This window comes from Zingiber officinale, chromosome 6A, assembly GCF_018446385.1.
Source record: "Zingiber officinale cultivar Zhangliang chromosome 6A, Zo_v1.1, whole genome shotgun sequence".
In the NCBI taxonomy this organism is placed as follows: Eukaryota; Viridiplantae; Streptophyta; class Magnoliopsida; order Zingiberales; family Zingiberaceae; genus Zingiber; species Zingiber officinale.
The window spans coordinates 92,929,660-93,001,748 of NC_055997.1; the positions used below are offsets into that span (position 1 = coordinate 92,929,660).

General features: G+C 40.2%; 3 protein-coding genes and 1 long non-coding RNA gene across 5 annotated transcripts; 2 read left to right on the forward strand and 2 right to left on the reverse strand.

The window, feature by feature from the left end:
- The first annotated feature begins 11,125 nt into the window (after positions 1-11,125).
- Positions 11,126-14,261, forward strand: LOC121996945. Of its 2 annotated transcripts, XR_006116197.1 has the most exons (3): positions 11,126-11,822; positions 11,900-12,016; positions 13,944-14,261. It is a non-coding gene; the product is annotated as an uncharacterized LOC121996945 (long non-coding RNA). The 2 variants fall into 2 exon arrangements; XR_006116196.1 differs by having other exon boundaries at positions 11,900-14,261.
- A 3,306-nt stretch (positions 14,262-17,567) lies between these two features.
- LOC121996946 (heat shock 70 kDa protein 17-like) lies at positions 17,568-26,661 on the forward strand. The gene is made up of 14 exons (XM_042551116.1): positions 17,568-18,531; positions 18,644-18,876; positions 19,785-19,944; positions 20,405-20,647; positions 20,753-20,889; positions 21,031-21,364; positions 21,471-21,632; positions 22,589-22,663; positions 22,750-22,850; positions 22,936-23,005; positions 24,614-24,670; positions 24,762-24,823; positions 25,851-25,923; positions 26,021-26,661. Exons 1-14 carry the CDS (start codon positions 17,770-17,772, stop codon positions 26,225-26,227), a joined length of 2,676 nt encoding a protein of 891 aa, XP_042407050.1. The 5' UTR covers positions 17,568-17,769; the 3' UTR covers positions 26,228-26,661.
- Positions 26,662-27,731: 1,070 nt separating this feature from the next.
- LOC121996947 (uncharacterized protein At1g26090, chloroplastic-like) lies at positions 27,732-31,959 on the reverse strand. The gene is made up of 7 exons (XM_042551118.1): positions 31,666-31,959; positions 30,533-30,676; positions 30,353-30,427; positions 30,089-30,276; positions 29,847-30,012; positions 29,345-29,746; positions 27,732-28,059 (listed from the first exon to the last, which is right to left on the reverse strand). Exons 1-7 carry the CDS (start codon positions 31,891-31,893, stop codon positions 27,928-27,930), a joined length of 1,335 nt encoding a protein of 444 aa, XP_042407052.1. The 5' UTR covers positions 31,894-31,959; the 3' UTR covers positions 27,732-27,927.
- Positions 31,960-32,843: 884 nt separating this feature from the next.
- LOC121994191 lies at positions 32,844-33,371 on the reverse strand. Its single transcript, XM_042548310.1, has one exon. The coding sequence runs from the start codon at positions 33,346-33,348 to the stop codon at positions 32,977-32,979; it is 372 nt and encodes a 123-aa protein (XP_042404244.1). The 5' UTR covers positions 33,349-33,371; the 3' UTR covers positions 32,844-32,976.
- Positions 33,372-72,089: the final 38,718 nt, after the last annotated feature.

The window sequence follows — 72,089 nt, forward strand, 5'->3', positions numbered from 1 at the left end:
TTCAAAAATACTTTGAATCTTTTTTTTAAAAAAAAAATTAACTTTGAAATTTGAAAAAGAACACTTTAACTTTTCAAAATTATTTAACCCTTTTTTATTAAAAAAAAAATAACTTAACTCAACTCCTTTCACTCCCCCTTGATTAATTCCTTAAAAATGTTTGAGGGTCCTAGAGTCTAAGTATGAGATTTCAAAATAAAAATACAAGTTTAAAATAAGAGTAATTATTTATTTTCTTGATTTTTTATCTCACTCATTCTATATTATTAAACATGTTCAACTTATAAGTTTGTGGGATATGAAGTTAAGATACTTTTGAAAATTATTAAGTTTGAATTTGAAGATTTTGAATTTCAAAATATTAAAGTTTGAATTTGTCTAAAGTATTTTAAATTTGAGTTTAGATTTCAAAAATATTAAAAATAATTAAGATCTTGAATATAATTATGATTTGAAAATTAATTATGACTTTGAAAAATATTTGAAAGTAATTAACATTTTGAAAATTAATTAAGATTTTAAAAATTAATTATAGTTTTGAAATTAAGTACGATTTTAAAAATTAATTATAGTTTTGAAATTAATTTAGATAACTTAATTGAATTGTGTTTAATTAATTTGGATTTGTTTAACTACTTTTTATTTTAAACCTAGGTTCATCTCACCCTTTTCTAGATTTTCAATCAAGGAACCTTATAAGTTTTGTGAGATGGTTAACTTAATCTTTAAGTTAAATTTAAATCTAAGAATTGATTTACATTTGAGTTAGACTATGTTTTAATAGTTAGTCAATTAAATATTTATTTCAATAATCGGCTTCCAGGTTATGGCGAGACACTAGACCTTCTTGGGTATTGGATTGTCAACCACTTCTAGACAAAGCCTTTTAAAGAAATTGAATATTTAATTTCCTTTCTGAAAATCCTAGGTCCAACTAGTCAAGTGTAGACCAAGCCTAAGCCCTTATCTATCCTAATCTAAGCATGGATAATACAAAGCGGTAAAGCAAGCATCAAACAAATTTATTTAATAACGGAGATGGTATTTCTATTCGCTCCCCCTGGATCATAGCCTCGATAGGGTCTATCAAGATAGTGAATTTGATCCTTGGGGATCTAATATTGACCAAGTCTAACTTAATTAATCAAGTTTGACTTGGGGACCCATGCTTGGACTATTCTTCTATTGGTACGATTAACAAGAGATAAATACGATTTAAATTTGTGTTTAGCCTTATATCCAAGTTCGGATCAATTGTATACGACTCTTTGTTTTCTAAGAATCATATCAAGATTCTTGGAACTCAAAGTGAACCATTCCAATGTATCCTTTAGTTTCTTGACTTGACTTTTCAGATTAAAATTTTCTTCCTCAAATTTTTGGACTTGAGTTGAAGTTCTAGTCTGAACTGATTCTGTCAAGGAGATAGGGATAGTCACTTAAGGGTTGTTACCTCCTTTTGAAGTGATTTGACTCGGACGTTAGATTTTGCTAGTTTACGCATTAGATAATTTACTAAGTTATGTAATTCTTCTACTTGAGTACTAGCAAACAGAGAACTTACAATGTTGTTAGGCCCTTCAGATATAGTTTTGGCAACATAAGCTTGTACTGGTAGGGCAAGGAAGCTTCTTTGCTCGTCTTCTTCGTCGGAATCTTCCAAGGATTTGGACCACATTGTTTTTAAGACCTTCCTTCCTCTTTGCGTCTGGTTTGGACACTCCGGTTTGTAGTGTCTCTTCTTATTGCAGCTATAGCAGGTAACTCTAGATTTGGATTTTGTGTTCGATTGAGTCACCTTATTCTTCTTAAGTGCTTTCCGAACTAGTTTGACTAGTTTGGTGGTGATTTCATCATCATCTTCTTCTTCTGAGTCCAATTCATTTTCAATCTCGGGTTCTGTCCAACTCTTGACTTTTGATTCATTCCTTCTGTTTATACCTGCGACAAAGGCAATACTTTTCTCGACTGAAGGTGTATTAGTATGTTCATGTAATTCAAATTCTGAGAATAATTCATCTAATATTATAATTGAAAGATCCTTGGATACTTTGTATGTAACACCCCACCCTCCTCACTACTAGTCTGCGAGGGTGGAGCGCTACTGGACTACTAACTTATCTTAACTAATATCACACACATGTAATTATCAATACATAAACTCTCTAAGCATGCAACTGATAGCAGCGGAAAACATAAACAACTTATCTCTACATTCTACTCCAACATATGAACACAACTAAAACTATACATCAATCTAATCATGTTAAAATAAATGTATTAATCTGAACATGCATGCAACCATTATACCACTCAGATAATAGGTCTAATATGCATAACAATTTCAATAGTCTGAATACAAAATATCTTACTAAAATATTTAACTAAATCCCAAGGCTTCTATAGTCCAGGCATCACACATCCATCCGCACCTCCTTGTCGCCTTCCTTTACTATAGCTTTTCCTTTCCTTTATCTGCAGTAAGAGGAAAATGCAACTATAAGCAAAATTGCTTAGTAAGCGTTATCTAACTCACAAAACTCGAATATGCATGTGACTGGAAGAAATCTAGGAACTGAATGCTCAAAAGAAGATACTACTCATGCTCATCTAACAGCAAAAGAAACATAACATACTGAAATATTAAACATGTAAGCAAATCTAAACAACATGTCAGCATACAAGAAAACTAAACTTGCTAAATTTTAAACTTATGTGAATTAAGCTTATTTCTTTTGTTTAAAAACTTATACTTTAATACTTCAAAATAATAAGTTTTAACTGAACTGATACATAAGCTGAGCTAAACTGATGCTAGGCTAATGCTAAATCTAAACTGTATTCACGTAACTGATTTGTGAAGTTTTGAAAACTATTTTCATAATAGATAAAAATAATAAGCATGCTGCTGATGGGCCCGACAACTGTACTTGCTATGCGCGCATCCCTAACTAGACCCGAGGAAGCTAGTCCCGAATCTAGTAGGGTTTACTAGGTTATCTAAACCTAGGGACGACTATGGGAGCCCAACCCAAGGACAACTAAGAGTCCAGCATAGTGCCACTGATAAAAGTAAAATACTGATTCATAAGCTGATTTATCTTATCTCGCTCTTACTAGGTTATCTGAACCTAGAACTAGGTTATCTGAACCTAGGGGCGACTATGGGAGCCCACCCATTGGACCGTAGTCCCATATAAACTGAAGCAAGACTAAGCATGCTATTTATAAGAATTGTAGAATGAAATGCTAACTATAAGGACTGTTCTTTATGTTCAGTAACAAAGCATGATCCATTCTACAGTAAGCTATAAAAAAAAACAAACCTACAGGTTTTAGAAGAAAACTAAACTCTTTCTTGTTCCTTGCCCAGCGGCAGGAAATCTGAAATCCCCAAAGGTCGTTCATGCTTAGTTATTCAACACAAAACAGAATCTATTTGAGGTCACAAGCAATCTATGTAGGGTTCGGATTATAAATCTATGTGAAACCTATGCAAAGCTTATACCTTTAAACAACAATAGAGGTCTTTAAGCATGTTACAACATGATCTGAACTGGAATACTAAACCATAAGCTCAAACCGTAAACTAAATCTTTTCATGTTCAGTACCATAACAAGGAACCCAAAAGGCAACTAGCAAGGATAATTTTTATTGTAAACCCAAACCATAATTGTTCTTCATGTTATGTGCCACGGCAACAAAAGAAAAGCAAGGAATTGCTACTATTTCAGTCCACGGCAAGGAGGTAAAAAGGAACTACAATACCACCCATAGCCATTCAGAACAATTTACTCCTTTCCAAATCTAAATGAACTAAATTTAGTTTCATGGCAGTAGCTCCAATCAAACAATAAGGAATAAACTAAACCACATATTCAAATTAATTAAAACATCTTCGCATCTTCTTTATGAAACTCACAACAGGAAACCTTCAAAATCATCAAGCTTTGCGGCATGCATCGGAAATCAAGAACACATGAATCCGAAACTACTCTACTGCAGGTGAGGAAGCACTTACTTTGCTTCTTAGACTCACAACCGAGAAGAAGAGCTCTAGGGTTTCTGGTTAGCTCGAGCCTTCCGGCCTCCTCTTGTGCCTACGTGATCACCTTGCCGAGAGAGTCACAATCGCGTGAAGAATCCCTCGGATTGAACCTTGGCCAAACACCGGAGACGATGCCTTAACTCCTCCTTGCGCTTTCGCCCGAGCTGAGACCGACGCCGCGCGAGAGGAAGATTGGGAAAAGGTTTAGGTCACGGCAACATCACCCTAACTTATCCCCTTTTTATAACTCCCATATTTTGTTAACTAACTATCCTTTAAATTATTTCCGCTTGATTTTTGCTCAGCACCGCCCGCTTGGGCATTTGGTCATTGCACTTTGCTTAAGGCGTGGACCGGGTGGGAGGTTGCGGGTTCGAATCTCGGCCGCAACTCTTTTTTACTTAATATTTTCTGTTTAACTACTACTACTTAAAATATTTCCGCTATCTTTTCTAAACAGCACCGCCCGCTTGGCACTTGGCTATCGCGCTCCGCTTAAGATTCGGGTCTGGTCGGAGGTCGTGGGTTCGAATCTCAGTCGAAACCTTTTTATTCCTAATTATTTTCTATTTACTACTACTACTTAAAATATTTCCACTCCTTTTTTTGATAAGCATGGACCTGCTGGGTTCCTGGTCAGCCGAGACAACTAAAGGTTTTGCTTAACCGGAGGTCTCCAGTTAGAACCTTGGCTTAATTTCTTTATTTTTTTGTAACTTGTTTCGTTTGGTAAAAATACCAAACGAACTCCAAAAATTGCATAAAAATACTCTAAAAATCTCTAGAATATTTCTAAAGCATTTCTAAATATTTCTAATTACTATTAGGATCCGAAATGAGGAAATTGGGTTGTTACATTGTAAGCATCTACAATGGATGCCCATAAAGTGTTCCTTGGAAATGCATTGAGTGCATACCTGATGACATCACGATTTTCCACCTTTTGTCATATTGGATGAAGACTGTTGAGGAGGTCTTGGATGCAAGCGTGAAGTTAGCTTGCCGATTCACCTTCCTACATTTTTTATGTTATATAGTTTATTTAAAATTAAATCCCTTTTGCTTACCTTAGTATCGGAGGTCCCTTCGTGCAGCTCGATTAACTTTTCCCACAAATCTTTGGCACTTGAGAATTGACCGACTCGGTTCAATTCTTATTTGGTTAAGCTGTATTGAAGAGTGCATGTTGCTTTGGCTTCGGCTTCAATTTTCTTCATCAGGCTTGTGTCCCAGTTCTCGCATGATACTGGTTTTCTTGTGCTATCATGTGGGAGTATGAGGCCGGTTTAAATAATCATTCACATCTCGACTTGCGTCTTGAGGTGGTACTTCATTCGCCCCTTCCAGTAATCGAAATCCTCGCCGGAGAAAAGAGGCGGGCATGCTGTGCTATAACCTTCTTGGTGGGTCATTGCTAAAAAAAAATTTGGCACACAAAAAAAAAACAAAAACTAATGTTCCAAGACTTGGTCTTGGATTAGTAGTGTGGGAGAAAAATAAAAATAGTAATTCACTAATTTCAAGAAAAAAATAATAAAATATTAGTAAAAAATATTATTATTAATTTTGTTCAATGCAATATTTTGTCAACACTGGCCACTAGTGAAAAGATGAAAACGAATATTTCAAAAATAATTTTGGAGGAAAAAAATGGAAGGCGTAAGAATATTTAAAAAACAAAAATGATATATAATTTTCTTTCAAAAAGAATCCCCTCTGCTCGATTGGTGGTTTCACCAATTCAAAGCAGTTTGGCCCTGATACCAATTGTAGGATTGAGATATGCTAGAGAGGGGGGGTGAATAGCGCTAGTGGCTAATTCTTTCGTCTAAACAGTTTTAGTAAAAACACAGCAGAAATAAGAAATAAAGCAGAAGCAAAACAAGCGCTAACACTTTTCCTTTACTTGGTTCAGAGTCTGTGACGACTTCTACTCCAAGACTCACACTCGTTAAGTGTTTACTTTGGGTAATTCACTATCAATCCAGAAATTACAAGTACAATAATTAAAGTACAATAATTGAAAGTATACCAACAACTACGAATAAGGAATTTCGAGCTTCCGGTTGTCGAAGTTGTGTTACAGCTTCGTTGGATCATCTTTTGAGCAGTGCATAGTAGAAATATTACGAAGAAAAAGTGTATTCCAGCACCTGCTCGAGACTGGCTTAAATAGCCTGCTGAAGACGCCTTCAGTCTCCATGGAAGGCACCTCCAGCAAGGATTTTTATCCCTTCCGCGTCGGAGACAATAGCTTCCGAAGCCTGCGCTTTTTATCCATACCAAGGCGCCTTCAAGCTCCATGGAAGACACCTTCCATCCAGCATCCAAGGCGCCTTCAAGCTCCTTCAAGGCGCCTTCTACCCTGCTTCTTGCATAGCTCCAGCTAGGATGCTCGAGGCGCCTCCAACAGCCCTGGAGGTACCTCGGACACTGTTCATCTAAGCTTTTTAAGTTTTTTTTGCTCCCTGCAAGATATGTTAGTCCAAAGTACCAAACATACCCTGCAAAACAAAGTTAGAACAATAAAATATAAGTGATTGACAGTCTCCGGACTATCCAGTTCTGACTTTGAGTTTCGCTGAAACTCTAGGTCGAACCGACGCCTACTGTTCCCTCTTCGGGGAATACGTCCTCACATACTCCTCTCAGGAGAGTTTACTTGTTGCCAGATTGGTCCTCTAGATTGACTGGACTTTTACTCAGTGTCCGAGTCTTCAGGACTTTTCTGCTGGATGTTCGTTCCCCGACCCGTCCAGTCTTCCACCTGGATCGCGACCACCAGGATTTTCACCTAGAGTCCCTAACTCTAGGGTTTCATCCAAAGTGCTCGACCCGCCAAGACTTTTTGCCTAGGGTTACCACCCCCTAGGACCTAGGGTTACCACCCCCTAGGACCTAGGGCTACCTCCCCCTAGGGGTTTTTACCTGCCTAAAATCTACTAGGACTTTTGCCTAAGTACACTTAGGACTTTCTTGCAAGCTCATTCAGACTTGTTAGATAATAAGACATCTTAACTTTAGACCCTTTTCCATAATCAAAACTTAGGTTCGATTGTCTGGTGCTCCCTGCACTAATAGATTCTAATAATCCTTTAAGATTATTAATTTCATTCTTTAAATTTGTGTTTTCCACCTCAAGTTTTATATCTTGATTTGGATTTCTGTTTTCAACTTGTTCCTTGAGGCGTTGATTTTCCTCAAGAAGTTATTCGTATTGTTTTTCATGTTTAATTAATTTTTTATTTAAACATGCGATAATTCTAAAGAACTTTGAAGTTAGGATAGAAGATACCTCTTTCAAACCTTCAAAAACGAGTGCGGACTCATGGCTTGATTGGTATTCAGACTCGTCATCTTGTTCCGACTCGTTTTCTGATTTCGGTCCTGTTGCAATTAGTGCAAGGTAGTTGTGGTGCTTCTGATCTTCGACATCCGATTCTTCTGAAGATGATTTGTCCCACGTCACCTTGAGTGCCTTTTTATTTTGGTTGCCTTGGATTTGTCGTCTTTCACCTTTGGACACTTGTGCTTGTAGTGTCATTTCTTGTTACACCCGTAGCATGTGATCTTCACCTTCGTGTCATTTGACTTGATTACCTTTTGTAGGTCCTTCTTCGAGAAGTTGTTCTTTCTTCTTGTGAACATTTTTCTGATCATGTTCACAAGTTGTTCTTCTTTGTCTTCTGAGTCAAATTCAGATTATGGCTCTGGTTTGTCTTCTGTTTAGCTTCTTTTGAGGGACCTGCAAAAAGAGCAATACCTTTCTTAACCTATTTTGAGTTAGTCTATTCATGGAGTTCAAGTTCACAAAATAATTCATTGGTTTTAATTTAGATAAGTTTCTCGAAATTTTATAAGCATCCACGATAGATGCCCACAGTGCATTTCGAGGAAACGTGTTTAGAGCAAACCTTATCTAGTCTCGATTCTCCATTTGATGACCGATTATATGAAGCCCGTTGAGGATGCCCTTTATCCTTGCATGTAGTTGACTCATAGATTCTCCTTCTTACATTTTTATGTTAAATAATTTATTTAAATACATGTCCCTTTTTGTTACCTTTGCATCGTTGGTTCCCTCGTGAAGTTCGATAAGTTTGTCCCACAGCTCTTTTGCACTTTTGTGTGGGCTGACGCGGTTTAGATCCTCCTTTATTAATCCACACTAGATTGTGTTAAGAGCCTTGAAGTCGATTTGGGCCTTCTTCTTCATTTCTAGATTCCAATTTTCTGGATCTATTGGAATTCCGGCATTGTCGACAGGAGCCTTGTAGCCTTTGGTGACGCTGAACCATTGGTTGAAGTCAGTCTTCAGGTATACCTCCATCCATTTCTTCTAGTACAAGAAGTCATCACCGTTGAAGAGAGGAGGACGGACGGTGCTGTATCTGTCGTTTTGGGCTATGAATCTTGTACACAAAAAGAAAAAGAAAAGGTTATCCCAAGACTGGGTCTTGGATTAACAGTGTGGGAGAAAAATTAAAATGTTAAGATTTAATTGGTGTTGCACCAATACAGAGTAGTAAAAAAAATTATCCAAAGAGGTAATTGTACCAATTTGGATTATATCAAAAAAAAGAAGAAAAAAGGAAAAAAAAATTATCACCCCCTTTGCTAATTGGTGGTTGCACCAATTCAGAGTGGTACCAGCTCTGATACCACTTGTATGATCAAAAAAATGCTAGAGGGGGAGGGGTGAATAGTGATCACGAAAATCGATAGCGAATTAATCGAAGTACGTAGCAGGAGAAAAAAATGAACCAATGCTAACAAACTGAGTTTTACTTGGTTCAGAGCTTTCGACGACTCCTACTCCAAGGCCCACACTCGTCAAGTGCTTTCATTGAGTAATCCACTAATAGTTCACAAAAGATTATAGGAGTTAAGTACAAGAATTGAAAAAATTACCAACACAACAATAGAATTGAAAAGTCTTGGTTGTCGGTCATCGGTGGAGCATAGCAGCGTTGTGGGAGCCTTTTTAGAGCACCGAGCAAGAAGAAAACTTGTAGTGATTGTTGTTTTTAAGCTCCAGGTCGAAGACCTTTATATAGGTCCATTCCGGATGCTTGGAACCCCTCCGGGCGCCTGGACCACGTGGCTCAGCCAAACAATGCGCTCCACGTCAGCTTGTAGATGAAGTTTTGGGTCTGGGTGCTTGGACTGACTCCGGCCGTCTGGATTGCCTAGGCACCTGCAACCCACCCGGGTGAGCTTGGTCTGGGTGCCCGGAAGAGCGCCCAGACCCCTTTTCTTTAGCAGTTTTCCCCTGCATAAAAGGTTAGTCCTAAGCAACCTAAAAATATATTTTTCCCTGCAAAACGGAGTTAGCACAACATAAAGAATATGAGTAGTAATTAGATCCTATCTCCCCAAGACCAAGATTTAGTCAAGGTCTTAGCTCAGGTTTCCCAAATGGACCTAATCTAAACGACGCTTACAGTTCCCTCAACAGGGAACGCGTCCTCATTGGATCTCTCCTCCAGTTGGTTAACTTTACTTACTACTTGCAGTCACTCGACTTACCTCTGACCCACTAGGTCTTCCTACCAGTTGTCAAGTCCACAGACCTAACTGGACTTCGGTCGGTTGTCAGGTCTCGTGAACCCAACCGGACTTCCCGTCAGATATCATGCCCCGCGGACCTATCTGGACTTCGCACCAGCTATCGGGCCCCGCGGACCTAGCTGGATTTCCCACTAGCTATTGGGCCCCATGGACCTAAGTGGATTTCAGCATGGTGTCAGGTCCTTCAGACTAGTTAACTCCTGCATACTTAGTAGAAGTGTTAGACAAACAACCCATCTAACTTTAATCTATTTGTCATACATCAAAACCGACTGTTAGTACAACCTGTACCAACACGTGGGACCAGTTGTCATCAAAAGATTCCAAACACGAGAAGTACGCTAGACTAATGCTAATGGCCAACCATCGATTTGACAACAAATCCACTTCAGAAGCAAGCAACAATGAAGGAGGAGGATCAAATGACGAATCTGACATGGTAAGTGAGATAACATTTGTAAATACCTAGGGTGAGTTTTGATGTGATCAACCAGGTTAAATTAAGTCTTGTTGTATTTGATCCTTATGTCTAAGTGTATTGGAACTTAGAAATACAAGAAGTCGAGAAAAAGGCACAACTATCGAGAAGGATGACATAAGAAGTGGGTCAACTAGATTGGTACATCTTAGGGATGAGGTACTGCAGAAAAGTACATGGCGGACGAGAAGGATGCACGCTTCGCTTTCGAGGGACGAGAAGCAAGAGCGAAAGACTACTTAAGGAGAAGGCTGGAGTTGGATTCAGGTGAACTCAACTCTGGATGGTTGGAGAATTACCCAATCGATCGAAGCAGCAGCCGGACAAGTCAACATGAAGTTGACTTGTCCAAGTGCATGGATCAAGTCCAGGCGCTCGGACTCTAGGTGCCTAGATTAGTCCGGGTGCCCAGACCTCCCTAGGTTAGCGCAGGGTACCTCTTCGAGCCGTTGCAATGTGGATAGGTCTTGGGTCCACGTCAGCAACACTCCAGGCACTCAGACTAGTCTAGGCGCCCGAGTAGGGATAATGCTTTATCTCTAAGTCATTGCGAAGCTAATACACTTGCACCGCTGGGGGCACCCGAAAGTGTCACGACATCAAAATAGCTATTCAACCAGTGAGCTATAAATAGAGCAATGATCCTAGGAGTTCGAGACAATACTTTCTGTACTTAATTTTCATTCTATTTTTTATATTTTCAAGTCGTGCTTTCAAACGTTGTACAAGGCTTCTCCGCCTCTGACTTTGCTCGAAGAAGGAGACTTTGTGTAAGATACGGTAAATTAAATAATAAGTGTTATTAGAAAAATAACTTTATTAAATTTTTCAAAAAATTTTAGAATTTATTTAAGATTTAAATGGAGTCTGTATGACCCATTTAAGAGGATAAAGTCAGTAGGCTTAGAGAAAGCTTGTTTGAAATATCAATTTTAGTTGGGAGTTGATTAAGGAGTAAACTTAGGGTTAAGTTGATTAAACCCTAAGTATATAAATATATCGCTATAGTGACCTAAGCTTTAATCCTGACACTCTTCCTCTCCTTCCCCGATTTCTCTATTCCTTGCGTCTTTGCCGCGGACAGCCCGATCGCGTCGGCGCCGTACGGCCACCGAGCCTTCCTTCTTCTATGTTGATCGCCTGCACCCCTTTCGGTCATCCTTCTCCCCAGATTGCTACACCTTGCGTGGGAAGATCTTCGACCGAAACGGGGAGAACCGAACCCTCTCTTGATCCCACCTATTCCGTGCCCTAGCTCCTATTCGTTGTCGTCGACCACTCTCTTCCCCACCCGATCGTCGGCTTGTCCTTGTGCTCTAGCATCCATTGTTGATGCCATCTATTGCCTGGCGCCGCTGGCACTGTGGATTCACCCGATCGTTTCTTCTCCTCCCGTTCTTGCATCGCTGTCGACCCCGATGTTGTCATCCACACCACGCCACCCATCGTCGGTGCAGCCCCATAGCCATGGCTAGTGTTGCAAGTCTAGCAAGCCAACACTCTCCAGTGCTCCTCTCCCTCACGCGCCTCTGCCCTAGCCTTTGATCGTCGCCACATCTGTGTGTCACGGCTTCGATCCTCATATTCCTCTGCTTCGGCTAACCCTCTACGTTTAGGGTTGGTGTTGGACCTTTACCCTGCTTCGATGTGAAGCTCCCGGCTAGAATCCCTCAAACCGCAAGCCAAGCAAGACTGTCCCGGTGATGGTGAGAATCATTTGGAGGGTAAGTGGTTTGTTCGAGGGTTGTGGATTTAGAATTTGGTCTAGTGCTTAATTGAGGTTGTGTTGATTATGTTATAGGGTGTTTGAAGTGGGAGATCAGCAACCTCACCTTGCACTGGCTACCAATTCTTGGCAGCCAACATCTTCGGCTTTGGATCAATAGCGGTGCATCTAGATTTGGGTGGAGATTTAGAGGTGATTTTATTTCTACATTGGTTTGGATTAGTAGTGATGGATTCTAGAAATTGATTTAAGTTGTATTGGATTGATTAATGGATTGCAAAATATATTTGGCAAGATTGAAGGATTTATGATGAGATTTGATTAGTAATTGATTGGTGGGAATTAAGGAATTGATCGGTGGATTAAGGACGAACTTATTATCTATTTGGATTTGGATCATCATGTGGAATTAAACATAGTTACCTAATCAAATTAGGATTGGATTTTGGGTTTAGCTAGTTGTTTTATATGTGATTAGCTAAATTATACATCATGTTATTTGCATGACGTTGATTCGAGACAAGCGTCTTAACGTAGGATTAGTTTATCACGATCGACAGATAAAGGTGGGTATTTCTTCCTTGGCCTCTTTAGCTCTTTGAACTTAGTGCATGGTTGTTATTGGTTGATGAATTAGGTTGCTTTACCTTAAATCTGTTCATTTTGTTATCCTGCTTGAGATTTATCTGCTTGACCTTAGAGATGATCTGATTATTTCACATACAGTCTTGGCTTTTGGATTTCTATACTCTGTTGTGTATATACATATAGAGTATGCATGATAGTGGATATTTTGTTGACTGTGTTAACATGCTGATTATGCATATGTTGTTGAGCGTACACTTGTTGGGTATGAATCATAGAAGTCACCTTGTTCATTGTCTATTTGCATGTTGTGTGTGTATACATGCCCGATGTTTACTATTAAAGGAACCATGTTGATTGTATCTATGCTGTATGTGCATACATGTTTGATGAGTATTATTGGAGATTCATGTCGATTATGCATATGTTAGTGATCATATGTGATTGGTGTGATATTAGAGGTATCATGTTGATTATACCTACGTTGTAGGGTGCGTACGTGTATAGTGTGTATGGGTCAGGTGTGACTATTTATTGTATTTATTATTTAGTAGACATCTGTTAGATCTACACATACCTATAGATATAAGTGCTAGATAGATCATTATACTGGAGGTTTTTATGATGATTGGGATATTGCATTGATGATGCTTGTATCGATATCATGATTGTTTATATTATGTTCATCATTGCACTGCATGCTGACGACCATTGTCTCCCTTGTGGTGTGCGAGAGTCGTCAATCATTTTTAGTGTCGCACACTCGACTACTCATGGGTAGTGGTAGATGGAGTAGTTACTACTTATCCTATCGTACCACCCGACCACTCAGCGGGGGAGTGATATCCGGCATTGTGAACAGTCAGGGACCCTGATGTTGTGTAGTTAGATAACTACTTAGCGAACTGTTCACCTCGGTCGCTCTATAGTGACTAGAGGATAGTACAATTGTTATGGACCCGAGCCTCTCGGCCATATTGGGGTTGTGGTGTCTTGAGAGATGGCGAGGGTGACTATGTGGCATGCATGCGCATTTACATACGATGCGCGGTGCATCTGTGGAGATATATCTGCACATATATCTTGTAGTTACTAGCTACATATGATTGTGATATGTTGTACTTGTTTGAGATATGATTGTTACATATGATTACCATGATTCATACATGTTCATTATTATACATGTATATGTTGTCATCTATATTGCTAAGGTGTTACGAGCAGATATGTTGTTGATCCCTAGTGAGTTTGTTGATCACTATACCATATGTGTCGGGTGTAGTTTGGGTATGTGCATTTATTATATCAGTTATGACTATGTGCAGTCGTTATGTTAGCTATGGTTATATGCAGTCGTTATATCAGTTATGGTTATGTGCATTGATTATATTATATATGATCATGTTCTTATTCTCTACTGAGATTGTATACATTAATCTTCATGTTTTCTATAAATCATGCATTATTTTGTCTATTACCCGCTGATTGACCTGCACTTACCACCTCATTTATGTATTGTCTTTTCCTCAAGTAGCAGGTAGATGATTGTGGAGTCGCTTGGAGTATCCTGTCTGATGGTCCCACATCACATCTGAGGATGGTTTCTAGTTTTGTTTCTTGTTTTACTTGCATTACGTTTTGTGGACTTGGATTGTATAACTTGATTTGTTTTTGAGTTTTGCTATGTGATGTCTTGTATTTGCTTTGTTGTGGATGTGTAAAGCCTAGCCGGCTAACAGTTTGTCATTTTTGGTTTATGGACTTTCCTTTCATTTTCCATTGTATTTTTAGTACAGTCGTGTGAGCTATTTATTATGCAACTGCATGGTTGTGATCATTTTATTTTAGTCAAGTGGGTTGCATATATAACTGTGTGATTGTGTATGTTCTAGCCGTGTGAGTTGTTGATTATAGCTTGTGAGTATCCTTGTGGCATTGTATATATATGTTTCATTTGTCATTGTTACAGGGGAGATGTTGTCCATTTGTCAGGCAGGGATTCCTCTGGGACATGCCACTTTGCTAGTGTTAACATTACCTTGGATTAGTAATCTTCCCGATTATAAACTAAGTAAATCTCGGTAGTCTCATATTTTTTATATGCATTTTCTTTTCATTTATTGTGTATTTGTCTAACTCAAATTGAAAGAACGATATATTTGTAATTTCAGGGCAATTCACCCTCTCTTACCAACTGCACTAGGACCTACAAGATTTCTACCCTTCGATCAATTATACGGTGCTATAAAAATGTTAAGTAAATATTTATATAAGACTAGGATGAAATATATAAATTTAAAGAAAGATTATGCATGTTTATTAGAAAATTTTGAAAATTTAAAAGTTGAAGATAAAAAAAAAAAAGATAAAATAGAATTATTAGAGGAAAAAAATTCGGCATGTTTAAATTTGAATATTTCTCATATTAAATATAATGGTGGACTTAACTGATATTTATGAAATCACAGGGACTAAATTATTTTTTAAAAAAAAAAAATTATATACCATGAAAATTTCTAATAAATCCAGTATAGGAACTTAGTTTGGATTCCTAAAATATATTTAACTTGATTAAAATTAATTTTTATATATGCTTGAATTTTAATTGCTTTAATTTTAAATATTGTTTATAAAATCAATTAGTTTGTATACTTATTTTTCATATTATCTATTGATTTTTTTCTGCAATGTAAAAAAAATAAATTAATAATTAGTATAAAAAGTTTTGAAATTTTTTAACGATTATATAATTTTTTTATTAAAAATGTAATTTAAAGTTTAAAATTATTCGAAGATGAATTTTGAAAAAAAAAAATTCAACTAATTACCATTGTATTTTAAATGTCTAAAAAAAAGCAGCCAGATTTTTAGGATTCAAAAACTATTTTTAAATATTTTTTTTAAAAGTAATTTTAACAGTTTAAAATATTTGTTACAGTTAAAATAAATATATTTTGTACATGAAATTTTTACCATGTCTTCAAATGCTTATGAATGTAATAGGCAAAAAATTTTCAAGATTTTTTAAGAATTTAAAATAATTTTTAAGTTATTTTTTCAAAATTATTGAGTCAATTAATTAAAATGATCTCTTTAAAAATTAATTTAGGTAAAAAGATAAATACCTGGAAATTCTATTTTGTACCCCAAGAAAAATTTTTAAACTATTTTTTTTGTATTTTCCCTAACATTCTCTTTGATGTGATCAAAGGAAAAAAAAGTTAGAAAACTTAAATTAAGGGAAGGTATAAGTTAAGGAGGAGATATAATTAAGGGGAAGATATAAATTTTTTTATATTTTCTTGAATTTATTACTTGTTATTTTTCTTGAATTTATTGTGAATTTATTAATACAAATTACTTATTTTATTTTGGTTTAACCTAACGTAATTTGGGTTGATGTACATCAAAAAAGGGAAGATTGTAAGTACCCTTGGTTGATTTTGATGTGATTAACTAGGTTAAGTTAGGATCTCTGTATTTGATGATCTGTGTCTAAGTGTACAGGGACTTATGAACATAGGAGTCTAGTGGAGGATGCAGCTAGTCAGAAGGATGACACAGGAAGCGAGTCGACGGACTCGATGTATCTGAGGTTTGAGGAGCTGCGGAAAAGTACACCGGTGAACGAGAAGGACGTGTGCGACGCTTCCAAAGGATGAGAAGTCGAAGTGGAAGACTACTTGAGGAGAAGACCAGAGTTGACTTTGGATGAGCTCAATTTGGATGGCTGAAGAATCACCCAAACGATCAGAGCAATAGTCGAACAAGTCTCCAAGCGCTTGGACTTAGTCCAGGCATCTGGATTCCAGGCGCCCAGACCACCTTGGGTCAGCAAAGGCGCCTCGATGAGACGTTGTTGCTAGGATAGCATTTGGAATCCACGTCAACAAAATTCCAAGCACTCGGACTAGTCCAGGCACTCGGACAAAGATAAAGTTTGATCATCAAGATGTTGCGAATTAAATAAGATGCACTGCTGGAAGCACCCGGACCTGCTCCAGGCCCAGAGCTACCAGGTCAGCCAACATACAAATTTGACTAGTATGTTATCAATAAAGCCCTAATCCTAAGAGTTTAACAACACACATTATATACTTGATTTTTTCTATTTGTGAAGTCTACGATTTCTCTATATTCGTCAAAAGAAATCTTCTATGGAGCTTTTTCAATTGTCTTAAATTTATAATCTATTTGATTGTAATCAAGTAAATTTATGTACTTCTTATTTTTTTATACATTTATTTTACTTATTATAATTAACGTGCATTCTTTATTAAGCTTAGAAGGAAAAGAAATTTTAATTCTAACTTAGAAGCTATTCACTCCTAATAAGAAAACGTCAAGTACCTCTACTTTATGATGAGGTACAAAAGGTAAATAAAGTAATGAACGCCCCCCTAAATGAAAAAGTTATTTATCATGATAGCAACATAAATCTTTATCTATTAATATAAATCTATCATTTAATATCAATCCAGTTTGCGGCGTCCGGGTGATATAACTGATAATTTTCTTGTTAACTCCCGTTTTTTTCACACATGCAACAAATACAGTGAAAACTGCAATCTGCTTGATCGTGCAAATGGCAAACTTGCGTGGAAATAACTGTCAGAAAGTTGAGAGGACATTGAGTTTTTCCCCTTCCATCTTAAAAATATTTCAATATTTTTATATTTTTATAATTTATTAATAATATGTGAGACATTTGCTTTGGATACATATTGTAATATCTGTCTAAATGTGTAAATATATCACATGTGTAATATTTTTTTTTCCCTGCCCAGTGAAGATGGCATCGCAGCCGTTATCGGCGCCAAGATCGGCCGACGATGCTTCCGTATGGGTCCCGATGGCGTCGCGCATCCATGACCGTGGATTAGCCAGCGCACCAAGCTTGTTATCAACCGCCACGTTTACGTCAGTTGACGTGGCGAGATGCTGCCGTCTGGGCAGCGATGGCGTGCGCGTCCACGACCATCGATTAGCCAGCGCACCAAGCTTATTATCAACCGCCACGTTTACGTCAGTTGACGTGGCGAGGCACCATTTGCTCCGTTTGTCCTTGCCATGTTGTAATTCGTTGCTGTGCCATTTCGCCACGACTGCATATATTAAACATTTTATAAATAGAAAAAAATATTAAAAAGACCGGACAATTCCCGAAGCGAAGAGAAGCGAAGCCGAGTGGAAGAAGGGAGGAGTGGAGAACTCCGTTTCCGCCTGCCTCGGAGTTCGACGCCTTGACGCCTTCACTGAGTCGAGATCTCCAAATTCTAACCCTAATCATCGACCAATGCTCTTCCCTCCTCTCAAAACCCCTGCTTGATTCGTGGCGGCGCTCAAGATCTGCTGCTACGATGAGGAAATTTGCGGCAGGAATTTGGATCCTATTGATGATTCTTTCAATGCTCTCGACTCCCTCTGAATCGGCCGTTTCCAGCATCGATCTCGGCTCCGAATGGATGAAGGTGGCCGTCGTCAACCTCAAGTCCGGACAGAGCCCAATCTCAATCGCCATCAACGAAATGTCCAAGCGAAAGTCACCGGCCCTCGTCGCCTTTAGTGGAGGCAACCGCCTCGTTGGTGAGGAGGCCGCTGGGATCGTCGCCCGGTACCCCGACAAGGTCTACTCCTTCGTGCGCGACATGATCGGGAAACCTTACGAGTATGTAAAGGTTCTCGCCGAGTCGTTCTACCTCCCCTACGACCTCGTCGAAGACTCAAGAGGGGCTGCTAGTATCCGAATCGATGACGGGGTGACCGTGTATAGCGCAGAAGAGTTGCTCGCGATGATTCTTGGCTATGGAATTAGCTTAGCGGAGTCCCACGCGAGGGTCCCTGTGAAGGATGCTGTAATTGCGGTGCCACCGTTCTTTGGCCAGGCGGAAAGGAGAGGATTAATTCAGGCGGCTCAGCTGGCAGGGATCAATGTGCTTTCGCTGATTAACGAGCACGCTGGAGCAGCTTTGCAGTACGGCATTGATAAGGATTTCTCCAACGATTCACGACATGTGATATTCTATGATATGGGTTCCAGTAGTACTTACGCTGCTCTAGTTTACTTCTCGGCATACAGTACCAAGGAGTTCGGGAGGACGGTCTCGGTTAATCAGTTCCAGGTAATTTTTCATTCTACTCTGACATTTATCCCTTTTTCCCTCAAATAATTTGCTTCCGGTAATTTATTTCAGGTACTTATCAGTTTCATGCCTATAAGTTCTATTCTAACAGGTAAAAGATGTTAGATGGGATGCTAAACTTGGAGGACAAGATATGGAATTGAGGCTAGTGGAGTACTTTGCTGATGAGTTCAATAAGCAATTAGGAAGTGACATTGATGTGAGGAAGTCTCCTAAGGCAATGGCTAAATTGAAGAAGCAAGTCAAGCGGACCAAGGAAATTTTGAGTGCTAATACAGCCGCGCCAATTTCTGTTGAATCCCTCTTAGATGATATTGATTTCAGGTATAGCCACATATTCACATGAATGATATATATTGTTTTGAACCAGTAAAGCTGAACAATCTGAATGTTTTCATTTCTAATGACAAATACATCCTGTGTTATTTCTAATAGTGTTTTAGTTGGACCTCTTCCCATAATCTGTTGCTTGCCTTTCACATTTAGTAGTTAAGTGATTAGAGAGATTGGTAGAATGTAGTTGTGAATTAAGAGAATGAGAACTGTGCAATGTTTGGATGAGAGATGGGGGATTCAGAGGATATTTATCGGGAAAACTTATGATTTAAAAAAAAAAAATTAGGCCAATTTGGTCGTTATCAATTTTTTTTTTTTTTAACCAAAATACACTCTAAAGTGGATAAAAGCTATTTTTTAAAAAAGTTTATTGGTATTTTAGTCAAATTGGTGATTTTTGATCATTTGAATAGTGGGCTAACCTGGTTAGGCTGTGCCAGGCAGCAAGGTCATATGTTGTGCTCAACACAGTCTGAATCTAGGATAGGTTCGGGCCATCTTCAACATGGCCCAACCTTTAGCAGACCATGCCAAGCATAACCCATGTCGTGTTGGGCTAGCCTAGCCTGTCCTTGCCTGTTGTTTTCCACTTATCCCATAATGATATGATATGCTATCATTTTGATTAAAATAATAATATTTAATCACCATGTCGGGACTTAATGGTTTATGGATGGAAAAGTTAAAGACATCATATATTCGTTATAACTCTGATAGGTTGCCATGGATATGTCATAATCAGCAGGATGTGAGAGATTTATAAAAAACTTGTATAGCTTGGATATTGTCAGTATTTGTAAAATTTAAGCTACAGAATGACTATTTATTGTGTCTTATATTGCATTTTGTTTTTTACAAAGTGTTGGCTGAAAGTATTATCTGTTTGTGTTTTGCAGAAGCACCATATCACGGGAGAAGTTTGAAGAACTTTGTTCAGACTTATGGGAGAGAGCACTTGTTCCAGTCAAGGAAGTGTTAAAACATTCTGGTCTGACGCTAAATGAAATATATGCCGTGGAGCTGGTTGGTGGGGCCACTCGTGTGCCAAGGTTACAGGTTGTTCACATCAACACTTTATTTAACTTGATCCTCGTGGTTGGTAATCCTTGCTTTGTGACATAAACTAGAACCTGGTTTATAAATCTTTAATATTGACCCAACAGCCAGGTCGAGATTGCTCACTTTTTAATGCAATTTAATAGCCTGATGGTATTCTTCGATCTTAATCATATTACAGCATAACATGTGTCATTGTCATTTGAGACTGGGAATTAATTGATTTGATGTTGACAATATTTATTTCTTACTAGTATCCTCAAATACTAAGATCAAGTTGTATGGTTGTGATGATAAAAAGAAGGTGCAGGCATTTCTTTATGAATATCTTGTTATCCCATCAACCCCTAAATAATTTAGTTGCCAATACAAACATTTCAACATCAGAAGATTCTCAGCCATGAGTGAACGTAATCTGGTTTATTGTGATGTTAATATCTTTTTACATTATATTATGCAGGCTAAGCTCCAAGAATTTCTAGGAAGGAATGATCTGGACAAGCATCTTGATGCTGATGAAGCAATAGTTCTTGGTGCATCGTTGAATGCTGCAAACTTGAGTGATGGAATCAAATTGAATCGTAAGTTGGGAATGATTGATGGATCTTCTTATGGCTTTTTGCTCGAACTAAATGGTCCAGAACTTTTGGAAGATAATACTGATACACTATTTATTCCACGGTTGAAGAAAATGCCAGTCAAGGTATTGCACTTCACTGAGCCTATTCATAAATTCCAGTTGAACTTATCTGATAAGCACCTTTCAGACTTCCAGCTTTGTGGTTCTCATTAACCTTTTGTGGGATAGTTATTTAGGTCTTTCAAACATGACAAGGATTTTGAAGCTTCACTCAGCTATGATAAAGCAGGTGAACTGCCTCCAGGAGTTTCTTCGTATAAATTTGCAGAATATTCAATATTGGGTCTGTCTGAAGCCAGTGAAAAGTAAGGCACTTTTAAACTCATGCATATGGATATACATGTTTTTTTTAAACTATTGACATATTCTTTTGTCATAAATTAGCTTCTTTGGCTAATGCATCTATTCATTTATCGTTGCTTATGCTAACAGCCATTTTACTTTAGGTATTCAACTCGCAACATCTCCTCTCCCATCAAAGCCAATCTGCATTTTTCTTTGAGCAGAAGTGGAATTTTATCCCTTGATCACGCAGATGCAACCATTGAGATATCTGAGTGGGTAGAAGTTCCAAAGAAAAACAGAACAACCAATAATTCCACTGGCAGTTTTAATTCATCTTCTGAAACCAGCACAGAAACTATTTCACAGGATAGTGCAGAAACCTTGAAGGTTGCTGAGGATAACAATATTTCATCTAACTCTACTGAGTCTGAGAAAGAAGCAATTATTGTTACTGAAAAAATATTGAAGAAGAAAACCTTTAGGGTTCCCTTGAAGGTATAACCCAAATGATTCTTCTTCTTCTTTTTCCTATTAATAGTTGTATTTTTCTTTGAAGTTCAGAGAAAGGGAGACCAACTCAACTGAAATTTACATTCTATAGGTAGTGGAAAAAAATTTAGGTCCTGGATCGAATCTTCCTAAAGATTCATTTTTGGAGGCTAAGGTGAGATTGGAAACACTTGACAAAAAAGATGCTGAAAGAAGGAGAACAGCAGAGCTTAAAAATAGCCTCGAAGAGTATATATATTCTACAAGAGAAAAGGTATGTCTTGTGGCACTTTCTATTTTTTAGCATATCATGCCATTCATAGAAAGGTGGGCTTCTTTGAGATAACCAACTACTGAGTCGCCTGCAAATACTTTGAACTCAAATACTGTCACTTTTTTTATATCTACTTCGCTATATACAAATCAATATTATGAGCTTACAACACAATACTTGAATTGGTTGGTCACAAAAAAACCCTGTTCTCATGGGTGTATTCCATTCAAATAAAACAATTGTTTCAGCTAGGATAAATTCCTCAAGTTCTATGACTGTTGTAAATAGTAGTCACGAAACAAATCACCTTGACATTTATATAGAACAGCAAAGTTTGTTCTAGAAACCACTTTGAAGATCAACAAACATCTTTTAGGAAATTTTCTCCCCTATGAAATACATATAAATAATTGTTGATCAATTCATATCATGCCAAACACAAATATAGAAACACTGCTAGATTTACCAAGCAGAATTTGAGAACTATTGTAACAAGGTTGGTAGCATTTTATAGAAAACACCTGTCAAGTAAATCTAAGAAAACTATCCTGGTTCATATGTGATTTAACTTTGAATGATGGTAGGATAGACTATTGCAGAATAGCTAAGTTTTTTAACAATAATTGAGTGCTACTACTGGGTGGGACGAATATGGTTTTATATAACATGATGATGCACCACTGAGGCATTGATGTCTTTCTGCTAGTTCAGTTGTGTAGTAAATGTGAATTTTTGCATAGATTAGTGGATTCTTGCATTTCATTTCAACAACCTGATGACCAACCAATCTCAAACTCAGTGCAATATTTTAAGCTAAAATATCACTCTCAACTGATAGAATGTAGAATTGCATCCAGGTAGTACAGGATACTATGTCTTTTTCATTAAACTAATACAAATTTGCATCCAGGTTTCTTATTCATCTCTTCTCAAATATATCTCTGGTCTTATTGCAGATAGAAGACAATGCTGAAGTTGAGAAAGTTTCATCTGAAGAAGAGCGCCGTTCCTTTGCAGACAAACTTAGTGAAGTGAGAATTTTCAATTCTTTTAATGAGCATACATGCATGATGCTATCAATGCATAGTGTTTTAGTCATACTTTTCTATAATTGCAGGTACAAGAATGGTTGTATACGGATGGCGAGGATGCTTCAGCGAATGAATTCAAAGAGCGTCTGGAATTACTTAAAGCCATTGGCGACCCAATGTTTTTCAGGTAGGACATAGGTATCTTTAATTAAGGAAATATGATTGTCATGGTTTATTGTTAAGTACAACTGTTGCTCAATTTATTTGCCCAGGTTGAATGAGTTAAATGCACGACCAATTGCTAGTGAACATGCCCGAGTGCTTCTCAATGAACTTCAAAAGGTACTCAACTATACTTGAAATTGATCTTTCTTTCTGAATTTACATTTTGTAATTAAATAAAAGTCCAGATCAAACATGATGCTGATTGGATCTTGAACACTTGGAAAGTGCATCTGCGTGATCCTTTTTTTGCTATGAAATTTGTCATGATAAATTTTACTACTGTATGTTAATTGAACTCTTATGTTGTAGAATTGGTTTTTAATAAAATTACTTAGCTAGATTATTTAATTAGTGGATTAGAAGATTTGAGATGTTAACTCTTATGTTTTCTTTATTTGTGAATAAATTAAAAGTAATTTGAAACAGATAAAGTTATTAATATTCTTTTGGAAAATTTCCATTTTAATGATTTGTGATAAATTTTTTATCTATGCTAGATTATTAATTGATAAGTCAAGTGATTTGCTTGAATTTTGCAATTGGAGATAAGATTAATAAATTATGTAGTTTTTTCATGATTATTTTAAGTGTTTAATTAAATAATCCTTTCTCGATGATTATAATATTATTTTCCTAACTATTTAAATAAGAAAACATTTCTTATGAGCTATGACAAGTATTTGATTTGGTCATGTCTATTTTACAATAATTAACATATCTTTAGGAGTACAATATGTGGTCTTTTGACAAATATGTACTAGAAGAATTAAATATTTCTTTCATGTTGATTTTTGTAAGAAAGTTTTGCGTATGACACTTATTGTTAGGTCGTATTGAGACTTGTAATAACATGGTAGCATAGCATGATTCTGGGGACTGGTTGCACAATTGTTGAAATTAGTCTAATTAGATTAAATTATCATCCAGTATTTATGAGATATTTGCTTAGAGTAGCATACTGGCCTACAATTATGTCAAATTTTAAGGGCCATTTTTTTAAGTGGGGAGGCAGATGCAATGTTTTATGATCTAATTTTGGAAACTGATTTTGAAATAGTTAAAGAATTTATACTCTCGGAATATTTCAGAATTATTGATTTGTTAAAAAATTTAGGTTATGAATGGTAATTAATCGGCATGTCAAGTTGATTTACTAGAATTTTTTCAATTAGAAGTAATTTTAATAGATTATATTGTTTTTTCATGATTATATAAGGGCATAATTAAATGATTCTTTCATGATGATTTTTTAAATCAGATGAATTGCTTATGCAAGTATTTGATTTGGTCATAGTAATTAAATAATTAACAGATTCGGGAACTTTGGTAAATTCTCTTTTCATGATATTTAAAGGTACAGATAAATACACTAATGATGGATCTTTGTAAGAAAATTTTACTCAGTATGTTTTTTTTTTGTTAGATCATATCAACAATGACAAACGTTGACTTAACATTGAGTAATAACTGTTTCTGGTTAGAAATCTTAATCCTTATTCTGCATAGTCAATAGCAGGAATGTCCTTTGTTTCTTAATCAATAATCCCTTCTACATCGTAAGCAGCTAATTCCTGAATGGAGAATATATGGATAATATTCTTTATAATGGTTTTCCTTGGAAGGCTTAGATATCCATTAATAAGATGGTCGCGTTGTCACTGTTGTATCTACTCATTCTGTGCCGTATTATGTATTTTTTTTTATTTGTTAATTGTATCTGTACAGATTGTAAATAACTGGGAAACAAATAAGCCATGGATTCCTAAAGACAGAATTGAGGAGGTATGCTGTTGATGAATTGAATGTGCTGTAGATATTCCAGTAATATGTTCTCTACTTTAATATATGTTTTTCTGGTTAAAATCATTGTCAGGTAAGGAGTGAAGCAGAAAAGCTAAAGAATTGGCTGGAAGAGAAGGAGGAGCTACAAAAAAAGTAAGTTTTCAGAGTTAATTGTTTATGAACTTACATGCACATTCATATGCAATTGCTTCCTTACTTTGTCTTGTGCTAGTAGTTTATTTTTAGTGGCCAACAGATCTCCCTCTCATGTTTGTGATGGTTAGAGTCACTAATGTAAGGTACGAGTGTATTAGGAATAATTATTAGTGACAATGGCAATACTTGTTCTGGATACTGGCTCTATCTTTCCTTATCATTGAGAAATCCATAGTAAATGTTTAAATGTTTGTTTTCTTTCCATCTCCCACTTCCCTTCCAACTAAAACAGAGGAATGAGCTTTCTTTCAACTGCCCGCCCTTGTTTTTTGTCCTAATAACACAATGGAATAGTTGGGATGTATGCATAGTGTGTTCTATATTGATGATGTTTGAGTTTTGTACTGCATTTGTTTTCCCATTTGAACATTATAAATGAGGGCATATATCTAAACCAAGGCATATTCGTTTATCAGACTGTTGTTTAGTGTGTGCTAAAGCTGCTAATATGTTGCTTCTGTTTACAAGTACTATTATTCTTATTTTTGGAAAACTAATGCACTCAATCCTGGACGGACTGTCCAGATCAGTTTCATTTCAACATAAATATTGTTTAGTAAAAGTGGTCAAATCAAGCCATTATCTCATCTGAACCAGTTAAGCTTAGTTAAAACTAGATTGACTTTGATATAGTTTGTATTTTTCGTATATATTTCTTTTACATTTTTGAACCAAAAAAAAAAAAAACCTTGAGTGTATGAGGATACAATCAGTGTAGGACTGGGCATAGTTGTCACTTTGCCAGAACAATTATCTGTATAGAACAAAAGCGATAACTTTTTCCCACCAAAGTTAAAGGATTGTAAGTGATATGATGGACCATCTTCTGTTATTAATCACAATTTTTACCATGTTCCATGAGTTTAACACTGTTTTTAATTGACTCCATTCCTTTCAATGCAAATCCGTGTGAGATTTGATGCCTTGGAGCTGAAGGCTCTAAATAATGCTTATGTTGTTCCAGGACCTCCGTCTTAGTCGCACCGATTTTCACGTCAGAAGAAGTATATCAAAAAGTGAACAAGCTTCAGGATAAGGTATCATATTGTCCCCATTTCCTGTGTGCATGTATTAAAAGTTCTCTTGATTTCTCTATGTGATACTTGACATTCGATTAATCTCTTTGGTTTGCAGATTGCGAGTGTTAATAGGATTCTGAAGCCGAAGCCAAAACCTAAAATTGAGAAACCCACAAAGGAAGAAACAGTAAGCCAGGATAACAACACAAGCACCTCGGATGCTACCTCTGATGAGCCACCATCTGAAACAGAGCAAAGTAATGATTCTGTTGATGTATCCAATTCTGAAACTGACCAAGAAAGTGCCCATGACGAGTTATGACTTATGAGCATCTCAACCAGCTGCAAATCAAGTTGAATTGATATCTGTTCAACTTACAGCAACATTAGAGTATCGCCTGATGATATACGCATAATTTTGTAGCAGCGATCAATTTCTTCTCTTATAGCAACTAATGGCTTTTTGGTTTTTACGGTAGAGAAAGGAATGTGTTCTGCAGCATGCCATTTATAGATGATGTGGGTGACAGTATTGCATCTAATGGCCAAGAGCCCCATCATGATTAAGACCCCATTTTTGCAATGCTCTAGGTTTTTGTTTGAATTTTAATTTTTTTCCTTAACGCCTGAATGGCTCCAGAAAGGACATGGACTTGAGTTCTCCTATTGTTCACTTGTGCTAATTATCCCCACTTTGTAGATGGTTTATACCGTACTTGAAACTATAGTCTGATACATACCGTCCTTGAAACTTGAGTTCTCCTATTGTTCACTTGTTCTATTGTTCCCCGCTTTTTGGTTGTTACGCTAACACTTTCAGTTTTGCTTCGTTTTTCATGGTTGCTTAGAGTCTGATACATCTCTTCTTTTTGTAAATTGTACCACCATCTGTCGCTTTTTCAGGCTTGTCAGCAGCTAGAACACAGAGTAGTTGCTGATGCTGCGCATGACTCATATTGGTGCTGACTCGTGTTCAGCATGGACTCTAGCGACTGCGCCAAATTAGTCTATCCCTGTAAGCTGGCATCTTTGGGTTTTTAAAACGCTCTTCAGAGTTCCTAAATCATCAGTTTACTCCATGTTTTTAATTTATTGTGAAATCAGTTTGCTCCTCATAAATTTAAAAAACTTTACAGTTATATTAAATATTATTTTTGAACTGAATACTTATAAAAATTTATTGTTTTTGTTGGATAATCTAGCTATCCGATTAATCCTAGAAGTAACTAGTTTAATCCTATAAAATTTTTTCACTGATTATTAAGATAAATTGAAAAATACAAATGGATCAGATGATCCAATGCTATAAATAATTTGAATGGATTCAAACCTCGTTTCCTAGAGAATTCATCCCACCGCTTATCACAGCACTAAAGCTCCAGGGAGAATTCATCCCACCGCTTATCACAGCACTATAGCTCCAGGGAACTTACAAAAATTTATGTTACTCTCAAAATGTCGTCATTAGCTTGCAACAATTCTACTTTACAATGACAAATTTCAAGGTGCAAGTCGAATTTTAAATCCGCTTGCTCATTATAAATTTAATATTCTTGATATTTTTTGGAGTCACAAATTCATACTAAGATTTGGGTTGAAGCTCTTTTACAAATGCACTTGGCGCCGTATATACTTAATGCGGGTAACACATTAAGAGCCCTCTTTTACAAATTTCCAACACAACCGTCCTGATAAGATTTGATTCCATACAAGGATGGGTCTCAACTATTTTGAATCAATTTACTCGACCAATAATGCATCAACGACTGATACAAATCTGGGATCATCCCGCAATTTGATATATCATACTGAAGGCAAGCACGAGGAAAGCTAGAATACCAAAATTCTATAAAGCATAACAGTTGGAAATTTGAAAGAATGATTGTGTACTTATGAAACAATTTAACAAGGATAATTTACATGATTAGTGGGAAAAGAGAGACTTAGAACTGGGAAAAAAAACGGCGAGGGAAGCATATCTGCACAGCCAATACTGCTACCAGATCCATTCCTTGGAACTGGCTATCGGAGTGTAACAACGAGGTTCCTATCATTGAATTTGGCACCTCTTACTTTTCCATGCATACCAGATGGCAGTTTTATAATGCGTCTCTGATCCCCAGCCTCGACCAGTAGTTCCGACCCTCCTCGATACTGCTTACATAATACATAAATGTTAAACGTTATCTTAAAAATGAAACTCATATTGCATCACAAACTTAATACAGAACCTGCATTATGAAAAAAAGAAACAAGCAGGAATTCACAAAGCACAGGAAGAAAATGATATATTTCCAACTCCTAAACCATGCCTGCACAAAATTTTGGTCATTTAAATGGGGAAAACATCCATATGTCTATTAAAGGGAACAATATATCAGGGCTCTTCGTAGTGTTCTAGTGGAATCCTCTTAGTTTAAGCATATTCTGAATTCTATGATAGTATCCCTCTAGCTGCCCCATGAATGATAATGCATGGATCTACGGACCATATACTAGTCACAAACTGCAATGCTACACGACAGGGGAGGATAAGGTAACTTACTGGGTGTCTAATGGCTCACCTCTTTGTCACACTCCATTTTAGCTCCACTGAAAGCAAAGAAGATATATATGTATTTGACTTACACTATTGCAAGATCCTCAGTCTAAACATACAAAATGTCCTTGCAGCCCAGATGTTTCGAACATGATGAAATATGTAAACCCTTAATTGGTGGAAGTAATATAACCAATTTATAAAGGAAATAGTATAAAGGGAATGATTTTACAGTCCATTTATATCATCCCTAGTATTCTTTGGAGATGTAGATCAGAAAGACTGTTGAAAGTGATCCAGACTATGCAATTATTCCAATGGCAAGCATTCACCAAATATATATTCATATGGCAGGAAAAATGTGAGTAACCAACTAATAGGAAAGATGAACTGGTGCACCAGGTCAGACTAAATAAGCCCTGTCCTTGATATATTTTTAAACTGATACATAAGTATCTCTGTCCATTATCAATTGGATCAGCAATATCATTCAAGGGTTAAAAAAATTCTGTTGTGCACTGTCTCCAAATATGCTTACTAAGTGGAGTGGCATGACAAAACAGTAGCAACAAATTATGACAATGAACATACCTGCTTGACTGCACATGTATGTAAGAGTAAGTTAAGACATCAAGAGTAAGTTAAGACAACAAAGAAACAGCTTCAAGTAGTAAGTAAAATAATCTCTAATTAGGGAAAATTTTGTGAATCACAAATTCAAAGTTGATATAAGAAGGACACGGACTGAGACAATGTATGTGGATATCATAGTTCAGTATGCACTAAAAGTACTTGAATGCACCCAACAAAAATTGCTTATTGCTAATGCATCAAAACATAATGCAATCTACTGTTGAGGTTATGTGTAACCACGTTAAGAATTAAGAGTCAATGGCGCACTTGATATAGTTTTATCTCTGACTTGTCAAAACCAGGCATGAAGAGGGTCACTGACTTCTGGCTAGAGTCAAATGTCACTGGTGATTGCAAGTTACTACAACTACTTTCAAAAAGAACCTTCAAGTCTTTGTTTAAAGAGCTTATCAAGGCAGACAAATCGACAGATTCCTCTGTGGAAACATATGGCAAACACCCAAATGGCAGAGGTGAGAACTTTTGGATGATTGTTTCTGTCACACCAGAAGATTGTGGATAAAACCCCAACACTCCACGTATACATGTTCCAGCTTGAATTGCACAACCCCAATATCGCAATGCAGCATTAACAGACAACAGACTTCTTGTATCCATAACAAGGTAGCATCCAAATTTTGATGAATCAGTGAATGAAGCTGATGCTTTCTGTAAAGACAAGACAGCAAGGATGAACAATTTCTTAAGGATATGAGAAACATATGATAAGACCTCAAATAATGCTTAAAGCATGAATTAAGATGATAACCTCAAGGATTCGCTCAATTTCCTCCCATATTTCTGCACTTGTTTTACCATCGCTGGATCCATCAGTTAACCTGATAGATTCATATGCTAGTTTCAACAAAGAAGGTGCTGCCAATCTTCCAATATCTGTCTTTTCAGCCAAGCTCCTGGCATATTTTAAATATGATCTGTCTTTCACAGATAAAAGTCATCAGATATTTGCAGTTAGACAGCGATAAGCAACCCATAGAGGTAAACATTTACCTTGTTCTGTCCGTGACTCCAATCAACCTTAATGTCTCATCAGTGTTAACACCATCATAAATGATCACATCAAATTCTCTGGTTGAAAAGTTTCTCTGGCCAAGATCAAAACTCACTAGCTTTTGAAGTGCCAAGGCAGAAAAAATGGAATCCATTCCAGGAAGAACCCCTAATTCTTCACTCACAATCTATTATTTTAGAAACAACAATTAGTAGTTCTTCGAGGTTACAAGAAAAGTGAGAAAAAACAAGCATACAACCCACCCCTTCAAGAACACCTTGAGTTAAATTCATTCGTGCATCTACTTTCTTCATTCGCTCAAGAGGGTCAAGAAGCATCTACTCTTTTTAAGAAGTTGAGATGAAGATATATTTGTTATTTCCATAATCAGGCAACAAAAATGTGTAGAAGCTGAACAATGAGAATATCTCAATGATGATTACCTTGCTCGTTTCTAGCCGAACAACAGAAAGGTTGCTATCATACACCAGTGGGGTGCTTCCAATCTTGCAACCCATCAGCGTTTCAGCAGTCAGGTCTTGAGAATGCACTACTAAGCATGTCTTCAACCCTTCCATTGCATAATACTAGAGATGCCAAAGAAACAAGAGATTGAAAACAACACATGCTCAGAATAACACAGATCACATCCATCAAATGTTGCTGCAATCTTAATAAGCATTCTACCAAAGAACTAGCTGCATCAGTTCTATCCCAGTAATTATACAAAGTCCATGATTATTATCTATGGCAACTCAAAAATACATAATCATGCTTCGATGCTAGAAAGAGCCTAATGGGGGCAATTGCACCAAATGGGCTCAAAGAGAGTTAATACAGTATGTATTTTATTACAGGTTAGCCTCCCAAAATAGATATTGACTCTACAATAAAATCAGAATAATCTTTAATTTATCTCGTTGCACTAGTCCAACTTGGATATTTGAAGGCATCTCACTTTATTTAGCCATTGATATCAATATCTACCTCCTATCATTTTGAAAAATAATTTTTATCTTTTTTTTTCTTTCTTTATAGTTTATTTTTCATAATAATTTTCTCATCATTGTGCATGTACAATGTACCTTAAAGTATCCAATTAATGCATCGTCTTTAAAATTATTAATGTTTTGTATTGCGTGAGCAATTATGTAAGTCAATTTGGCCCTACTGTATTCAGGTCTTTGATGCACCACTGCTTGATGCTTCCATGTAAGATCCTCTACTAAATGCTTATGGTTTCATTGACTACAACTCGCTTAAATAAAATACTTTTATCCCAAATGAACGTTTCTACGGTTAGCAAATCATATAACACAGCATTTCACTCATGAAAGCAAGACATCACTTGAATTTAAGCAGATCGCGACGTGTTATTATCCTTCAACTATAATTTGAACCTTTTTCTAGCACTCCATAAACGATATATTAGAAGTAGCAATCATAACGACAGAAAGGACAACCCTAAGCTCCAATTCGATAATATCGAACACATTACTGACCAACGCAAGCAATTTAGCAGCAAGGAAAAGGAAAAGGCGGAGAAATGCATTCACACATAAGATAAGAGTCTAACCCGCGCAGCGAGCACGGCGGCGGCTGTCTTTCCACAACCGCCCTTGCCCAAGAAAGTAACCAACTTGGTTGGCTTCTGCGGAGGATCCCGCAAGTCCGCCACCACAAGAACTCCATCTCGACCTCGAGGTCGATCTCCTCTTCTCGTAGGAAGGCGAAGCGGACGAGCGGTAGGGTTTCTGGCGGATCGGGCGCAGGGAAAAGACGACGGCAAAGGCAGCAGAGCCATACAATGGAAGAGAGGAACAGGATTGAGGACGGGAAGAACCTACTTCGGTCCGGTTCATGTGAACCTCGCCTGTACCGGTTTGGAAAGGAAGGCGAGTGATTTATTGCCCCTTTAAACGAGAACATTTTAGAAGGATTAATTGGAAAAATAAAGTCAAAAGAGGATAAGTTTAACGAGAACGAGAAGAATCACTATCAGTCAACTGGACGAACGTTTTGACCATCCTGAGTCCATTCGCAAAGGTCAAATTTGCTTCAAGGCCAACATTTTAGTCAAATAGGCAGTCAGGTGAACCGGCAAGAAAGTAAATGGGAGGAACAAAAATATCGAGGAAATGGAAAATAAAATAGGATTAAATTTGGACGCACGGATTCATACGCTGCAGAACGACGAAATTGAGGTGTAAAGCTTTGAAGAACTGGTAAACGGTGGCCGAACAGCCGCAATATCTAGTTAAAAAGTAAACGCCTGTCGCAGAAGTGAATATTACTATAATAACGTCGGCTGGAACTGGACTCCAGTTGCTGCTATTCTATTGGTTGATCGAGGTTGTCTTTCGCCACTGCCTGAATGCTTTGACAAGGGGCAATTGAGTTGAATCTCTTATTTGATTTTTTAAGATAAAAAAAACAAGAAGAAGAAGAAAATTCATGCTTCTTCTCTTTTGCTGGGATTTTATTAAAGAATCGAATCGAAGAGGCATAAAGCGCACGCATTCGGTATCGTTCCCATATACAAATATGACTGACTATATCGCTCCTCAAAAGGCATAAAGAGATGTATTTAAAGAATCGAATAGAAGAGGCATAAAGAGATGTATTTAATTATATTCGCACATAAATGTTAAAATAGATTCGTGCCTAAATTTTGAAGTTGACTCTGACATTGCTTCAAGTTCAGCACATTTTCATAGTTCATACAAATTTACCAGGCCAACTAAACGATCAAAATTCAAACCATCAATCCTTTGGATTTATTTAGATTCACACAAAAACTCACAAAACAGATCGAAATCAAACAAGAGAGCAAGAAAGAAAAAACAGAGGCCGAAACAGAGGACGGCGTAGTAACGGAGCTAGCTAGTTAATAGGCCGCGGTGACCGGACTCCTCGTAGCGAAGGACGGCAGCGGGCTCCGCATCGGCGAGCGCGGCGTCGGCACCTCCGACAGCCTCCGGCCGTCGACGTCGTAGTAGATGACGCCGGAGAAGTCCAGCGGCTGGCACTTCTCTCCCATCAGAATCGTGCGCCGCCACACGCCGTCGTCCTCGTCGGCACTGTCGACCGCGATGGAGCAGCTCTCCTGTACTCCCTCGTCCCTCTTCTTGCGGCGGCCACCGTGGTAGGAGGGGGGCACGCCGGAGCTCCGCCAGGAGAGCTTCCTGGCGGCGCGCGACACGTGGCGAGACCAGGAGGACCATAAGGCGCTGATCGCGTCGAGCAGGCCGTTCGCCATCGCTCCTGCAGTAGACTGCAATAACGTCGCCTCGTGGGTGCAGATTTATAGAGAAACGGCTCAGTGTTTTCATTGGGTTTATTCGACGGTCCGAGATGGTTCGCTTTGGGTTGAAAATTCCATCGAGCACTGACTATTGTTTATCAAGAGCAGGTATAATTTGGATTGACAAATAAAATTATGAACCATTAAAAATCTTCAGACCTTCCTAGACTCGATGCACCTTCAATTTTGTAGCAATTAATTATGACTTCACTAGAAGGCAACTTAGAAAACGAGCTAACCAAAACATGATTAAGACACTGCGCATTAAATGGGCGGTGGCGACTCCAAAAATCCAATTTCAGTACATTGCAGCTAGCTCTGGGAACTCCATTTTTGTGCTTTTGTTTTTATTAAAAAGTTTCATGATTTTTAAGTAATCTTAATGCTGAGATAAGAAAACTGTTTCGTTAATTATTTATTGGAATAATTATACACTAAGTTTGAAATTTATTGATCAATGGGAAAAAAATATATATAATGAATTGATCAGATGCCGTACAAAAATGCTTAAAAATAAATCATGCAATTACATAGAACAATGGAATGGAAGGAAATCTTGTCAATTTTCTGAAACTACAAAGTTGGACTTTTCTTTGGTTGGTGATGAAGCACATACAAAGTAAGGCTACTTGTTTGGAATTAGGTATAAGAACTATTGAAATCCACTACCAAGTATACAAATGTATTTTAAAAATTAAGTATAGGTGGGGTTAGCTTGAGGGAGTTGGCATTTCATTGTGTCAGCGCGTCACCGACAAGTTAATTGTATATGTGTGTGTTGATTTGATAGTTTAAAGAATTATTGTAGACATAAATTAAGATATGCACAAAATATGAAATAATTGATTAACCTTTTTGAAAAGCCACAATGATAGCAAAGGTTTGAAAAGCCACAATGATAGCAAAGGTTGCCTGGCTGTTGGAGTCAACCGAGCCGTGTAAATGGTGCCATGAGGTCAACTTCCAAGACTACAAAATATTTAATGCATTTAGTATGGTACGATACTTTTAAGTATGGACACCTTGCTAACTTATCCTTAACAGTCAACTGAAATTGAGAGGACCTGCCAACCCATGTTTGTTTGCCAACAAACATTTATTTTCTTATCTGAAAAAAAAAATCCAACAAATCTTTTAATATACTTTGGTCTGTCAGTATTGTCGACAAGTGATTGTAGAGGTAGCTTTTACTTACTTAGATGATGAGTTTGTAGTTTACTTATGTGGCTTGATAGTGTAGGATATGATATTAATCTTTTAAATTCGATCATATCACTTTTTTATTCAGGAAAAACAAAACTAAAGGACTGCACTTCACACTTCATATATCGATCGTATCGATCTCCATAGCGCTCTCAAACCTGGTCAGAGGTCAATGGAAGCAAATTGGAGAGCTGATTCCCCTCAGAGTCGTACAGGATTTGGCCAGAGAACTTTAGCGGTCGGCACCTTTCCCCCATTATTATGCTCTTCTTCCACAATGCTTCCTCCTCTGACTCTTCCTTCTTCTGCTGCTGTGGCGCCGCCTTCCCTCTCCCTTCCTTCGAGTGCCTGTGGGTGGAGCAAAGGGAGGCCACGATGGACGAAACGGCACCGACGAAAGCAACGAGGAGAAGCATGGAAGGCAACGAGAGGCTGGAGAGATGCAGGGAGTGAGATAATTGGACACGCAAGGGCGCCATGAGAAAGTTAGAGAGGAGAGAAGGGCGTTACGTGCTGTTGATCCGAGGACTTGCCTTATAAGCATGGAATGGGTAAAGAGAGATCCAATGAAGTGGAAAATGAAACCACAACGCACTCGAATTGTTTATGTGTGCTTCAGGACGTATAGTAGAGCTCGGTTGAGAGAGAGAACAGTAGTCCTGCACCAGTTTGGTTTGGGAATTTAAGTGAGACATTTTTATTTTGTATGGGGTATCGTTGAGGCGTCCCAGTTTGATTTGGGTTGAAAGAAAACATGGAGTTGAGACGCTTGCAAGCAAAGTAGAAGGGGTGTTGAGGCTTGAATTCCTACTCTTGGATTATATGCGTGTTTATTTCTCTAAATTGATGGGTAATGGAATTCTTGCTTCGTTTCCAAGCACAATAGATTGTTGGCCGAATATATTTTATATAGAAAAGAACAAATGACTGAGGATAGCTTCGCTCAAAAGTATATGTCCTTGGATCAAGACTAACTTTGAGTTTTAATGTTTAATAATATATATAAAAAAATTAAGTAGGTAAAAGGATTATTTGATTAGAAAAGTTTTAATTGAAGGTTAGACATCGAAAAATCCTAACCGAAAGTTATACAATGAAAAATCTTAATTAAAGGTTAGGCAATGAAAATTCTAACAGGGCTAGACAGTAGAAGACATAATTGGGAACAAACAATGGATTCTAGTAGAGCTAGGCAATGGAAGACCTAGTTGAAAACTAGGAAATGAAAGTTCTAGCGAGACTAAGTAGTGGAAGACATAGTTGGGAACTAGGCAATGAAAGTCCTAGTGGGGCTAGACAACGGAAAATCCTAACTGAAGGTTAAGTAAAGGAAAATCTTAACAAGAGCTTAGGTAAGAGAAAGTCTTAACTGGAAGTTAGACAACGAAAAATCTAACTAGGGTTGGCAAGGGAAACGTGTTAAGTATTTGAAAAAAAAGGACAAGCCCATGCCCAGGGGTGTATGTAAAATATCGAAAAAGGGCGAATCACCATAACGGAATTTTTTGAAATTTTTAGAAATTTTTCGGTAATTTTTCGAAGCTCGTATGATGAGTTTACGGGGGATAAAAACTGGGCCCCGGGAAAACCTGTTTAGGCTACCCCACTAAACGAGGAAAAATTTAATTTTTATTTTCCTATTTCCTTTTCCTTTTCTTTTTTTCTCCCGTTACTGTGTCGTGTCCCTCTCGTTTCTTCCCTTCCCCCGCGTGCCGAGCCTCACCCGACGCCATTTCCCCCACTCCTTCTCCTCTCCCGTTGTCGTGCCCTAACCGCCCCTTGTCCTAACCGGCACCGCACGCGACGGTTTCCCTCCCCTCGCGATTTAAGCTGTGGCCAAGGGAAGTCACCCCTCTTCTCACCGATTTTGCCCTAGGTGCCGACGCCGAGCCCGATCCTCTTCCCCTGTTTCAGTGCCCTAACCCCTCTTCTCGGCCTCGTCTCCTTCTCTGAGTCGCCAGCCGAACCCTAGGTCCGTCCGACCCGCATCGTCGCCACCGGGTGTTGACAGCCGACACCGCAAATCGAAGCTAGCCGAGCCCTCTTCTTCACACACCTTTACCCTAAATCGTCGGATTGTCTATCCACTACTCGATCCAATCCTATTAAGGGTATAAGTGGACCGTTGTTGATCACCGACGCCCTACAGCCGAGTTCACAGAGCCATCCGTGTCTCCTTTTAGGCGGGATCAGATTGTGCGACAAACTCTGGAGGCGACCAACAAGGTAGGGCAGCGTCGGGAATTCTATGGATTTAAGGATCTTGTTGATTGGTCCTCCTTTTTGCAATGTTCTTTCTGTTCAGGCTAAGGGAATGCATCGGAATAACTCACTGTTGGTTTTTCCTGATCAGATCTTGGTCCTCCTCATTCTTGTGGCTGGTTGAGGTCTCGATTGAAGGTGTTGGGAATCTTTTGAGGTGTTCTTGGTAGCTGTCGGTAGAGGGTTATAAGGCAGTGAGCTTTATATTTCGGCTATATCTTAAGGTAAGAATGTTGTACAGTGAAGTAAAGAATAAATTGTTACTAGAATTGTTTTAGGTTTAAATTTGAATCTAATTATGGTTAATCGATGGATCTAATCTAAGTTTTGGATTAGACTCGAATTATGTAGCTAACCAAGATTATTAAATGAATTAGGGTTTCTGGTAAATAAGGATTTTGTTTAGCTATTTTGTTATAATAATAAAAAACTTAGCTAAACCGTATGATATATTACAGGACTTTGATTCGAGACGCTGTCTCGATAAGGGATCTATTTCGGATACGCTCCTCTTATTGGAGGCGGATACTTTGACTTATCGTTTTAGATATGTCATTTGATATGCATAGTAATGTTTTTAACAAATACTAATGATTATGTTTCTTATCTGCATAGGTTGGTCACTACTCGATACCTGTTACATGCTTATTTTGTTTACTTGTTATGCACTTCATGTTAGTACCTACATGATTATACATGCTTATACGGGTAGTGACATAACCATGCTTCATTATATTCAGGACCTAGGTTTTTATACCTTATCTGATTTGTGTACCTTTGATTTGATTCTTTGTCCTATGGTACACATTGTGTAGAGATGGATAGGTTCAGAATATTCCCATGCTTAGTATCATGCACCATCTCGCATGATTACATGTTGTACGATAGTCGGCTCCATTATTGATGAGCACATCACCAGTTACATAGATCTGCACACACCACCACTCATGGGTTAGTGGTATGTCAGGCAAGTGTGTGGTAGTTCTTCTGTTAGGCTCCGCTGGTCCGGTGACTCAGTGTGGTAGCCGGCAAACAGTTCTGCTCTGTTAGGCTCCGCTGGTCCAGTGACGCAGCGTGGTAGCCGGCAGAGATCCCTCCTCTGGACTTGCTCAGGGAGATGAGAGCATTGCGCTCCCCCACTTATGATTTGGGATAAGAGGATAGGTGTACTCCGATAGCATCCTGTCCACTCGGTCACTCATCAGGAGCAGATTGCGTGGTGATTGATTATTTTTATATATGTATATTCCGGCCATATTGGCCGAGGTATCTAGATGATGTAGTAAGTTTCAGATTGTCACCCGTACAGGAGAGATGCTGTCGAAATTTCTTCTGGCAGGGACTCCCCCGGGGCGTGACAGCGTAGCTATATAAGGCTTAGGGGGTGCGACCGCACCTCCTAGAATTCAAGGAAAATATTAATACGGTAGGGAAAAAATAAAAAAAATGTATAATCATAAATTTTGAAACTTTTTTATTTTTTTAGCAAAAAATTCCAATTAAAACCCTTCCAACCTAACCCATTTTCCTCTTTTTCCAAGTCAATTTTTTTCTTTATCCGTTTTTCTTCTTCCTCCTCTAATCCCACTTTTATTTTCCTCTTTTCATTTTTTTTTCTTCCTATAATTTCTTTCATATTCTTTTTCTAACTCTAATTTTACTCACAAAATCTGTTATGACATGTCGCTGTCGTTATAACCCAAGTCGTTATCGTCGGACACTAATTGCTATCGTGTCATTTGTTGCATGATCGTTGTCTTCACTTAGCTAACGTCGTCGCTTCGCCGATGCTCCATAAAAAAGACACCTTTTAATTGAGGTGAAATTTACTTAATTGATTTCTTTCGCTTAGCCAACACCGTTGTTTGCTGCCAGCATCACCGTCATCATTCGCTGACTCTGTCGCTTTGCCCCTCCTGAGTGAAGATCCTAGCTACGCCACTGCCCATGCCAATACCATACTCACGCCCATTCCCCCATCTCACATATCTCTTTTCTTTTTCTTTCTTATTCTTCCCCCATTCCTTCTCTTTTCTGCTTCTCTCCAACGGTAGAAAAATTACAACAACCCCTTTTCTTCTCAAACACAAGCCCTTCTCCTCATCCTTTTTCTTCACCAACAACCAAGAGAAACACAGTAGTTGTTGTTGTTGTTGCTGCTACTATTGTCCTCTTCTGACAACAAGGGTAGTTACCTTTTTCCCACTTTTGTTGTTTTCCAGCCAATCCCAGCCACCAGAGCTTCTCTTGGAGCTAGCTGACACCATCGGCAAAAAGGAAAAGATTTTCCTTCCTTTTCTTTCATTGTTTCGACATTTTTCTTATCATTCATTTCATTTGCTATTGGGTCTAGCAATAACATCAACAATATTCATTAAAAAAAATTGGCCTTACCGACAAAATATTTCGTTGTAATTCCATTGGTGAAGAGGTTTAGAGACGAAATTACGACGAAAAATAGTTTGTCGGAAGTTGATTTGTCTAAAACAATTTTACCAACAGAATATAGGGTTCGTCAGTGATTACCGACAAATATGACATTCTGTTGGTAAAAATTACTATAGAAAATAAATTTCCGTAGTAAAATTTAAATTACCAACGAAAACTTTGTTTCCATCGGTAACACCATTTGATATTACCGACGGAAAACATAGTTTTCGTTGGTAAAAAAGTTTCAATATTTACCGACGGAATATTGATTCCTTCAGTAATAGAAAAAAAAATTCAAAAACCATTTATACTGAGTATCTGCCTTATTTACAATTTCCATATATAAAAAGAAACTATCACAAACGATGACATTTCATACATTTACATCCATACAATCAAATTTTACACAATCCACACATAAAGATATATTTCATACATCTTCACAATCCATACATACATTTCTTACAACCCATAATATCACAAACACAAATAAACTAACATTTATACAAACAAACATGCTAAATTATAAAAACACTATAGAAAGTATCTAAATATCCAACAATCATAAGTATCTAAAACAAACAAAATCTAAATAAATTACAATAATAGGGGGAAAAAACTAAACTATCCAAATAAGATAGTAATAGAAAACCTGAAGAAATTCAAATACGAAGATTTATACTAAATTTATGTATAATTAAAAATTTTACATATATATATAACTGATTTTAATACTTGGATAGATATGAGCAGATGATGATCATCATTAATATGTCAATAGGCCAAGACTCTTGAAACATATAGTAATACAATAATTAGAAATGAGCAGATTAGAATATCAAAATAGAATAAATATATTTGACTAGGATAAATAAAAAAATAAGTTTTAGTTGAGCAAACCTCAGAAATAGTTAATTACCATTGATGGGTCTTGAGTCTCTTGTGACTCAAAATCATGTGATATCTGGGTTAGGGTGAAATTAGCCACAACTGCTCACATATGGGCCATGAGAGTCTCATGATTGGCTCTCCTCTGATCATCCTTGACTCACCTCTGCTTATCAGTAATCCTCCTCCTCAGCTTCTCAGCGGCTATCCACTGATTCATCCTGTCATCCATTGAGGCAATTTGAGTTTGTAGTTTTTGATTTTCCTGTCTTAAAGACTATACCTCAGTAGAAGAAGAGGAAGAGGAACTATCACGACTCCTAGGAGTCCTCAAACGATCAAATGTAACTTTGATTTGGGAGTTAAGGTCATAGGGGGCGGAGTTTTTTATCCATCCACCGACAACATCATAATAAATCTCATTAAGTGTCTCGGTGGATAGAGGTTGTGGCTTCCCCTCTGTTGGTGGCTAAGATATCTAAGCTACTCTATTTGTCATTTGATCCTATGTAGAAAAATATAATATGATTAATATTCAATTTGATCACAATTACTAAAGTTAATCAAGATAAAAATAATTAAATATAATAAAGTTAATAATTTTACGTGTATGGCCTAAGATCGAGGATCGATAAATGTGTTATCCTTCTTCTTGTGGGTCGTGAGAAAGATCTCCATACAAGTAGGCAGATGGGCTAGTTTACATTCCTACATACACAAATAATTTGGGATAAAATTATTAAAGTTTGGTAATAAATACAAAATTTGCTTATATAACTTTAAATTAAACTCACCAGATTCATGACATGCTTAACAATATATCTGGATCCGAAAGTATGTTGAGCGATTCCGGTGCTCAGGCCACCTAGCTATGTGTTCCTGTTTGCTTGTGCCTTTTCAACATTTGCTTGCCATCTTTCTGCAACCGAGATAGTCGTTCATGCACTCTATATTTTGGCTGACATATACGCTAGCCTAGTGCCCTTCTTTCTCATATAATAAAGAAGGTCTCTGTAAAGTTTGGAACAATAACTATTCCAAGTATCTTTAAATTGTTCCTCGTGACCTTCCTCCTGTGTATATTTTTTCTATAATTATAAGTTGAATAAAAATTTAGTATATTAAAGGATAAATATATTGTTGAATACAAAATATATTAAATTTGCTTACTACAAATTCATTATAATAAAATATTTTCGTCTCCTGGTCTATATGCCTCCATGTAGTATCAAAGCGCATACTCTTTCTTTAATTTTTTTTTTCGATTATATAGGTGACAATTCGGTGGCAATCTAGAGTAAACTTGCATGAAAAAAATATTAAGGTATGAAAAATATATTATAAATATAGTCATATATGAACTTAAATTACTAATATAAAAAATACTTACAAGTCCCCAACACTCGTAGCACCTTGTAGCTACAGAGTGTTACTGCCTGATGTTGCTCTACCATAATAATGTCTACAAATAATATTATAACACATCATAATAAAGTTTATTAACATGATAATATAAATATAAAATAATATAGAAGCATAACTTACTTGATGAACAATAATACTAATATCTAATCATCATTAACATGCATCAGACTAATCAACATTAACAGTTTCAAAGTCCTCATCACTAGACTTTGTTAGTTCAATAATATCCTCACTGCTAGACTCCTCTCTATCATCTATATCCTCGTAAGTGATATTAACATCTACAAATAATTGAGATGTGAATTGGAGTTGTGAATCAATTGAATGTCTCTCCATTTCATCATTCTGAAATATATCATGGTTTTGAGTAATGATAGTGTTCAACATTTATATGGTCGAGCGAGGCTTAATTTGACAAACATATAACCAGTCACTAGATATTCTTCTTGTCATAGGGTATTCAAGATAGAAAACTTGACTCGCTTGTATCTTAAAAATGAAAGGTTCAAATTTATTGAACCTTTTGTTTGCATTAACATCAACTAAATTATAACTTGGATGTATTCTGGTACCTATTCTTGGGGTTGGATCATACCATGAACATTTAAACAATACATACTTTTTTATAGGTAATGCAGGATATTCAATCTTTATAGTTTCATCAAATCTATCATAGTAATCAAATTTTTGTGTTACTATTGTCCATAGATCCTTTGACGTAAACACCAAAATTATATGTTAATCTCCGTTGATCTCATTGTGCCATGTGGAATTTGAGGCCATTAACATAGTAATAAGAGTACACCTTTATTTTACCGAGGGATCCTGATGCAATATTTATTATCTTATCATCTTGTATATTTGATATTCTACTGTCTTTCACTTATAAAAATAGTTATAAGATAAATCAAGATACTTCTTAATACACATGAACAAAAAAAAATTCACAAATTCTCTTACTTACATATATTTGAAACCATAATACAAATTCAGTCTCTAATTGTGCAGCTACCTGACTTGCACCCATTGAAGGATTTTATAAAATATAGTTGTTGTTTGTACAAGCTGAGAAAGAATGTAATTTTAAGATAATTTGGATATCAAGCAAACAAATTAAATGGAGGATAAATATTTGATTAGAGAAGTCAACTTACTTTATGTATGGTTTGACCTCATCACAGTTTAAAAGTATGTATGTTCTTACAGCATGATATTCTTCTTGAGTTAACCGTCTAGAAAAAATGTACCTATTGGCTTACCAAGAAACTTGAAAATAAAAATTATCGATGAGTTTATCGGTTGAGCATTATCAGAATTTCTATGACACTTGTGATGTCTGGTTTCCACATTATCATTAAAATAATAGGAGCAGAAAGAATATATACTTTTTTAACTAGATAAGTATTACATATTGACCCTTCAACTCTTGCTTTGTTATAAATATTATTCTTTAATTTCCTTAAAAATCGTTCGAATGGATACATCCATATGTACTACACAAGACTAGCTATTTGTGCCTCATATGGTAAATGTACTAGTAGATATTCCATTGAACCAAAAAAATTGGATGGAAATATACGCTCTAGCTTACATAGTATGAGAGGAATGTTTGTTTATAGAAGAAGCATATCATCCATCATAATACACCTCACTATCAAATCTTTAAAAATTAGACTCAATTCTGTGAGTGTTTGTCAAACATTTTGAGAAAGTAAGTCATAGAAAGCTACTGGAATAAGTTTTTTGCATGAATATATGGCAGTAATTGTTGGTCCCCGGATGACCGACAAGAGGGGGTGAATTGTCTGAAATTAGAAGAATATCCTTTATCGATCTTTGGACTAAGTCAGAAAAACACTTATTTAAAAATAGAAAGTAAATACATAAAATAAGACAGAGGCAAGAATATTTACTTGGTTTGCAATCAGAGGATTGCTAATCCAAGGTAAATGTAGCTCACTAAAATCTCCTTCTCCCAAAGGCGGAGTAGCCTCTTACTGTAGGATCGAAAAGAATTTAGATATCTCCACAATGACATGATATTGTCCACTTTGGGCCTAAGCCCTCATGGTTTTGCTCTTGGGCTCTACCCAAAAGGCCTCATGCCAATGGAGATATCTTTCTCTTATAAACCCATGATCTTTTCCATGTGTTTTCAATATGGGACTATGTTTGCAACCTTGCAACCCCAACAATCCCCCCCTCAAACAAAGGACCATGGGCTTCCCACGTCCAATCCTCGACCCACCAGGTCTTCCTGCCCCTCGGTCTACCCGACCTACTAGGACTTCCTGCCCCTCGGTCTACCTGACCTATTAGGACTTCCTTGCCTAGCCGTAACTAGGACTTCCTGCCCCTCGGTCCACCCGACCTACTAGGACTTCCTGCCTGGTGTCTGGTCCTCTTGATCCGAATATAGGAGCCCTCACTTTCTTTGTTCGAGGTCAATATTGTACTCACATGGTTCAATCAGACCATAGCTCCTGTGCACAGTCGGCGGTTAAACCTTCTGGCAGTCCGGGCTCTGATACCAATTGTAGGATCGAAAAGAATTTAGATATCTCCACAATGACATGATATTGTCCACTTTGGGCCTAAGCCCTCATGGTTTTGCTCTTGGGCTCTACCCAAAAGGCCTCATGCCAATGGAGATATCTTTCTCTTATAAACCCATGATCTTTTCCATGTGTTTTCAATATGGGACTATGTTTGCAACCTTGCAACCCCAACAACTTCCACCATAGGGGAGTCCTCTGGCCAGGCGACTGCAGCTGAAGAAGCGCCGGCCGGCCACCCAACCATCAAGACCACCCTCCGATTCCCATCGGAGGAATATTTACTGTCCGCCGATCGGCCCTCAAGCCCCGTTCACGAAATAACCTTGACGGGTCCGCTTGCCAAGCTTTTTGAGGACGCGCAGATTCAAGCGGCCCTCATGACGCCCAAGCAGCTCGGCGACAACAACATGCAGCAGGCCACTCATGTATTCATTTTTCTTCCTGTTCCATGCCACTATTTGATTCCTGATTTCATTATTTCCTTTACAGCGCTGGGCTGAGCAAATCGCCACTAGCCGTCGGCTAGCCGAGCTGGAGGGTCTCCTGGAAAAACTTCAATTGTCGGGGGGTCCGTCGGCCGAGCGGGAGAAACAAACCCTCGAGGCCGAACAGAAGAAGGTTGCCGATCTGGCTGCGGAGGTGGCCCGACTCGAAGACTTGGTGAAGAAGCGGGACGGGGACGTTAAGCGCGCCAGTGGCCGGAAGAGGCGAGCGATTGCTGATCTGGATAAAATGAAAGTCGAAGTCCGGCCCTAGATCAGCAGTCTAAGAAGCTAGAGGCCGAGCTGAATGCCGAGCGAGAGATCCGTTCGGCAGAGCGCACAAAGGTCGAGGTGGACTTGAAGGCTGTTCAAGACACCTTAACCGCTTCCCGAGCGGCACTCAGAAAATATAAAGAGGGAGAGCCGAGTCGCCTAGCAGCCGCGCGCCAGGAATACCTCAACTCGGAGAGGTTCGGCCTAAAATTCGGTGGCAACGTCTCTTCCACTTTCGCCGAAGCGGTCAAGGTCACCGTGACATACTTGAAGAAAGGGGGCCACCTTCCCGAGGGAATGCATATTCCCGCTTCCGACCTGGCGGCCATGATTGATGATATTCCTGACGCCTTCTTCAGCTTTGAAGACCCTGAGTGAGGCGGGTTATTTCGAGTACCTTCTGTATTTCATCCGCTCGGCGGATGTAAAATTTTTGTGCGTGCCGTTCGGCATAATTCTTCTTTTAAAGAAACGCTGCTCCTTTGTTTGTTTTCCTACTCATTGTCCATAATATTCTTCTGTTTGCTTAACGTTGATACTTAGAGTTAGTCCTGCTCGTAAGGGTTCTCCTTCACGCATCCGATCGGCTTGGCACATTGCATAGGGTCCGAGCTAGGTAGCCTACTCACTTTGCACGTATCTTGCCTGCGTAAAGTCCACAAAGCCGAGTATCGAAGGGCCAACTCCCAATCGGGCCTGAATTTTTTAATATTTGTAGTTTCCACGGTCTTACTTTGATATTCGTTTTTCCGCGCGGATGTTTATAGCCGATCGGCGCGGCTCTCGATCTTTAACGACGGTGCTCGTCAGTCTTCCGCTCGGAGGGTTTATAGACGCCGGCACGTCTCTCGATTTTTAATGACGGTGCTCATCGGTCTTCCGCTCGGAGGGTTTATAGACGCCGGCACGTCTCTCGATTTTTAACGACGGTGCACGTCGGCGCGGATGTTTATAGCCGATCGGCGTGGCTCTCGATCTTTAACGACGGTGCTCGTCGGTCTTCCTCTCGGAGGGTTTATAGACGCCGGCACGTCTCTCGATTTTTAACGACGGTGCTCGTCGATCTTCCGCTCGGAGGGTTTATAGACGCCGGCACGTCTCTCGATTTTTAACGACGGTGCTCGTCGGCGCGGATGTTTATAGCCGATCGGCGCGGCTCTCGATCTTTAACGACGATGCTCGTCGGTCTTCCGCTCGGAGGGTTTATAGACGCCGGCACGTCTCTCGATTTTTAACGACGGTGCTCGTCGGCGCGGATGTTTATAGCCGATCGGCGCGGCTCTCGATCTTTAACGACGGTGCTCGTCGGTCTTCCGCTCGGAGGGTTTATAGACGCCGGCTCGTCTCTACGGTTTAACGTCTGGGCTAGACGGCCTTCGAGGTTGACTCCTTACCAGGTCAAGCGACCTTGGCCTTCATATCTCGCGCTTGAACAATATTTATGCCCGGCCGAACAGCACGGGTCATTCGCTTGCGAACCTGATCGGCAGGGAGGCCTTCCCTATTCGAGTGCTTGGCTCGGATAATCCCTATGCCCCTTTTACCCAAGAACGTACTCCTGGCCGAACGGCTCAGGGTCTGCTCCGAGCATTTTGGCTCGGATAATTTATATCCGTCCGAATGGTACGGGGCTTCCGTTGCTAGAGCGTTTGGCGCCAATTTGATCCGTATACCTCCGGCCGAGCGGTTCGGGGCCTTCGTTGTCGAGCACTTGGCTCGGAAAACCATATACCTGGCCGACCGGCTCAGGCCTTCGCTCCAGGCAATAACCTCCCTCTATCATCCTGAGCAGCACAGGGCTTTGGTTTCCTTCCTGCCACACTGGTATGCAGCCCGGCCGAACTGCTCGGGGTCTTCGATTTCGAATGCTGCTTATATTCTATACGCAGCCCGGCCGAACGGCCTGGGGTCTTCGGTCTCGAGCTCCCGGCTCGGATACAAACCTCCCGGCCGATCGGCTCGGGGGCCTTCGGTGTACGATGATAATGCCTTATATTCGCTCTTTTGACTTTTCATCTCTGCATTTCAAGTATTTAGTCGAAAAATGAAATACACGGTGTTTACAGTGATACACCTTTCACCCCGCCGGTGGAGGTGGTTCGCGCTCCACGGCCTATCTAGCCGCCGTCCATCCTCGTATAATACGCGCCCGAGCGGAGCCTTTCGATGATTTTGAAAGGGCGCCCATGGAGCTTCAAGCTTGCCGGCGTCGCCGACCGACTTTCCTCACAAGATTCGGACTTGGAACGCACAGGAAACCTACCGGTTGTAGTTTTGCTTCATCCGCTGACGGTATGCCATCAGCCGAACGGACGCCTTTGCCCTCTCCTCTTCTACCAAGTCCAGCTCCATGTTTCTCCGTTCGGCGTTGTCATCATCATAGCTCTGGATCCTGGCTGACTCAACGCCGACTTCGACCGGTATGACAGCCTCACCGCCATATACCAAATGGAACGGTGTGACTCCCGTCCCTTCTTTTGGCGTCGTTCGGATAGCCCACAAGACGCTCGGCACTTCATCCGGCCAACTCCCTCCCAAATGGTCGAGCCGAGCGTGCAGAATACGAAGAATCTCCCGGTTGGCGACTTCAGCTTGACCGTTGCTCTGAGGATAGGCTACGGACGTGAAATGTTGCTCAATGCCGTAGCTTCTGCACCAATCCTCTAACATCTTCCCTGTGAACTGCCGCCCGTTGTCAGACACTAGTCGGCGAGGGATGCCGAACCGACAAATGATGTGTTGCGATGAATTTTTAACCATTTGTTCAGTGATTTTTGCCAGCGGCTCCACCCACTTGGAGAAATAGTCTACCGCCACTAGTAAAAATTTCCTCTGCCCGGTCGCCATCGGAAATGGACCCACAATATCCATTCCCCATTGATCGAACGGACATGAGATGGTTGATGCCTTCATCTCCTCTGCCGGTCGGTGGGAGAAGTTGTGATACTTCTGGCATGAAAGGCATGTAGATACTGTCCGAGCGACATCTGTTTGTAAGGTTGGCCAAAAGTATCCGGCCAAGAGGATCTTCTTGGCCAATGAGCGTCCGCCCGGATGACCCCCGCATGATCCTTGATGTACTTCCTGGAGGATGTAAGCTGAGTCCTCCGAGCTTACACATTTCAGTAAAGGGCGCGAGAAAGCTTTCTTGTAAAGCTGATCTCCGATGAGTGTGAACCGACCGGCTCTTCTTCTGAGGAGCCGGGCTGCATATTCATCGGATGGTGTGGTGCCCGAACGGAGGAATTCTATAATAGGTGTCCTCCAGTCACTTGGAAATGTGAGGCCTTGCATCCGATCGACATGCGCCACCAGTAGCGTTTTTTCAATTGGTTGCTGAACGGCGACCGGCGTTATTGAGCTCGCTAGTTTGGCTAACTCATCGGCTGCCTGGTTCTCCGTTCGGGGGATCTTCTGAATAAGCACCTCTTGGAAAGTAGCTTTGAGTTTTTCAAAGGCCTCAGCGTAGAGTTTGAGCCGAACACAGTTGATTTCAAAGGTGCCGGAAAGTTGCTGAGCGGCCAACTGTGAATCAGAATAGAGTGTCACCCGAGCTGCTCCCACATGCCGTGCTGCCTGCAATCCGGCTATGAGGGCCTCATACTCTGCTTCGTTGTTAGTAGCTTTGTAATCTAGCCGGACGGATAGGTGCATCTTTTCTTCCTGAGGTGAGAGTAGTAATATTCCGATCCCACTTCTAAGCCGAGTGGAGGATCCATCCACATATATTCTCCACATAGCTTCCGGCTCTGGCCTTTGCACTTCGGTCACAAAATCAGCCAAGGATTGGGCTTTAATCGCCGAGCGGGGCTGATATTGGATGTCAAATTCACTCAATTCTGTCGTCCACTTGATAAGCCGTCCAGACGCTTCTGGATTCAACAGCACTCTTCCAAGTGGACTGTTCGTCCGGACAATAATGGTATGAGCCAAGAAATACGGTCGCAGGCGCCGAGCGGCTAGAACCAAAGCAAAGGCCAACTTCTCGAGCCCAGTGTAACGAGATTCAGCATCTTTTAAAATGTGGCTTAGAAAATACACCGGCTGTTCTTCGCCGTTCGCCCTCACAAGTGCTGAGCCTACAGCATGCTCAGTTGACGACAGATACATATAAAGTGACTCACCCCCGACCGGCTTGGCTAACACTGGTAGAGAATTAAGATATGTCTTCAACTCTTCAAATGCTCGGTCACATTCCTCATCCCACTGGAATTTAGTAGCCTTGCGCAGGATCTTGAAGAATGGCAGGCTCCGGTCGGCGGTTCTGGAGATGAATCTCGATAGAGCGGTTATCCGACCGGTCAACCTTTGCACTTCTCTTGTATTTCTTGGGGGGCATGTCTTGCAGTGCTTTAATCTTGCTGGGATTTGCTTCAATTCCCGCTCGGTCACTATATACCCCACTCCTTTGGCTCGAACAGGCACTTTTGGGGTTTAGTTTGACTCCATATTTGCGCGTTCGGAAGGTTTCTTCCATATCCTTGAAAAGATCGGCGCTCGGACGGATTTAATAAGAATGTCGTCCACATAAACTTCCGCTTCCGATCTGCTCCTTGAAAACCTTGTTCATCAAGCGTTGATAGGTGGCTCCGGCATTCTTCAATCCGAACGGCATCACATTGTAACAATATGTGCCGTCAGCCGTTACGAAGCTTACTTTTTCTTGGTCTTCCCGGGCGAGCGGTACTTGATGATATCCTTGGTTCGCAGCCGGCCGTGGAGTCCACCAACTGATCTATCCGGCAGAGGATAAAAATCCTTGGGGCATGCCTTGTTTAAATCTCGAAAGTCGATGCAGACCCTCCACTTGCCGCCCGGCTTGGAGACCAAGACTACGTTGGCCAGCCAGCTCGGGAACTGCACCTCGCGTATGTGGCCGGCCTTCAGAAGTTTTTCCACCTCCGCCCGAATAATGGCATTCTGCTCGGCGCTGAAGTCCCTTTTTCTCTGCTTCACTGGTCGAGCGTCCGGTCGGACATGCAATTCATGCTGCGCCAGGCTCGACGAAATTCCAGGTAACTCATGTGTCGACCAAACGAAGACATCATGATTTCGTTGGAGGCATTGAATCAGCTTCTCCTTCTGTTCTTTCCCCAGATCGGAGGCGATAAAAGTCGTGGCCTCCGATCGGGTCGGATGGATCTGGACTTCCTCCTTTTCATCATAAATTAAAGCAGGAGGTTTCTCGGTTATGGCGTGTACCTCAATTCGGGGAGCCTTCCGAGCGGAACAAGCCTCTGCTCGGATCATCTCTATATAGCACCGCCGAGCTGCTAGCTGATCTCCCCGCACTTCTCCTACTTTGTCCTCCACGGGGAACTTTATCTTCTGGTGGAAGGTTGAGACAACTGCTCGGAATTCGCCGAGCGCCGGTCGTCCCAAAATGACGTTGTAGGATGACGAGCAGCTCTTCTCCCAGCGAGGTGGCCAGCCGGATTTGTCCGACCGGCTGAACTTCGTTACCCGTAAACCCGTAGAGCGGGGTTGTCATGGGCAGCAGCTCGGCTCGATCAATTTGCAGCTGATCGAACGCCTTCTTGAATATGATGTTGACCGAGCTCCCTGTGTCAACAAATATGCGGTGAATGGTGTAATTTGCTATTACCGCTTTAATGAGCAGCGCGTCGTCGTGGGGCACTTCAACTCCTTCTAAGTCCCCGGGTCCGAAAGTGATTTCCGGCCCACTTGCCCGCTCTTGGCTGCAGCCGACCGCGTGGATCTGCAGCTGACGGACGCCCGCCTTTCTGGCTCGGTTGGAATCTCCTCCGGTCGGCCCACCAGCAATAACGTTGATCTCGCCCCGGGAAGTATTGCTCCTATTTTCCTCCTCCCGAGCGGACGGTCGTGACCGTTCTCTAGACGCCCGGCGATTCTCCTGCCTCGGGGATCGGTGCCGATCGGGTGTCTGCTGGTGTCGTCCCTCGGTGCGGGTCCGGTCAGCTTCATGAGTCCTACGTCTCCTGTCGATGGGAGGCGACCGTCGTTCGGCTTTCCTGGGAACAGGATTGGACACAAAGGGAAGGCTTCCGCAATCCCTCGTGTTGTGCGTATCCGTCTGGTGGAATTTGCAGAACATAGGGGTCCACCTCTTCTTTGGCTTGGGCCGAGCGGCAGCCACTTCTTGTACGTGCGATCTGACGTGAGGGGATCGAATTGCTTCGGCCCTCGGTCCTCTGGGTGGCTGCTGAGCGGTGTGCTGTTTCCGCTCGGCATGAACAGGTGCGCGCTCGGCTGGAGTTTCCTTTTTCTGAGCGGCTTGCGCTTCTTCCACATTTATATATTCGTTGGCCCGATGTAGCATGTGATCATAATCTCGGGGCGGCTTTCGGATGAGCGACCGGAAGAAGTCCCCATCCACAAGGCCTTGCGTGAAGGCATTCATCATCGTCTCCGATGTGGCCGTTGGGATATCCATCGCCACTTGGTTGAATCGCTGAATATAGCCTCGAAGCGATTCTTTCGGCTCTTGCTTGATGGCGAACAAGCTGACACTTGTCTTTTGATAGCGCCGACTACTGGCGAAGTGGTGGAGGAAGGCCGTTCGGAAGTCCTTGAAGCTTGTGATGGATCCGTCCGGCAGCCTACGAAACCACCGTTGAGCCGATCCCGAGAGAGTGGTAAGAAAGACGCGGCACTTCACTCCATCGGTGTATTGATGGAGCGTGGCTGTATTATCAAACTTACCCAGATGATCATCCGGGTCCGTTGTTCCATTGTATTCGCCGATCGTCGGAGGCACGTAGTGCTTGGGCAGAGGGTCTCGTAAAATATCTTCCGAGAATTGGCGATTGGTCCGCTCGGGAGATGAGTCTGCCCGGGGGGCTTTTCCCTTCCTGTCATCCCGCCTTGGCATTTCATCTGAGGAAGATCCTCTATCTCTTCGGGCTGGTATGGCTTCAGGGGTGCGAAACAAGGCCCGATGGAATGCGACGGTGGTTGGAGGTGCTTCCGCTCGGCCATGAGACGCAGATGTTGCTTGCTGCTCCGCCCGCTCGGCGGATGCTTTTTGTTTTTGCTCCATGAGTTTGGCGGCCCTTATCTCGACCAGGGCGTCGAGTTCCTCTGTTGAAAGCGTCACCGTGTGTTGTCGTCCAGCCTCGTCCATTGTCTCCGATCGGATGCAGGAGCGTTCCCACAGACGGCGCCAATTTGATCCAGTCAGCGGACGCTGGGCACGTGGCGCTCTCTGCTGGATCCTCGAGTGCTCCGGCGAACCTGCAACAAAACCGAGCCGGGAGGGGTGTCCCGGCAACGGTCCTCCGACGCTCAAGTCAGGCGAGGAATGACAAGAAGGTAGCCTCAAGATGAAGACGTGCATACCTCCGGTGAAGAAATTGAGGCCTTATATAGACCCCTCGAAGAAGCCTGGGCGCGCCAATCAAAGCAATCACCTGCATTTGACCATGCCCAGACATGGGTCTGTCAGAAGGGTCATGCCTAGATATGGATCCGTCAGAAAAGGCGTCCCTGAGGCCATACTGCTACTGTATAAACCTCTCCATGATGTGACGGCAAGATCCTCCATCGTGCGATCTTGTGTACGGCCTAATCATCAGACATGCTTCTACCAACATCCCATATCCCGAGCCGAGCGCATAGGCCGCTCGGCCACCTTTTTGTCCCCTCGCCCTTATTTTGTCCAGGCGGGTTGCCCGCTCGGCTCTTTGGCCCCTGCCGTTCGGTCTCCCGGTCGGCCCTTCGATCCTCCTGCCTTGGCGTCGGACACCCAACCTCATGGATGGGTTATCTCTAACTCCGCTCGGACCAACCCGGCTGATCGGCTCGGCCATTGACCGCTTAGTCAGCCCTTCATCGGTTCTCAAGCTAAGACCCTTCAGAAAGTGGGTCCCCCATTCTTACTGCCGGATCACTACTATTACAAAAAAAAGACATATAATGGAAGACTGCTCAGATCTCAAGAAAGAGAAAGAAAAAGGACCAAAGTGAAATAAGCACAAAAATCTCAAGGTCACTTGGGATGAAAGTTCATCATCCGAGTCCAAAATAGAAGCATATGCTGGATTAGCATTGATGGCTAGTCATGAGGAACAAAGCAACTCAGAAGCTAGCATCGATGAAGAGGGAGCGACATCAGATGAATACAACGATGCAGGGGAGATTCTAATTTCAGATCTGACATGGTAACTGAGGTATGCCTCTTACCTCCTGATCAATTGTATTTTGATATAAAATCGATATCTAAGTCAATGTGTAAATTGAAAACCAAAAATGAAAAATTGAAAAAGGAGAATTTTGAAATAAAATTAATCTTAGTAAAATCATGTTTAATAGAGGATTTTGATAAATTAAAAACTAAAAATACTAATTTGAATAGAAAATTTAAAAAAGTCTACATGTTCAAATTTTACTACTTCAAAATTTAGAAATTATCAAGTACTAAATTAGTATTATAAATTTCACAAGGGTCAAATCAAAAAAGTAACAAAAAAGTATATTCATAGAAAGTATTTGATCAATCAAGTAGGAAGGAACTTATATTGAGTTTCAAAATCATGCTTAGATTAAATTCTTTATGCATATTTCTAATTTTAATTTGATATGATATTTTTTTACTTAAAATTATCTAATGTTTTCAAATAAATTATTTTGTACAATTTTTGTTCAAAATTAATTAGATCTTAATTTTTCCAAGAAAAAGAATTTCATTATTTATCTGTTGAAAACATTTCAAATTTTTTTGATAGTTGTATTATTTTTTATGAATTTTTTTAACAAAAATTATATTTTTAATTTAAAATTATTTATCAGAATTATATTTTGAAAATTTTATTTTTCTGTGATAAAATATCATATTCTTTGTTAAATAAAATATTTTTGAAAATTGTTTCACAATTATTGAATTTTCTATGAATTATTTACCCAAATGCTAATTTTAAATATTAAAAATTCTTAAAGGTTTAATTTTTTAATATTCTTTTTTACAAAAAATACTTATTCTATTACATTCTCAAAAAATGTTTCAAGATTTTTTGACCTTAGAAACTATTTATAAGTATTTGTTTAGGAAAAATACATCTTTCTATAGAAAATAATTTATTATTGCTTAAATTAATTATATTTTTTCATGAAAATTTTACCACTACTTTGGATGTGTCTGTTTAATCGTATAATTTTTTAAAGACTTTTTAATAATTAAAAATAAATTTTAAAATGATTTTTAAAATTACTTTATGAATCACAAAATTCAATTTTCAAATATTCTTTCCAATTTTTTTTTAGTGTTAGTTACTAATTGTGTAACCCTTAGTTTTTTTTAATCCCCTATTTTCATTTGATCAAAAGGAGAATTTAGATTAAGGCTAGGGGAAGGTAAATTTTAATTTGCATATTCATTTATTTTAATATTTTGTTTTAACCTAACTTAACTTGGGTTGATCTACATCAAAAAGGGATAGATTGTAAGTACCCTGTTGTGTTTTGGTGTGATCAACCAGGTCAAGCTAGACCCTATGTATGTTTAATGCCTTGTGTTTAAGTGTAGAGGAATTTAGAAGCACAAGAAGTCGAGTGAAAGACGCAGCTAGAGAGAAAAATGACACGGGAGAGAGCCAACGGGCTCAGTGCGTTCGAGGGATGAGGTGCTGCGGAAGAGTACGCTAGTGGACGAGAAGGAAGCGCACGACATTCCCGAGGGATGAGAAGCTGGAGTGGAAGCTTGCTCGAGGAGAAGGCTGAAAAATGAGTTCGGATGAACCCTATTTTGGATGGCCAAAATCACCAAAGCAAATAAAGCCAGAATGGATGAGAAATCAAATAGTCGATACTATGTTTATTGTCCAGGCACCCAGACCCCCTGGGGCAGCCCAGGGTGCCTCCTCGACGTGTTGCTAAGCGGTGACGTGTCAGTTGTATCCAAGCGCCGAGACCAGGATAAGTTTATCGTTTGTAGAACCATTGCTACGTGGATAAAGTTTTATCCACATTAGGCATCCGGAACTCTTCCAGGCGCCCGGAGCTGTCACGTCAGTAAACGGTCAGTTTTGACCAGCAGACTATCAGTAGAGCCCTATTCTCAATAGTTCAGAACAACACTGGTAAAAGAATTCTATACTTCAACTTCTAGTTTTGTTCTTTACTTTTCTACGCTTTCAATGTTGTAAGTGTTGGTGCAACCTTAGGTCAAGGTTGACCTGGTTGACCCGACTCGAGTTGACGTGACTCGAGTTGTATTTTGATGTTTGACTTGGGAAGATTGTCGGTGCAACCTTAGGTCAAGGTTGACCTAGTTGTGTTGCATGTTGATGTTTGACACTCGTGAGAGAGTTCTTTTCTTGATGTGGGACAAGAATAGATGTTTGGGAGATTATTGGTGCAACCGCAGGTCAAGGTTGACCTGGTTGACCTGATTCGGGAAAAGTCCAAGTATGGAGACTTGGCACGGAAAAGTCCAAGCAGGGAGCTTGGCACTGGAAAAGTCCAAGTATGGAGACTTGGCACTGGGAAAGTCCAAACAAGGAGTTTGGCACGGGGAAAAGTCCTGGTGAGTGAAGCCAGGCAGTCGGGAAATCCAGGTGAAAATCCTAGTGAGTGAAGCTAGGTGAAGGTGAAAGTCCTGGTAAGTGAAGCCAGGCATTCGGGAAAATCCTGGTGAGTGAAGCCAGGTGAAAATCCTAGTGAGTGAAGCTAGGTGAATGAGAAAGTCCTAACTGGGATGTTAGGCAGTGTGAAATCCTGGTGAGTGAAGCCAGGTGGAAAGTCCTGGTGAGTGAAGCCGGGCAAGGGAAAATCCAGATGGATCAAGGGTGATCGGACATCTGGTGTTGAGAAGTCCAAGTGAGTGAAGCTTGGCATATGGAGTCGGAGAGGGCTCGGTAGCTCGTTCTCCGAACTAGGTTAGAGAGGGCACTCTAAACCGAGGAGTTGGATCGGTCTGGTGACCGATCCAGTGATACTGCGTTTGCCCTGATCGGTCTGGTGACCGATCAGAATCAGATAAGTGGCTCACTGATTGCAATCTGATCGGTCTGGAGACCGATCAGGAGGCAACGCAACCTTGCGAGAAGAAAACCGTGGATCGGTCTGCTGACCGATCCACCCATGGCCTGATCGGTCGGCAGACCGATCAGGCATAGATCAGTGGCGTGAGGAGCCGAAGCCTGATCGGTCTATGGACCGATCAGGGCTTCGATCGCGACACCTGATCGGTCTGGGGACCGATCAGGTGACAAACAGAAGCCTCATGCGCCTAGGCTGATCGGTCTGCAGACCGATCGGGGTTCTAGCCGTTGCGACGCAACGGCTAGTTTCTTCGCTGTCTTCTTCGCAGGTATAAAGGGGTCGAGAGCTGCTGCTGCACTGTTACTTCTTCCTCTTCTCTTCTGCTACAGAGCTGCTGTTCTGGTGCTTGAGCTTTGTTGAGCTCTTCTTCGCAAGCTTCGCGTGAGCTTCTCGACTAGGATATCCTGCTGTTGTAGGTGTTCTGAGGAGCTGCTGCTTCAACGAAATCCAGTCGGCGAGGAGGCAAGAAAACCTGTGTTTTTACATTCATTGTTCTTGTCTTCTTGTATTTCTTGTTGTATTCCTTTCTTGCTGTTGCAAGAATATTGTGGCGAGGTTTCTCCACCCACAAGGAGTATATTGTATTAGCCGGTTTTCCGGGGACTCATCCACCGACGGATTGATAGGTTTCGTCCACCTTACGGACACGCCGAGGAGTAGGAGTTTCATCTCCGAACCTCGTTACATCCTTGTGTTAAGGTTTGGTATTCTTCCTTTCGTTTCTATTTGTATTTTCCGCTGCGCTAACAAATTGTAGGAAGAAACGAGCGATTTGGGGCGGCTATTCACACCCCCCTCTCTAGCCGTACGAAGAGATCCTAACAAGTGGTATCAGAGCGAGGTCGCTCTTCATCGGATTCACACCCGTGGGAGCACAAGCGCTAGAGAATGGATCGGTTCGGAGAAGATGTCACAATTCCGCCTTTCTACGACCGCGACGATTTCGCGTTTTGGAAGGTAAGAATGAAGTATTTTCTTATGACTAACTTAGTGCATTGGAGTTGTGTACAATTAGGGTTCAATCCTCCGATGGATAAAGAAGGAGGACCTTTAGAAAAGAAGAAGTGGACGGAGGAACAAATCCACCAATCCGAGATCAATGATGAGGTAACGAAAATTCTTGAGTTTTCATTACCTAATGACATCTTGTGTGAGATAGGTGGTTACAACAACGCCAAGGGGTTGTGGAACAACTTGGCCAAGTTCCATGAGGAGAGCTCCACTTCAAGCCATGAAGAGGAGTCAAGTGAGCTAAGTAGCTCACACCATGGAGGAGAGGATTTAGAGGTTGAGGGTCACTCAACATCTAAGGATGAAGAGGAGGAGAGTTCTTCTTCAAGTTTGGAGCAAGAAGAAGAAGCTTCTACCTCCGGAAGGGATGAAGGAGAGAGCGTTCAACCATCCTCAACCCTAGGTAACTCAAGCAATTTAATTTCTTGTAAATTACGTATAATGTGCTTTGAGTGTAGGGAGTATGGACATTACAAGAGTAAGTGTCCAAGGAGGGTTAGGAAGACTCCACCGGCGCCAAAGGTCAAGGAAGTCGGAGTCCCAATACGCAAGGGCAAGGAGCACGTGGTGTGCTTCCAATGCAAGCGAAGGGGACATTATCGGAGTCAATGTCCGAGGGGGAGGCAACCTCACAAGGACAAGAAGACGAGCACATCGATAGGGGGAGCTAAGGCAAACCCTAAGGTAACCTTTAAGGCTCATTATTGCAATACTAGTAAGATGCATGCTAGTAGTTTGATTGCAATTGACAATAATGATAAGCATGATAATTATAAAAATCGATACACATGCTTAGGTGCCAAACATGTGAGCCTAGATAAGGATAACACTAGGAAAGCCAACCCTAGGATCAACTCATCTAAGGTTAAGGATAACCTAGGTAGAAATCCCAAATCATCTAGACATATGCCTAGGAATACCTCAAAGAAAAATGATAAATTAAAGTTTGAGGTATTAGAGAAGGAGAATCAAGTCTTGAGGTCAAGACTTGATACTTTGGAAAAGGCTCTTAAGAACTTGGAGAAGTCATCTCTAGGGTTTAAGGGTCAAAAACCAATATCCAAGGACAAGAAAGGTTTGGGTCACAAACCTAAGTCCCAAGTGGTCAAGCCCACTTATCATAATGTTCCATTCGATTATGGAACAAAATCTAGGGCTAGGAAGACCATCACCAAGGTCACAAGGGGAGTCACCCCTAGAGTTGATCTTGATGAGTCCCAAATGACCAAGGCTTTAAAGCCTAGGAGGGTCATTAGGAGGGTTGCTAGGGAAGTCATCCCTAGTGAATATTTAGTGAACCCAATGAGCTCAAATAGGTATTGGGTTCCTAGGAGCGTGATTTCATCACGCTAGATGGATTAGAGTGTGCCAACCTTATTTGGATAGATAGTTAATCTATTCATAGCAAAAGGTGGCATTTGAGGAATTTTCAAGGTGTAATCAAGCCTTGAAAATGAAATGGAAAATTATTCCTAAGGTGATTAGGATTTGCCAATCTCAATTAAGGAGTTTTCTAGAGTCAATCTAATTGGCACATAGTGATCTAAAAATCTTTTGTATTTGATTTTAGGTCCATTACACTTAGGAATATAGAATTTATGGCAAAATGATCAAAATTATCAAAAATTGCAACTAAGACTAGAATTAGGTATTTTCTATACCTTTATATGCTATTTTCCATGTATTGTTTGCCATATGCCATGTCATGACATCATATTTATTTTATGATCATTTAAAATGTCATGATAATGCTTAGGTTAGTTATATGTCATGCCTTAGTTAAAGTTTCATACTTTATGCCATGACATCATGACATTGGCACATGTTATTATGTATGATATCATTTTATGCCATGTCATCATTTCTTGCATTTATAATCAATGAAATTGATCTAAGGATAAACAACACAATTTGATATGGAGATCAAGTTGTTGTTTTAGAAAAATGCATGAGAACTTAGATTAAGCTAACCTTAACCCATATCTCACATCAAATTGACTTGAATGTGGTTTGATACACCTTAGATGTGTGTGAGATATTAGGATCATGAGTTAGGATCAAGGTGCATAGTTTTTGTACCTAGATGAGCCTAATTCAAGAAAAGGAGGATCATAGGGAAAGCTTGTGTACAAGTCATGTACATCTAGCCCTAAGATTATGGTCCTAAATTCAAATGATTTTAAAAGCATTTTAAAATTGATTTGAAAAACCTTGATGAAGCTTTCCTAGTGATAGCATTCATCATTGAACATTGTGATACAAAGTTGAGTTAAACTTGAACTTTTTCAAAGTTTTTGAACTTTGTATCAAGATTGAAAAATGGAAACTATTTTCATAGAAAATTATTTTTCCGTGATAGTATATGGTATGAGGAGTGTATCCTCAAAATTTTACGATTTTTGGAATTTTCTGGAATTTATTAGGAGTTTCTGAATTTCCGGGAAGGGAAATCAGAAATCTCTGATTTCAGAGTGTGGATCGGTCACCGGACCGATCCAGGGACTGATCGGTCTTGTGACCGATCAGTGATGATCCAGTGCGATCAGTGAAGCGTGGATCGGTCTGGGGACCGATCCAGGGGGATTCTGATCGGTCTGGGGACCGATCAGTGCGTGCCAGTTTCTGATTTTCAGCTGTTGGTCTGAAATTTCAGCTGGAAGTTGGGTTTTGTGGATTTCTAAAGGTTTGAAACTCGCCAAGACATTGTTGGTGCAATGGTCAAGGGGGAGTTGACCTTTAGGGGAAGTTTTACCTAATTGTCAAGGGGAGTTGACTTTTAGGGGGAGTTTTTACTCCAAAAGACTTTTAAGGATTAGTGATATGGGATTATCACTAAGTTGATTGTTGAGTTTAGTATCAAGGGGGAAATTAAGAGTTTCAAATGAAAGGTATGGGACTTTCATTAGGAAGAAACTCTTGACCTTGATACCCTCCTTTTTCTTTTTGATGTGTGTCAAAAAGGGGAGAGTGTTCATTGGAGAATTATTGGAGAACCCAAGTTAGGTTATCGGGTTAACCTAAGCTAGGGAAAGAATGTCAAGGAATGTTCAAGGAAGAACATTGGAATTCTTTTTGATGTGTGTCAAAAAGGGGGAGAATTATTGGAGAACCCAAGTTAGGTTATCGGGTTAACCTAAGGGGAGAATGTCCAGAGAATGTTCAAGGAAAGAACATTGGACATTGGAAGATGGTTGGAAAACCTAAGTTAGGTTATCGGGTTAACCTAACTTGATTATGGTTTTGTCAAACATCAAAAAGGGGGAGATTGTTGGTGCAACCTTAGGTCAAGGTTGACCTGGTTGACCCGACTCGAGTTGACGTGACTCGAGTTGTATTTTGATGTTTGACTTGGGAAGATTGTCGGTGCAACCTTAGGTCAAGGTTGACCTAGTTGTGTTGCATGTTGATGTTTGACACTCGTGAGAGAGTTCTTTTCTTGATGTGGGACAAGAATAGATGTTTGGGAGATTATTGGTGCAACCGCAGGTCAAGGTTGACCTGGTTGACCTGATTCGGGAAAAGTCCAAGTATGGAGACTTGGCACGGAAAAGTCCAAGCAGGGAGCTTGGCACTGGAAAAGTCCAAGTATGGAGACTTGGCACTGGGAAAGTCCAAACAAGGAGTTTGGCACGGGGAAAAGTCCTGGTGAGTGAAGCCAGGCAGTCGGGAAATCCAGGTGAAAATCCTAGTGAGTGAAGCTAGGTGAAGGTGAAAGTCCTGGTAAGTGAAGCCAGGCATTCGGGAAAATCATGGTGAGTGAAGCCAGGTGAAAATCCTAGTGAGTGAAGCTAGGTGAATGAGAAAGTCCTAACTGGGATGTTAGGCAGTGTGAACTCCTGGTGAGTGAAGCCAGGTGGAAAGTCCTGGTGAGTGAAGCCGGGCAAGGGAAAATCCAGATGGATCAAGGGTGATCGGACATCTGGTGTTGAGAAGTCCAAATGAGTGAAGCTTGGCATATGGAGTCGGAGAGGGCTCGGTAGCTCGTTCTCCGAACTAGGTTAGAGAGGGCACTCTAAACCGAGGAGTTGGATCGGTCTGGTGACCGATCCAGTGATACTGCGTTTGCCACGATCGGTGCGGTGACCGATCGGAATCGAATAAGTGGCTCGCGATTGCAATCGATCGGTGCGGAGACCGATCGAGGCAACGCAACCTTGCGAGAAGAAACCGTGGATCGGTGCTCGACCGATCCACCCTGACCTGATCGGTCCGTGACCGATCAGGAAGCGAGGGGATAGAGAAGGGGCGATCGGTCTATGGACCGATCAGGCTTCGATCGCGACACCTGATCGATCGGGACCGATCGGTGACAAACAAGCCTCATGCGCTGGTGATCGGTCTGCGGACCGATCGGGGTTCTACGTTGCGACGCAAGCGACTAGTTTCTTCATTGTCTTCTTCGCGGTATAAAGGGGTCGAGAGGCTGCTGCTGTTACTTCTTCCTCTTCTCTTACGCTCTGAGTGCTGCTGGTGCTTGAGCTTTGTTGAGCTCTTCTTCAAGCTTCGCGTGAGCTTCTCGACTAGGATATCCTGCTGTTGTAGGTGTTACGAGGAGCTGCTGCTTCAACGAAATCCAGTCGGCGAGGAGGCAAGAAAACCTGTGTTTTTACATTCATTGTTCTTGTCTTCTTGTATTTCTTGTTGTATTCCTTTCTTGCTGTTGCAAGAATATTGTGGCGAGGTTTCTCCACCCACAAGGAGTATATTGTATTAGCCGGTTTTCCGGGGACTCATCCACCGACGGATTGATAGGTTTCGTCCACCTTACGGACACGCCGAGGAGTAGGAGTTTCATCTCCGAACCTCGTTACATCCTTGTGTTAAGGTTTGGTATTCTTCCTTTCGTTTCTATTTGTATTTTCCGCTGCGCTAACAAATTGTAGGAAGAAACGAGCGATTTGGGGCGGCTATTCACACCCCCCTCTCTAGCCGTACGAAGAGATCCTAACAGAAGTTTCGCCCAACCGATGTAAGCGGCGACGAGTCCGGGGAGGAGAGTCGGTGGGCTGCGCAGGAGGCGATGTTACAGGAGTCCCGATCTGCGACGGCGTGCGATCGGACGAAGTAACGCCGATCGGCTCGTGTGGTTCCCCCTCTTGGGGTGGCGGAGGACCGGAGTCTCTTCGACGTTTTCGCCGAAGTTCTAGCGGTGGATCCCCGGACGGGGGAATTCCCAGCTCGGCGGGAGCCGAGGAAACAGGATCCGCCTCAACCTCCGTTGAAGCGGATGGGGCAGCATCTGTTTCAGGGGCGGACTGCGCCCCCCCTCTCCCGCATCTGCCGGGCGGCTGGGGATGAGACCCCGTTCGGCGAGCTCCTTTTTGGTGGCCGCCTCGATCTCCATGGCCTTCAGTTTCAGATGAGCGGTAGCTTTGGAGCGCCACATGACTTCAGCTGCAATAGGAGAAATTAAAATCAGTTAGATAAAAAAGGTAAAGGGAGTAAAGAGTCTCTTACCCATACGGTAGGGAAGATTGGCCCGAACGGGAGATAACCCAAAAATATATAACACCCCCTTGAGCAGCAACTGGTCGATCTTGTATCGCTGACCAGACAACCAATTCGCTGCATGAAGATAGGCTGGATTGCTTCTGAACTTGCCGAGCTCCGGCTGAGTCGGCACAGCGGTCTGCCATTTGGTTCGAAATGTCGGCCGCTGCTTGTTGGAGGTCGGCATATTATCAAAAAATTTAAAGCTTATTCTACTCTGGAAAATGAAAGTGCCCAACTCGGATTGTTTGGGGTAGAAGAAGAAGTGGAATATTTTGGGGTCAAGTGGGATACTATGCAGCTTAAAGAGGACAACCACGGAGTTCGGCACGAGTTGGCCGAGCGGGATGCGGAAATAATTACAAACCTCCAAAATGAATGGATGGGTAGGAAATCTAAGGCCGCCCTGGAATTGGTCTAGAAAAAAGCAAATGGTGCCGATCGGCGGGTTATGGGGCCGATCGGACGGGCTGGCTATAATTATTTCGTGGTCATCAGGGATCCCATACGTCCGAACAAGACGCCGAGCGCCCTCTTCATCAAACCGACTCTCCATGGTCATATACCAAGGGCCATAAACACCAACAGCGGGCTCAGAGGAGCTTGCCATCTCGGAGGAGCAATAAGAGGGCAAGAAAACAGAGGAACGGGAGCGAAAGAGGCGAAATGAGCAGGGAAAACCTAGTAAGTGAAGGAAGAAGACTCACTGAGAAGGAAACGGGCGGAAAAGATCAGCCGGAAACTGGGACTGGATCGTCGGAGGCTACAGCGGCAGGGGAGGCAGACGGAGGAAGCACGAGCAAGCACACGGCGAAGGGAGAAGACGGAAGCTTTATATTGCCAGGGTTGGTTGGCCTCCGCCGTCGGATGCAGGTCACGAAAGACGAGGCCTTCATCCGACCGTCTATTTCGAAGCAATCGCGTCCCATCGTACTAAGCATCGCCGCCACGTGAGAAGAGCCACGTGTCGCCTTGCCACTAGGCGCAATTAATGCGCGTCATACCGCGCATGCTGCGACTTAATGGGAAGGATTTACGCGATTTTCGAGAAGATTTAAGCAAGCAAACGTCCACGTTGAACAACAAGGCATCCAAAACGAAGAGCCGAGCGGCTGAATCCGGCATAAGGGCCAAACGGCTGAAAGGAAGATTATAAGCTACGGCCAGGACCATATTGTCCAGTCGGTCGGACTTCGCCTCCTTGACTAGACTTGAAGGGAAGGCAAGTGATCCGGCGAGAAGAATGGGGACCCACTTTCGAAGGGTCTTAGCTTGAGAACCGATGAAGGGCTGACTAAGCGGTCAATGGCCGAGCCGATCAGTTGGGTGGTCCGAGCGGAGTTAGAGATAACCCATCCATGAGGTTGGGTGTCGGCCAAGGCGGGGAGGATCGAAGGGCCGGAGACCGACGGCGAGGGCAAAGAGCGGCGGGCAACCCGCTGGACAAAATAAGGCGAGGGACAAAAGGTGGCCGAGCGGCCTATGCGCTCGGCTCGGGATATGGGATGTCGGTAGAAGCATGTCTGATGATTAGGCCGTACACAAGATCGCACGATGGAGGATCTTGCCGTCACATCATGGAGAGGTTTATACAGTAGCAGTATGGCCTCAGGGACGCCTTTTCTGACGGATCCATATCTAAGCATGGCCCTTCTGACAGACCCATGTCTGGGCATGGTCAAATGCAGGTGATTGCTTTGATTGGCGCGCCCAGGCTTCTTCGAGGGGTCTATATAAGGCCTCAATTTCTTCACCGGAGGTATGCACGTCTTCATCTTGAGGCTACCTTCTTGTCATTCCTCGCCTGACTTGAGCGTCGGAGGACCGTTGCCGGGACACCCCTCCCGGCTCGGTTTTGTTGCAGGTTCGCCGGAGCACTCGAGGATCCAGCAGAGAGCGCCACGTGCCCAGCGTCCGCTGACTCTTGGTTCGGACAGGATCAAGTAGCATCGAACCTTTCTCTTGTTTCTTGAGATTTTTCTAGTCTATAATTCTTTAAATTTGTTAGATTTATGTTTTTAAAATTTCCTTACCATATAAGCTTCTTAGTCTACATCAATATCTGAGTCTAACTTAGGTTCATCCTTCTTGGTGGCTCTTAGTGCCAGGTTTTGGCTTGATTTGTTAATTGCCCTGTACATCTGGATTCATGCAATTCTAAAGTCGAAAAAAAAATTTATAAGGTACTTACGTCCAAGTTCTTCGAGATGTAGTAGGCATCTATGATCGAAGTCCATTCTGGGGTTCTGGGAAAAGCGTTGAGCGTGTAGCTTACTGAGTCCCGGTTGGTTACCGTTTCGTCGAGGTTGACTAGTCCGGTGATCAGCTCCTTGATCTTCGCGTGTAATTGGGGATACCTTCTCACCTTTTTCTAGATGGACGTTTGTTAGTTGATTCCGAAGACGGTCTCGTCATGCGAGCTTCACTTCGGATGTTCCTTCATGGAACTCTAGGAATTTTTCCAAGAGTTGTTTGGTTGATGAGTAACTTTCGATACGGTTGATTTCTTGAGACGGCAATACACATAGCAAGTGGTATTCTGCTCTCCTGTTTGCTACAAAATCACTTTGTTCCTTCTTTGTCCATTGATTTTCTTCTTTCTCTTCTCCTTGTTGATCCTTAGGAACTACAAAATCATATTTTATTATTAACAAAATTTCAAAATCAGTTCATAGGAATACCTCTATTCGGTGTTTCTAGTGTGCAAACTCCCCCTCGAACTTTGGCGGGTTGTGGCTTAGTTCGACCATTGATTTCTTTACTTCAATCGACGGTTAGTCTTTCTCAAACATCCTTGCTCTGATATCAATTGTTGGCCCCCGGATGGCTGGCAAGAGGGGGGGTGAATTGCTTGAAATTAGAAGAATATCCTTTCTTGATCTTTGGACTAAATTAGGCAAACACTTGTTTAGAAACAGAAAGTAAATACATAAAATAAAGATAGAGGCAAGAATATTTACTTAATTTGCAATCAGGGTATTGTTAATCCAAGACAAATGTAGATCACTAAAATATCCTTCTCCCAAAGGCAGAGTAGCCTCTTACAACGTTGAAAGCGTAGAAAAGTAAAGAGCAGAACTAGTAGTTGAAGTACATAATTTGTTTACCAGTGTTGTTCTGAACTACTGAGACCAAGACTTTATTTATAGTCTGCTGGTCGAAACTGACCGTTTGCTGACGTGGCAGCTCCGGGTGCCTGAGCATGGATAAAACTTTATCCATGTCGCAAAGGTTCTACAAATGCTAAACTTATCCTGGTCGAGGCGCCGGGATGCGACTCACACATCACCACTCAGCAGCACGTTGAGGAGATGTCCTGGGCTGCCCTAGGGGGTTCGGATGCCCAGACTGTCCGGGCATCTGGACTTCGTCCAAGCGCTTGAATAGTCAATATAGTGTTGACTATTTGATTTCCCCTCTGTTTAGGCTTAGTTCGTTTGGGTGATTTTGGCCATCCAGAATAGGGCTCATCCGAACCTATTTTTCAGCCTTCTCCTTGAGCAAGCTTCCACTCCAGCTTCTTGTCCCTCACAAATGCCACGTGCTTTCTTCTCGTCCGCTAACATACTCTTTCGCAGTACCTCATTCCTCGGACGTATCGATCCCGTCGACTCTGTCCCATGACATCCTTCTCACTAGTTGCATCTTTCACTCGACTTCTTGTGCTCTTAAGTTTCTACACACTTAGACACAAGACATCAAACATACACAAAACCTAACTTAACCTGGTTGATCACACCAAAACCATAATAGGGTACTTACAGTAATTACTCTTCATTTTAAATATCTTTAATTTGTTCATATCCACACATCGAGATATACCTTTGGAAATCTATTGATTATTTTATTTTGATGCAACTCTGGTATGTTGACTAGTTCTTTTAATTTCTCACATAATTTTGCAGTGTCTTTAGTTCTTCCAGGCACGTTCATCACAGTGTTGATCAAGATATTATCAAAGAAATTTTTTTTCTTAATATGCATAACATCTAAATTATGTTGAATGAGTAGATACTTTCAATATGATAACTCCCAAAAAATACTCCTTTTCTTCCAACCATACTTGTACATCATCCTATCAATGTATTTATTTATCTCATCGGAACTAGGTTGAGATACTAGTAGAAATTCATAACTATCTATTTGTTTAATGATTTCTTCACATGAAGTATGAACTATTAGAGGAGGTTTTCTGACTGCAACATTCTTTAGGATTTTTTTATTTCACCTAAAAAGGTGATTAACTGGTAAAAATTTATGATAATTATCAAACCAAGATACCTTCCCACTATAAGTTAATGAAAATACATCAGATTCTATCATATAATATGGGCATGCTAATTTACTAGTCGTGTTCTATCCCGATAATATTGCATATGCTAGAAAATCACTGGTCATCTATAATAATGCAACATGCAATCTAAATTTAGTTTTACTTGCAACATTATAAGTGGCAGACCCTATATTCCATAATTCATTGAACTCGGTAATCAGATATTACAAAAAAATATCTATCTTCTCCTTGGGATTGATTAAACAAGAAATAAGCACAGTAAAGAACATAAATTCATCTTTCATGCACATCTATGGTCGTAAATTATACGGTGTTAATATAACTGACCAAGATGAATATTTCTATTCTGACTGACCAAGTGGTTGAAATCCATCTGCAGAAAGTTCAAATCTCACATTACGTGGTTCCATTGCAAAAGAGGAAAATACAATATCAACATGTTTTCATGCAGGGGAATCACAAGGATGATATATAAAACCTCCTTCATGATCATGCTCATGATGTCACATCATGTGGCAAGCTGTAGCGGCAAATGCATACAAGTGTTAAAGTCTAGCAGTTATGGGAAAGCAATACATCACTTTCCGAGCAATATTTTTCTTCTTCTTCCTTGATATGTGAGTGTTATGCTTATGATGAGAGTGAGTATAGATTTTGCATTCACTCAATTCGTTGTCTCCATTCCAAAATATTATGTAGTTATTTATATAACAATCAATTTTTTCTACATAAACCTAAGCTTCTAACCAATTTTTTTTATACTATAAAAGCTATCAGTCATTATGTTATCAACTAGGAGCAATTCTGACATCAATCGACATATGTCATCATAACATCTTTTAGAAAAATGATGTTTTGCTTTCATATTCAATAACCTTATAGTAGTTGATAGTTAAGAATAACCAAAAAGAATGTCTTCGCACACTTATCTTTCACTAGCTTTTAACATTTCATATAGTTATTGATATTCAGGTGATGGTATTTCATCTATATTAAAATAATCAACTGCATTCATCGCATCGTGAACCTTTGATTGCATTGCAATATCATTCGTTGATGTTTCCCTAACAACAGCTGTGTCAAATGACGAACCACCAGAAGACCCAATTGGCTCAGACAAATAAGGCTCTCTGTGACTGTACCAATTGTAGTAATTTGACACAAAATCATCTCTACATATATGTACTTTCACAGTATCCTCATCATAGAATGCTCTGTTTCTACATTTAGAATGATTACATAGAACCCGTAACTCAGCACCATTCATACATTCTGGATGACTCTTAACAAACTTCACAAATAAGTCAACTTCAACAATAAAATCATTTCTAATAAATCTATTTTCTAATTGATTATATATCCAAGTTTTGTTCATAGACATTGTCACCTAATGAGAATATAATTTTATACAATTTGTTACAAAGTATATAAGTTTCACAAAATAAGAAACTATACTATATTTCATTTTCCAACCAAAGATAATGAGGTCTAAAATTATCTTAGATGTACATATACCAACAGTAAAATAACAAAATGACTATATCATGTTATAGATCTAAATACTAACTTAACATAGGTATTGTTTAATAAATTATATCTGAAAATGAGTAGTCTAGCTAAAAAAGAGTAGCAAATGTAGTAATATGCAAAAAAAAAAAAAAAATAATTAGCTAAAATTAATTACAAAGAATGACAAGCTAGGATAAATTCCTGGCAGGTCCAAGCTGGCACTCGAATAAGCTATTGGTTGTGTGATGGCGGGTAGTCACACTGCCTGCCGTAGCCAAGCTCGTGGCTAGCCAAGTTATGGCCGCCCATGCTTCCAGCCATGAGATGGTGGCCGGCCAAGCCATCGAACGGGGTCAACCATGCTGGTAGCGATGGCCTAGCTACCAACGGTGGTCAACACAGTCGACTGTAGCATACACCGCGTGTTGGCGGTGGGCATAATCGCTAGTTAGGTGATAGCGGTCGGCACAACCGCTAGCCTTGTGCTGTTGTCGCGTGTTGTGCCGACCGCTAGTTGCTGCCAACATTGGGCAGAGGGAGAGAGAGGGGGAGGAGAGAACTCACCGGAAATTGTTGGAGTAGATCGAGATTGGGGATCAAACGCATGTGTGAGTAAAATTTGAGGTTGTGCCCTAGAATTTTATGCAGACTTACCGAAAAAATTATTTCCGTCGGTAATTATCGATAGAACTTTATACTCATCGGCAATCCCTATATTACCGACAGAATATGTGTTTCGTTGATAATTACCAATGGAAAAGTCATTCTGTCGGTAATTCCTATTTTGTATTACTGATGAAATAGTTATTCCATTAGTAATACCTATTTGGTATTACTGACGGAATGACCATTCCATCTATAATTATCGACGGAACACATATTCCATCAGTAAACCTATCGGTAAAGCTAGGATTCTCGGGTTATGACTAGCTCTACCGACGGAACTTTATGTCCGTCGATAATTACCAATGGAATATTATTTCTATGGGTATTTGCCAATGGAAATTTATTCCATCGGTAATTCTATCATTATTCTGAGATATTTTTGTAGTGAATTTCTTTTCCCCATTTACAGCACAAGATTAAGCCAACATCAATCCCTTTTCTTACTTTGTTCTATTTTTCAAGCAAAAAGGGTAGCTTCAAAGGAAGTTGCAAGGTATATTTTGGGTTATTTTTAATCAATGTGTAGTTAGGAAGGCTATCTAGATTGGAATAGAGGTCTTAGGAATGCTAAATCTTATAAGGTAGCAAGATCAAAATAATTTATTAATTTCAAACCGTAGAGAATGTTTAGATTTTAAGTCATTATTCTTATTAGATAGTATTTTGATTATTTGAGTTATATTTGGTATTATATTTATAGATATAAGCTCGAGTGGATCGAGCATGGTGATCTACCACTCGAAAATTTTATTGTATATAAAGTGTGTGCATCTATCTTTAACTCTAATATATTTATCTTGTGCATGAATAATGAGATAATAAATGAAATTATATACTTGTATGATTTTTTTTCAAAAAAGGGGATTAAATGATACTACAAATAGCGAAATGAGTAAAAATAATAAAATAGTTGGAGGGTAAATACTTTATGTTATTTCCTGTTCACATGTGGGTTCATATAGGAATTAAGATGGGAAGGGTTGTTTTAAAAATTAAATAGATATTCTGACTTACTCTTTCGTTGATACCCGTCTTTATGTTGCTTGACCTTCCATGCTCATTGATACTTCATATTGTTGATACTCGTAGCCTTTTATTTGTGAACCCTATGATAATGAATTAACATACTTCATACGAAAATGTTAACTTGATTGATCATTCGATATGAAAAGTGAGCAGTTATGATAAATGAATAAAATGTAATGCTAAAAGTGAAATAACAAAGATGGTAAATGGAGAATACTAAAAAGTAAAAAATATAGCCTACTTTTATACCGGAGCTTTATGCCAGAGTATTGGACCACCTACATAATATGTGGTAGTGTATTTACCCGCAATCCAGAGTATCTAACCGCCTACATGATATGTAGTAGCGTGTTCACATGCGATCAATGTTTATTATGTCTTCCATCGATGAGGTCAAAGGCTTGTAGCCCGTATGTCAGATGACGTATGCAACAGTATTATATTCTGAGAAGGCTTTTAGCCTATATATAAAACATTATACTCTGATGATATTGGCTACAATTATTCATTTCTTAGTTAATTTATCAGATTTAAACCATTAATATACATGTTGATACTCATGTAATTTATGACATTTACCCATGATGATATTATACCATGGATGACCTATATTAAATAATAAGTATAAGAGGTTGTGATTTACTCTACTTTTTTGACTTCTTAAACAAAATTAAATTTCTACACATCTTTCCTAATTGCCCATTTAGCCATTTGGCTTACTGTCTACATTCCTTGGCCTCTTGTTTTGCAGGCATAGGAACCTTTTTGATATTATATATAGTTGGTTTTGGCCTTAATAGAATTATTCAAAGATTTTGACGTATTGATTCTTTGTTTTACTTTCGGCTCATTGTATTTATATTTTATTTCATATCTCATGTTACTTGTATAGTTTTGTTGCCTATGAAAAATATGATATATATAAAATTAATAAATTTTCTGATTATTTGTTTAGATGGTTCTTAGGGTTTCTTATATTATATTATCACCGAGTGGAGTTCCGGGAAGTATACCCTCAAGATGTGACAAAATGTCAAAGTGGGTCAAAGGCTGACTGAACACTTGATGATCAAAAGTCTAATGGGAAGTTGGCAAAGAAAAGTCTAAGTGAGTCAAGAAGGAACTTACACTTAGTGAAGAAACCCTAGCAGGTTAAGGTTGATGAGATGCTAGGCAATGAGAATTCCCAATAGATCATGAATGACTGGATGTTGTACAAAAGAAGTCTTGGTAGGTTGAGGTCAACCGGATACCAGGTGAGATACGAATTCATCTTGGAAAGACTGATATTAGGGTCAGTAATCGATTGTCAGGAAGTGGAATCGATTGGCAAATCCTAAACTCAAAATTCTGGGTTTGTATACTCGGATTGATTGGTTTGATCAATTGAGCAATGTTAATCAATTGACAACTATTTTATGAGGAAACAGAAAGCTGCCAAATCGATTGACCTAATCGATTAGGCTAATCGATTGGCAATGCAGTTTTACGAGGAAACAATAGGCTATTGAATCGATTGAACACTGGCAAATTGATTGAGGAAATCGATTGGCAATGGTTTCTCAGTGAATAGAAGGGTTCTGAATTGATTGAGGCAATCAATTGGCAGGAGTTTCACGAGAAAACAGAAGCTTGCCGATTCGATTGGTCTAATTAATTGAAGGCATTTTCACGAGAGAACAGAAAGCCTCGGAATCAATTAAGGTAATCAATTAGAGGCTAACCAATCAATTGGTATGACTCATCAATCGATTGGTCGGGCAAAAAAGAGTCGTTATGTAGGTTTTGAATGGTCGATTTGACGTGACAAGAGAATATGGATAAGGTTGATCGATTAGGAGGTGTTTGCAGCCCGAAAGGAACCCTTGAAAAGGGGAGTTCGTGGACATTTGAAGAAGCCAGTTTTTGGGTATTTAATTTGGGAGACAAGTGCTGTTGCATTTCCTACCACCAAGAGACAATCCAAAGTAAGAAACAGAGCAAGCAAAGCAATGTTCATATTGTAAAGTCATTTTTTGATTTGCTTTGTAATCTTGTTTACGTTTCTTGTTTGTATTCTCGCATACGAGCTTGTATGAGGCTTCTTTACCTCCAGAAAATTTTCGAGAAGGAGACATTCATAGTGGAGTTGTTAGTGTGAGAAGTAGACCCTTGGATTAG

Coding starts and splice junctions, on each gene's coding strand:
- LOC121996946 (XM_042551116.1), top strand. CDS start 17,770: ATGAGGAAATTTGCGGCAGGAATTTGGATCCTATTGATGATTCTTTCA. Junction 22,664..22,749: donor TTGCAGACAAACTTAGTGAA/GTGAGAATTTTC, acceptor CTATAATTGCAG/GTACAAGAATGGTTGTATAC. Junction 23,006..24,613: donor TTCTCAATGAACTTCAAAAG/GTACTCAACTAT, acceptor GTATCTGTACAG/ATTGTAAATAACTGGGAAAC.
- LOC121996947 (XM_042551118.1), bottom strand. CDS start 31,893: ATGGCTCTGCTGCCTTTGCCGTCGTCTTTTCCCTGCGCCCGATCCGCC. Junction 30,013..30,088: donor GGAGTCACGGACAGAACAAG/GTAAATGTTTAC, acceptor TGTGAAAGACAG/ATCATATTTAAAATATGCCA. Junction 29,747..29,846: donor AAATTGAGCGAATCCTTGAG/GTTATCATCTTA, acceptor TTGTCTTTACAG/AAAGCATCAGCTTCATTCAC.
- LOC121994191 (XM_042548310.1), bottom strand. CDS start 33,348: ATGGCGAACGGCCTGCTCGACGCGATCAGCGCCTTATGGTCCTCCTGG.